This window comes from Zea mays, chromosome 2, assembly GCF_902167145.1.
Source record: "Zea mays cultivar B73 chromosome 2, Zm-B73-REFERENCE-NAM-5.0, whole genome shotgun sequence".
In the NCBI taxonomy this organism is placed as follows: domain Eukaryota; kingdom Viridiplantae; phylum Streptophyta; class Magnoliopsida; order Poales; family Poaceae; genus Zea; species Zea mays.
This window is the reverse complement of record NC_050097.1, coordinates 82,846,805-82,918,893: the sequence shown is the minus strand read 5'-3', so window position 1 is coordinate 82,918,893 and position 72,089 is coordinate 82,846,805. Positions and strand designations below refer to the sequence as shown.

Sequence of the window (72,089 nt, the reverse complement as noted above, 5' to 3'; positions counted from 1 at the left end):
CGCTTAACTTGGGAGGAGGAAGCCACTTTAAAAGGGAGAGCCACCCTTCCCCCATTGGACTAGTCTTTTGGGGCGATTGGGCCTTTCCCTGAGTTGGGTGTGCTTAATGAACTGTTGGGCTCCGGGCAACCCTAAATTGTTGGGCCTCGGCCAACCTCACCTGGGTTGGGTGTATCAAATGATCAAGGGGGAGATGAAGATAATGAAGACAAGGAAGATGATCAAGAAATTCAGGGTCAAAGACCGCCACACCCAAGAGTCCACCAAGCAATTCAACGAGATCACCCCATCAACTCCATCCTTGGTGACATTCATAAGGGGGTAACCACTAGATCTCGAGTTGCTCATTTCTGTGAACATTACTATTTTGTTTCCTCTATTGAGCCTTACAGGGTAGAGGATGCACTAAGAGATCCGAATTGGGTGCTGGCAATGCAAGAGGAGCTCAACAACTTCACGAGGAATGAGGTATGGCATTTACTTCCATGTCCTAACCAAAATGTTGTAGGTACCAAGTGGGTATTCAGCAACAAGCAAGATGAGCATGGTGTGGTGACAAGAAACAAAGCCCCACTTGTAGCCAAAGGTTATTCACAAGTCAAAGGTTTGGACTTTGATGAAACTTATGCACCCATAGCTAGGCCCGAGTCAATTCATATATTACTTGCCTATGCTACTTACCATGACTTTAAGCTTTATCAAATGGACGTGAAAGTGCCTTACTTAATGGACCCATCAAGGAAGAGGTCTATGTTGAGCAACCTCCTGGCTTTGAAGATAGTGAGTACCCTAATCATGTGTATAAGCTCTCAAAGGCGCTTTATGGGCTCAAGCAAGCCCCAAGGGCATGGTATGAATGCCTGCGAGATTTTCTTATCACCAATGGCTTCAAAGTCAGTAAAGCTGATCCTACTCACTTTACTAAAACTGTTGCAAAAGACTGGTTTGTATGCCAAATTTATGTTGATGATATTATATTTGGGTCTACTAACAAGTCAACTTGTGAAGAGTTTAGTAGGATCATGATACAGAAATTCGAGATGTCTATGATGGGGGAGTTGAAGTATTTCCTTGGATTTCAAATCAAGAAACTCCAAGAGGGCACCTTCATTAGCTAAACAAAGTACATTCAAAACATACTTAAGAAGTTTGGGATGAAGGATTGCAAACCCATCAAGACTCCCATGGGAACTAATGGGCATCTCGACCTCGACACGGGATGTAAATCCATATATCAAAAGGTATACCGGTCGATGATAGGATCTTTACTCTACTTATGTGCATCTCGACCGGATATTATGCTTTCTGTATGCATGTGTGCAATATTTTAGGCAAATCCTAAGGAAGTTCACCTTAGAGCCGTGAAAAGAATCATGAGATATTTAGGTTACACTCCTAAGTTTGGGCTTTGGTACCCCAAGGGATCCACTTTTGATTTAATAGGATATTCCTATGCCGACTGGGCAGGGTGTAAAATTGATAGGAAGAGCGCATGAGGGACTTATCAATTTCTGGGGAGATCCCTGGTGTCTTGGGCTTCAAAGAAACAAAACTCCATAGCTCTTTCCACCGCCGAAGCCAAGTACATTGCCGCAGGCCATTGTTGTGCGCAATTATTTTGGATGAGGCAAACCCTTAGGGACTATGTCTACAAATTGAGCAAAGTCCCTCTCCTATGTGACAATGAGAGTGCAATCCACATGGCTGATAATCCCGTTGAACACAGCCACACTAAGCACATAGATATTCGGTATCACTTTCTGAGGGATCACCAACAAAAGGGGGATATCGAAATAGCTTATGTAAACACCAAGAATCAATTAGCCGATATCTTTACCAAGCCACTAGATGAGAAAACCTTTTCCAAACTTAGGAATGAGCTAAATATACTTGATTCTCGGAACTTTGATTGAAAGATTGCACACATAGCTCATTTATATACCTTTGATCATGTCTCTTTCATTAGGTGCAAATGCATATTTCTTATTATTCTTGTGCCAAGGCTATGACTAATGTGTTTTCAAGTATATTTCTATACTAAGTCGTAGACTGAAAGAGAAATGGAGTCTTTGGCAAAGAACAAGGCTTCCACTCAACACTCTGACGGTATCATTTACCCTTTGCCGTTACTCCCACAAACTCTCAATTGGTATAATCTTTCACTCATATTTCTTTTACCAATGGGGGAGAAAGTATTTAAGGGCTCTCAAAAGTCTTCGTTTTTGGCGATTAATGCCAAAGGGGGAGAAAGTATTAAGCCCAAAGCAAAAGGACCGCACCACCATTTCAAAAAATTTCGAAATGAAGTTTTATTTGGTATTCTTCAATTGGTATTTATTTCAATTAATGTGTTCTCAAATTAGTATTTGATATCAATTGGTATCTTGTTTCACTTGATTTATGAAAATAAAATTTCAAATTGATATCTATCTCAAAAACCCACTTGAAAGCTAAGAGGAGAATTTCATTCAGGGGGAGTTTTATTTAGTCAAAGGAAAAGAATTTGAAACTGGGTGAGAAATTTCAAATCTTAAAAATGCTTCTTGCAATCTTATTCATGTACCTTTGACTATTTGCAAAAAGAATTTGAAAAGATTTTCCAAAGGAATTTGCAAAAACAAACATGTGGTGCAAAAGTAATCCAAAATGTTAAATAAAAGAAAAGCAATCCATTCATACTTAGTGAAAATTTCAAATTGGTTTAGACTCCAAGTAACCTATGCACATTCTAAATGCAAACTAGTTACATTTATACACTTTACATTTGCTTTGGTTTGTGTTGGCATCAATCACCAAAAAGGAGGAGATTGAAAGGGAAATTGGGTTAACCATTTCCTATAATTAATTTTGGTGGTTGATGATCAACACAAACACATGGACTAACTAGTTTGTCTAGAATTCATGTATTACAGGTGCATAAGGTTCAACACAAACCAATAAAAGAATCAAGTTAGGGAAACAATTTTAAAGGAGCAAAAGGACTTGAGTGTGCTGAAGATTGCCGCACCGGACTGTCCGGTGTGCCACCAGACAGTGTCCGGTGCACTAGGACCGTAGAGGTGTCAACCAGCCACTCTCGGAAAAACGGAGGCGCGCTCCACTATAATTCACCGGACTATCCGGTGTGCCACTGGACTGTCCAGTGTGCTAGCGGAGCAACGACTATCTGCAAGCAACAGTCGACTTGGATAGATCAACAGTGTAGCGCAGAAGTCAGAGCAGGAAGTCAGAGGGGCACCGGAATGTCCGGTGTGGCACCGGACTATTCGGTGTGGCACCAGAGTGTCCGGTGCCACAAGAGGACAAAGCCTCCAACGGTGGACCAGCTCCGAACCCTAATAGTTCAGTGACGTGGCAGCGCACCGGACAAGGAATAGTGCATGTTCGGTGCGCCCATCGCCAGTAGCCTCTCCAACGGCTACCAAGGTGGTTGAGGGCTATAAATACCCCCCAACCACCACAACCTTTGGCATCCAAGTTTTTCAGAGATCATATTCAATACAAGAGCTAGTGCATTCACTCCTAGACACATTTCCAAAGATCAAACCCCCTCCAAGCCTAGAATTCAACTCAATCATTTATTGACTTGTGAGATAGTGTGTTCGTGTTCTTTTGCGCTCTTGTTTCTTGGATCGCCTTTCTTCTTTCTCATTCTTGTTCTCAAGTGACTTGTAATCGAAGCAAGAGACACCTAAGTGTGTGGTGGTCCTTGTGGGGTCTTAGTGACCCGATTGATTAAGGAGAAGGCTCACTCGGTCTAAGTGACCGTTTGAGAGAGGGAAAGGGTCGAAATAGACCCGGTCTTTGTGACCTCCTCAACGGGGACTAGGTTCTTTGGAACCGAACCTCGGTAAAACAAATCACCATGTTCTCTCGCCTTGATTCTTGTTTGATTTGTGTTGGGTCTATGCTTCGTCGCCGAAGGTCTTCTAGGAAGAAGCGGCTTTCGGCTGAAGCTGTTTGTATGAGATGGCCGAAGGTTCCTCTTCATGAACCTTCGGTATTACAAACCGACTTAAAGATAGAATGACCTTTTAGTCCATAAAAGTCTGAGTCAATGTTGTAAACTTTTATAAGGGGCATACTTGTAATTCCTCACAGGCTGCGTCCTGTGCCTATAAATAGTGAACAGTATTCCTTTACTGTTCACGCATTCTGGTAATTGCAATCGCATCTTTCGGGAACCAACCTTTGCCAAGGCAAAGGTATTATTGTATTCAATAATTCAATATATTAAGTAAATATAATATAATTCGTCTATGATTTATTTACCCTTTTATACCCTTTATTTTATGTTATCTCATACAATCTATTGAAATTTTATTACGAAGATTTAAGCTTCGTAATTATATTTTCATCAACCTTCGTCCAAGGCTCATTATCCTCGAGGGAATAATGTTTCATGGACGAAGGACGTTAACATTTAACATTTTATGTTGCCTTGTTCTTAATTCATAGCATTTGAGAACAAGTCCCCAACATTGGCGCCCACCTCCGGTGAACTCACTTCCACTTTTTTGAGCTGATGGCTTCGTTCAACGATCAAGCTGGAGCTGCTTCGGACCCGAAGCTGGTGCTCCCGATCACAGGTGGTTCGTCCTCAAAGCCAGCCAACAAGAAACAGAAGAAGGAAGCACAGAGAAGGGTACAGCATATTGGGGTGCAAGGACCCTTCATCAAGTCAAGATGGTCTCACATTCCTATTACCTTCTCCCAAGAGGACCTTCAGCTCAAGGATTACCCACACAACGATGCCATGGTTATCTCTTGTGTTATCAAAGGATTTCTGGTCCACAATGTCTTGGTTGACACAGGCAGTGCAGCTGATATCATATTTGCTAAGGCCTTCAGACAAATGCAAGAGCCAGAAGATAAGATTCATGATGCTACACATCCTCTCTGTGGCTTCGGAGGAAGACAGATTGTAGCACTGGGCAAGATCACCATGTCAGTAACCTTCGGGTTCATCAACAACACTAGAACTGAGCAAGTTGTGTTTGACATTGTTGACATGGAATACCCTTACAATGCAATTATTGGTCGTGGCACCCTCAATGCTTTCGAAGCAATTCTTCATCCTGCCTATCTTTGCATGAAGATACCTTCGGATCAAGGACCCATCGCTATTCATGGAAGTCAGGAAGCTGCCAGAAGGGCCGAAGGAAACTGGACTGACTCAAAAGCAATCCATAGCATAGATGGAGCTGAAGCTTGTGAACAGTACAAATTCAGAAGGGAGAAAGCAGCTTCAGCAGATCAGCCGAAGCCTATGCTCTTATGTGAGGACATAGCAGAGTAGAAGGTGTTGTTGGGCTCTCAATTATCCGAAGAGCAGGAGAAAACCTTGATAAGGTTTTTGTTCAACAACAAAGATGTTTTTGCATGGTCAGCCAATGATCTCTGCGGGGTAAATAGGGATGTTATTGAACACTCGCTTAATGTTGACCCATCCTTCAGACCCAGAAAGCATAGGCTTCGGAAAATGTCTGATGATAAGGCCGAAGGTGCTCGTAACGAAGTCAAAAGACTCCTCACTGCAGGAGTTATCAGAGAAGTAAAGTACCCAGAATGGCTAGCTAACACTGTTATGGTAAAAAAGGCCAATGGCAAATGGCGAATGTGTATCGATTTTATAGATCTCAACAAGGCTTGTCCGAAGGACGAATTCCCATTGCCAAGGATAGACTCTTTAGTTGATGCAGCAGCTTCTTCAGAGCTCATGAGTCTGCTAGACTGTTACTCAGGCTATCACCAAATCTGGATGAAGAAGGAAGATGAGCCGAAGACTAGCTTCATAACCCCAAGTGGCACATATTGCTATCTTCGGATGCCTGAGGGGCTCAAAAACGCTGGAGGAAGTTTCAGCAGAATGACTGCGAAGGTTCTCCAGTCTCAGATAGGCAGAAATGTGCTAACTTATGTTGATGACATCATTGTAAAAAGCACGAAACAGGAAAATCATATTGCTGATTTGCAGGAGACTTTCGCCAGTTTCAGGCAAGCTGGCTTAAAATTGAATCCAGAAAAATGTGTTTTCGGAGTAAAGAAGGGGAAATTTCTTGGATGCTTGGTTTCAACAAAGGGAATTGAAGCTAATCCAAGTAAAATTGAAGCTATACTTCGGATGGAACCACCAACTACAAAAAAGGGGGCCCAAAGATTAACAGGGAGGTTGGCATCTCTTAATAGATTTATATCCAGATCAGCAGAAAGAAATTTACCATTCTTCGAAGTGCTGAAATCAGCCGAAGTCTTTCAATGGGGACCAAGCCAGCAAAAAGCCTTCGAAGAACTGAAGCAATATCTGATAGATTTAACAACATTAACTCCACCAACGCCAGGGGCTCCTTTGTTATTATATGTGGCAGCTTCGCACTCAGCGGTAAGTGCAGCACTTGTCCAGGAGAAGCTTGATGGCCAAGTCAGGAAGCAGGTCCCAGTGTATTTTGTATCTGAAGTTCTTAGTATATCAAAGAAAAACTACACAGAATTAGAGAAGGTGTTATATGCTATTTTGATGGCATCCAGGAAGCTTCAGCATTATTTTCAAGCATACAATATTGTTGTTCCTTCTTCGCAGCCGTTGAAGGATATCATGAGAAATAAATAAGCTACTGGGCGCATTGGAAAATGGGCTGCAGAGCTCAATGAATTTTGCATTGATTATGTGCATAGATCTTCGATCCAGTCTCAGGCGTTAGCAGACTTCATTGCTGACTGGACGCTAGGGGCTCAGGATGAAGAAACAAATAAGGATGCCGAAGTATGGACAGTTTTTTGCGATGGGTCTTGGGGAACCTTCGGGGCAGGAGCAGCTGCTGTGTTGGTCTCGCCATCCAAAGTCAAAACTTGTTATGCGGCAAGACTCGATTTCAATTGTACAAACAATATTACTGAGTACGAAGCCCTGCTTTTGGGTCTTCGGAAGCTAAAAGCAATGGGAATCAGAAGGGCCATACTTAAAACTGATTCCCAGGTTGTTTCGGGTCATATCGACAAGAGTTGCAAGGCTAAAGATCCGAAGCTTGAAAAATATCTGGATATGGTTCGAAGAGTCGAAGCTTCCTTCGAAGGATTTTCTGTCAAAAATATCCCTCGAGGACAAAATGAGCATGCTGATTTGCTAGCTAAGTCAGCAGCACAGGGGCTGCCTTTACCTTCGGATGTGTTCTTCGAAACAATAAAGGCACCTTCAGTGGAACTCCTTGAAAGAGCAGTCCTCAATATATCTCCTGTTTATAGCGAAGATTGGAGAACTGAGATCATCTCTTACCTACAGGGTAAATTCCTTTCAGATGACGAAGCTTATAACAGGAGGATAGAGGCAAGAGCTCGTCCATATGTCATGATAGAAGGGGAGTTGTACAAGCATGGAGTTTGTGCTCCGCTACTCAAGTGTTTATCTAGAACCGAAGGTATAGAGTTAATGAAAGAAATACATGCAGGCCTGTGTGGATCTCACATTGGATCTAGGCCGTTACTTGGAAAAATTTTCCGCCAAGGGTTTTATTGGCCGAAGGCAGCTTCGGATGCAGCGGAATTAGTTCAAAAGTGCGAAGGTTGTCAGAAATGTGCAAGAGATCAAAAACAACCTTCGTCCTTAACACAGCTCATACAACCCATTTGGCCATTGCAAAGGTGGGGCCTTGACTTGTTAGGTCCGTTACCACCGGCCCAAGGGAACCTAAGATATGTTGTAGTGGCTGTGGAATATTTTTCTAAATGGATTGAGGCAAAGCCTTTAGCCACAATAACTTCGGCCACCGTCCAAAAGTTCTTCTGGCAGAATATTGTTTGTCGTTTCGGGGTACCAAAGGCTATCACTGTGGATAATGGAACACAGTTTGACTCCGAAGCTTTCAGGGATTTCTGTGATTAAATTGGTACGAAGATCCATTTTGCATCAATCAGGCATCCGGAGTCAAACGGACTTGTTGAAAGAGCCAATGGCATTATAATGACAGGAATAATGAAGTTAATCTTCAATCAACCCAGGGGAAAGTGGCCAGATCAGTTAACCAAAGTGGTGTGGAGCCACAACACAACAACATCAAGGTCTACAGGCTTTACTCCATTCAAGTTATTATTCGGTGACGAAGCAATAACTCCGGAGGAAGCTAAAACCGGATCAATAAGAGTAGTAGCTTCGGCAGAATCAGGTTCCGAAGCTGCTTATTCTGTAGAAAAAGATGCTTTAGAAGGGATCAGACTGCAAGCCGTGGAAAACATCAATAAATATCAAGACGAAACAATCAAATGGCGTGATAGAAAGGTTTGGCTAAAGAATATTGAGCCAGGACATTTGGTGCTTCGAAGAGTGGCCAACCCAGATACAGTAGGCAAGTTGCAGCTGAAATGGGAAGGACCTTTTTTGGTAGTATCTTCGTCAAGACCCGGTTCGTACAGATTGAAGGATATGGACGGTAACGACATTCCTAGATCTTGGAATGCGGATGAGCTTCGGCGATATTATGTATAACTTGATGTAATTTTCTATATTTTTTCACTTTTTCTTTCATGGCACCCTTTTCCTTTCTAAAGGGGGAGAAAGGTTTTTAATGGGGCCATTGTATTTAATTTCCTTTTTAGTTCTATAAGAGCAAAATCCCCCAAGAATGTAAATGTAAAAGCTGAGAACGCACCATCGAGTGCCGAAAAGTAAAAGGCGAAGAAGCTCCAAAGTCGTTCCTAAGGGAATGCAGAGCTTACAGCGAAAAGTCAACGCTGATTCCGCCTAAAGTAAAAGGCGAAGAAGCTCCAAAGTCGTTCCTAAGGGAATGCAGAGCTTACAGCGAAAAGTCAACGCTGATTCTGCCTAAAGTAAAAGGCGAAGAAGCTCCAAAGTCGTTCCTAAGGGAATGCAGAGCTGATGTGTGATCGTTTCCAAGGAAATAATGGTTGTGAATATGGCTTCGGATATGTGTTTGGACATTCATTTGCACATCACATTACATCATAGCATTTGCATTCATAAACATTCATCCAGGCATATGTAGGATAATCATCATCATGGCATAAGTGGTTGCTTCGGCAAAAAGAAAAAAAAAAGAGAAAGAAAGAGCTTCGTGTACAAAAAGGAGAGCTTCGGGAGAAAAGGAAATGTTGTTTTCTATGCTTAGCTGCGTACGAAAAGAAGGGAAGGTGTTTTTTCGCCTTCGGCTCAAAAAAGAAAATTTCGTCCACATCAAAGCACTTTTCATACATCAATGGAAGGATAAGAGTATATTACAAGGTATGAACAGAATTCATTAAAGACAAGTTTTAGTTACATTTACAAAAGTTATCTCAAAAGTTTCTTAAGTCTGCCTACAGTCTACTCCTATTTAATCTCCAAGGAGCTTCAGCTTCGACGTCATTTTTTAATCATCGGCTTCGGCTTCGTAATCCTACATGAATTAAGTTGTTGTAAGTCAAGATCGAGCTTGAAGGAAGAGGTAAGCACAAGGTATGATTTCTTACTGGTTCAAGATGACTACGAGCTTCGTCTCCAGCCTTTTCTCGCCCACCTTTTGTCCATATCATTTTTATAAATCTATTGGAGATACTTCGGGCGAGATCAGGAATGTCATCTAGGATTGATGGTGATAAAGTGAAATTTGGCCTATTGACAATCTTTCCATGATCGCAGCCAGCTTTTAGGAAAGCTGCAGCAGTGCCCCGAGAAGCTACCCAGGCACAGAAGTCACCGTGCCCAGCTATAACTTCGTCGAGCTCGTCAATTTCACCCTCAATGTGTTCGAAGGTCTTCGGTAGATCTTCAGCTGAGGGGGTGAATTTCTCGCTGCTGGCTCCAACTGAGTGGAAAATTTTTCTTAATCGTTGAATGCATTTGTTGCTAAATTCCAAACATTTTTCTTGAAGGCTCGTCAATAGTTTTTTCAAATCTGAATTTTGTTGAGCTTCGGCTTCAAGTTTTGTATTAAGATCTTGCTTTTCTTGTTCAAACTGCTCAGATTGGCGGAGAAGCTTTGCGTTCAGTTCTGTTATTTTAGCTTCGGCCTCCGCCAATAAACCTTCAGTTGCTTGGAGCTCAAAGTTCTTCTTCTCAACAGCAGCTGTTTGCTCCTTTATTTTGCTTTCTAAATTTTCAATTATAACTTCGTGTTTCTTGTCTTCAAAATCTTGCTGCATTTTCAAGGCTTTGCTCAACAGCATACTCTGCACGAAAACAACCTTCGTTAGACATGTTTTCATTATTAAAAACAATAAAAGTTAAGGGAAAAGTAGTTCACCTTGAAATTGGAATAAAATAAACTACCGACGATATGTTGTCGTCGGTAGCGGCTAATGTCTGTTTCTAGCTTCGGAAAACCGATACTCTTTGACAGAGTACCGATAACTTTGGCTCCAGTTTGATCTCGAATACAATCTAATTTTTCATCAACAATGCCTCCAAAGAGGAGTGCTCCTGGTTTGTACCTGCAAGATTTGGCATACTCTTTTAGCTCTTCTATTTCGGGTTTTGACAATGTCTCTCCAACTAAATTCTGAAACATGAAGGCCTCCTCCTCCGAAGCTTCGTCAGCAATTTCCTTTTCTTTCCCCGGCACTGCGGCTATAGCCTCTTCGGCGGCAGTGGTAGCTTCTTCTGTGGCCATGTCTAGCAGCATATTGTCAATGTCCTCGATTGTGCTTTCCAGGTTCAAATCTTCAACTGTGGCAGCTTCGGCAGCCGCGACCTCCGAAGGAGTGATTTCAATATTTGTCCTTTCCTCAGCCCCTGGTGTTTTCTGGGCCGAAGCTCTTGGTGGTGTCTTGTCAATAACCTCCGTCACAGTGATGATTCTTTGCCTCTTTGCTTTAGTAGTTTTCTTCGTTTTTTCAGGCTCCTTTTCCTTCTGAAAAAGCTTTTTCAGTTGAGGCCCCAATGGACTTAGCTTCGTAGGCAGGGATTCAGTCATTACCTTCAAAATTTCCTCCACGTCAGGGGCAGAGGGTGATGCGGGGGTTTCTTCTTTGTCGGATACGTTTTGCTTCGGAGAAGACACTTTTTTATTCTTCGGAATTTTCTTCTTTGATGGTTCTTTCTCATCTTCATTTAAGGCTTCGGTCGTTCTTTTCCTTTTCCGGCCTCCGACACCTTTGTTCAGATTTTCGTAGTCAGGGTATTCAAAACCCAAGGCGTCCAGCACTCGATTCAGTCTTCGCTTCGGACGGGTGCCGAAGGCCGCAGTCATCAACTGATCTTTTTTTTTGGAGTAGTTGCCAAGTATTTCATTGCACATAAATTCAATTGTTTCCAACCACTCTTCGCAAGGTGTTTTAAAGTATTTCTTGAACTTGTAATAGTAAGGCAACCGTACAAGTTCCCCTTTTTTCTTCTCCCCCTGTAGCTTCGGCATTTCCCATTCTTTTGAAGTAGGAAAAACCCTGAAGGATAGGAACTCTTGCACTAAATCCCTAGTTCCAATATGTTCTGCAATAATCTTGAATTCGCCCAGTGCGGCCCAAGTTGGACCATCTAATGTCATTTTGCATCGGGGTCTTGTTTCTCCGAAGGTTAGTTCAAGAGGGCTCTGAACCAGCTTCTCTTTATCTTCGTCAACTTTGACGTAAAACCACTCTGATTTCCAGCCTGCCGGCCATTTGCTTCGGTAGCTGATCACGGGAAACTTCATGGTTTTCCGATAAGCAAAGTTATAGCAACCAAAATTTTCGTGCAAACCGTCTTTTCTGGCTTTTGTTTGGTAATGTAGTTCATGAACTCGACAAAAGCTGTCGGCAAATGGTTCCACCGCCTGGCTTCGGAGAGCCCAGATGTAGACGCTGAGCCTGACAATCGCGTTGGGAGTCAGCTGGTGAAAATAGATACCAAATTGTTCTAGTACGTCAGAAATCATCCTATTTAAAGGAAATCTCAATCCAGCCTTTAAGAAGCTCTTGAAAATGACTATTTCATCCTTTTCTGGCTTCGGGGTAGTTTCTTCCCCCCCCGAAGCGAAGTAACTTCTTCTCATTTTCAGTAAAATAACCCGACTTCACCATCTTGGAGAAGTCAGCCTTGGAGACAGTCGACTTTTCGAAGTCCAAATGGCTGGACTTACTTGGCACGGCAATATGAGAATCATCTTCGGGATCAGTTTCCTCAATATCTTCTTCTTCTGCTTCGGCAATTGCTTGTTCTGCTTGTTCTGCATCATCGCTGGGGATCTTTTCCAAAGTTACCAGTCCGGATCTTTGCATCGCTTCGGAGATGGGAACAGTCTCCGAAGCTTCAGTTTCGCCCCCCTCACGCTCAACCCTGGCGGTAGAACGCACTCTGGCCATTTAATTATGAATTTGTGGAAGTTTAATACTTTTTTCTTCCGAAGTTTTTTCTTCGGACGAAGCAGGCTTCAAGCTGGAGCTTCGTTCGATTCCGAGAGTCAAGCTTCGGCGATGGCTAAAAATTTTGGCAGCAAAACAATGCAAATAGCAATGAATGCTGTGGTAACTTCACACCTACTCGTCTGTTTATATAGTACTGCAGGTAAGAAGGCGAAGCGCCAGGATTTTTACACCAGGCGGACACCCGCTCGCACTCACTGTGTGGTGGACCGCAAAGACCAAACAGTAACTCTGCAAGGTGGGACCGCTACGCGCTGGGAAACTGAATCGTTTCTCGACAACGAGCTCAGGGAAGGTGTTTTTTAGACCTTCGGCGCCCCGAAGCTTAAGAGACTTTTTTCACGGATCAAGCTCGTTACGAAAAACGATCTAGCACCGCGAAAGGGGCTACTGTTGGGTCTATGCTTCGTCGCTGAAGGTCTTCTAGGAAGAAGCGGCTTTCGGCTGAAGCTGTTTGTATGAGATGGCCGAAGGTTCCTCTTCATGAACCTTCGGTATTACAAACCGACTTAAAGATAGAATGACCTTTTAGTCCATAAAAGTCTGAGTCAATGTTGTAAACTTTTATAAGGGGCATACTTGTAATTCCTCACAGGCTGCGTCCTGTGCCTATAAATAGTGAACAGTATTCCTTTACTGTTCACGCATTCTGGTAATTGCAATCGCATCTTTCGGGAACCAACCTTTGCCAAGGCAAAGGTATTATTGTATTCAATAATTCAATATATTAAGTAAATATAATATAATTCGTCTATGATTTATTTACCCTTTTATACCCTTTATTTTATGTTATCTCATACAATCTATTGAAATTTTATTACGAAGATTTAAGCTTCGTAATTATATTTTCATCAACCTTCGTCCAAGGCTCATTATCCTCGAGGGAATAATGTTTCATGGACGAAGGACGTTAACATTTAACATTTTATGTTGCCTTGTTCTTAATTCATAGCATTTGAGAACAAGTCCCCAACAATTTGTTTTCCCCTCTCTTTTGGACTTGAATTTAATTCTAAAGCTAACTTCGGCTTGTAGTGTGTGGTTAAATTTATAAATTTCAGGTTTCACCTATTTACCCCCCTCTAGGCGACTTTCAGCCCCCCTGTGGGTGGGGCCCACGCGCAAGTGAGAGGGAGAGGGAAAAGGCTGCTGGGCTGGGCCGGTTCAACTGCCCTATTGGGCCGGTTCAACTGGTCCGGCTAGGATTTGTCTTTTTCTTTCTTTTTCCATTAAAAATATAAATAAATATTTTTATTTATTTCTAAAAATCATAATAATTATACCAAAATTATTTACAACTAAAATACTAATTTTTGGACCAATGGTTTTATATTAAATAATTGGGCTTTTAATATAAAAGAAATTCTACGAAACAACCATAAATCAAATATGAGCAAACAAAAATTATTATAAAGGCAAATCAAATCAAACACTTGAATAAAAATTCTTTACTATTATTACTACTAATATTCTAAATGTATTATTTTTACTTGATGGTTTTGAGGTGTTACACCGGTGCACCACCGGACTGTCCGGTGTGCCCTTCGACACAGCAGTCAGCCAACAGCTAGAATAGTGATTGGGGCTATAAATACCCCCCAACCACCACCATTCAAGCCATCCAAGCATCCCACTCTCTTCATTCAATACAAGAGCAAAGAATACACTCCAAAGACACATTCAAAGTCTCAATCCTCTCCAAGTTCCGAAATCAAGTCATGTGATCTAAAGTGTTTAGTGACTTGAGAGAGGGTGATTTGTGTTCCAATTGTTGCTTGGTTGCTTTCTTCTTCCTTCTCTAAACTTTCCAAGTGTTTTGTAAAGCAAGCAAGAGATGCCTAATTGTGTGGTGATCCTTGCGGGGTCTTAGTGACCCGTGTGATTGAGAAGAAGCACTCGACCGGTCTAAGTGACCGATTAAGAGAGAGAAAGGGTTGAAATAGACCTGGCCTTTGTGGCCTCCTCAACGGGGAGTAGGTTCTTTCGAACCAAACCTCGGAAAACAAATTGTGTCCACTTGTGTTGGTCTTCACCATTCGATTTGTTTCTTCCCCCTCCTCTCTCTCTAAAGTTCTCTTGCTCACATTATTTTGAGTTAGCTCCCACAGTTATCTGCATTGATTGAGCAACTCATTGCAAGGAGAACTATCTTCCGCATTCCGAATTCATAATTATTTATTTCTAACTCTAACCCTGGGTAAAGTGCGTGTTCAAAGTTTATAAATTTCAGGTTTCGCCTATTCACTCCCCCTCTAGGCGACTTTCACATTGTGGAGCTTAACATTGATGATATTGTAGTCAAATCAGCTAAATCTGTTTCTCAAATAGCTAATTTGCGCAAAGCCTTTGATAAGATACGTCGGTATGGTTTAAAAATGAACCCTCGTAAATGTGCATTTGAAGTGTCGGTTGGTGAGTTCTTAGGATTCATCATTCATGAACATGGCATAGAGATAGATGCTGACCGAATTAAGTATATTTGGAATGTGGGGGCTCCAACCTGTAAACTTGAAGTGCAGAAGTTCCTCAGAAAAATAAATTATTTGTGAAGGTTTATATCTAACTTAGCCAGGAAGATTGATGCTTTCACTCCTATTATTCGACTTAAAAATAATGTCGATTTCACTTGGGGGCAGAACAATAGGAAGATCTTATTAAAAACTATGTCTTTGGCTCCAATATTGAAAGCACCAAGAGCAGGAGTACCATTCAGGTTATACATTGCAGCCGAAGATAAAGTTATCGGAGCTATTCTGACACAGTACACCGAAGGAAAGGAGCATGTTGTGACCTACTTAAGCCGGAGGCTAGTGGAAGCTGAAACAAGGTACACCTTCGTTGAGAAATTATACTTATGCTTGTTTTATGCATGCACCAAGCTTAAATGTTATCTATTGTCTAGTCCTTGCACTATTTTTGGTCAAATCGATGTGATTAAATATTTGTTGCAGAACCCAATTATGAGTGGTAGAATTGGTAAATAGGCTTATGCACTTATAGAATATGACTTGATTTATGAATCATTAAAATCTATGTAAAACCAGGTTGTAGCAGATTTTATTGTAGAACATCGGATTGGTGATGCTTAGGAACTAGACATATCATACCTCTCTATTTCTCCTTAGATTCTGTATTTTGATGGATCGAATGAAGGGCAAGGGATTGACATCATGCTTGTTGCACCAAGAAATGCCTTTTTTGACTTCTGTAGCCGATTGAAAACTTATTGCACTGACAATCTAGCCGAATATGAGGCCCTCTTATTCGGTTTAGAACTTTTTAGATTATATAGGAGTAAAATATGTGAAGGCATTTGGTGATTCTCAACTAGTTGTCCAATAGGTTTTAGAGGAGTATCAAAGTTTAGACGACACTTTGAAGAGTTACCTTGATAAATGTTGTGACATAATTCGTTCTTTTGACGAATTCGATATTCAGCATATGTCCAGAGCTGAGAATTGTAGAGCTAATAATCTGGCGTAAGATGCTTCAGGTTATCGGATAAAATAAGGAAGATTTCACAATGTTGAAAGTCTGATAACCAAGGTTGCGCCACAGACCGTCTGGGTTGTATAGCCAGACCGTCCAGCGGTAGCAGAGACGTTTCCTAAATTAACTCGGCTAACAACATAGCCGATGCAACTAATTGGAGGGTGCCCATAATTAACTACCTCCGTAATCCTAGTATTAGGACAGACAAGAATGTTCGGTGTACAACTTTCAAATATGTTTTGATTGATAATGAAGTTTATCGCCAAACAGTTGATGATGTCTTGCTTAAATGGTTGAGCCCTGATGATGCTAAATTAGCTATGGCCGAAGTACATGAAGGGATTTGTCGCACTCATCAATCGGCTCCGAAGACGAGTGGCTGTTGACAAGATCTAGCTTCTATTGGCCCAATATGATTGCTGATTGTTTCAAGCACTACAAGGGAAGCCAAGTGTGTCAGAAATTTAGCGACCCGCAACTTGTTCCTGCATTCGAATGGCATCCTATTATCAAGCCTTAGCCCTTCAGGGGATGAGGATTGGACTTTGTAGGAGAAATTCATCCTTCATCATCAAAGGGACATCAATTTGTCTTGGTCGCCATAGATTATTTTACCAAATGAATTGAAGTTGTTGCTCTGAAGAATATGATACATAGAGAATTGAGTTTATAACTGAGCATATCATTCATAGGTTCATCATTCCCTAGACTTTAACCACAGACCAGGTACGCGAGTTTGTTGAATCATATAAGATCAAATTGCTCAATTCATCTTCGTATTATGCTCAGGCCAATGGTTAGATCGAGTCTAGTAATAGAATATTGATTAGCCTTATAAAGAAGAAAATATCTGATTATCCCAACCATTGGCATAAGGTTTTGTCTGAGGCTTTGTGGGCTCATAGAATATCTAAACACCGTGCTACTAAAGTCTCTCCATTTAAGCTTATTTATGGACAGGAAGCTATTTCGCCTGTGGAGATAAGCTTGAATGTTGTCATGTTTGCTAGGCAGAACGATCTAGCTATCGGTGATTACTATAATTTGATGATGGGCAATATTGATGAAGTGATAGACAAGAGATTGGTGGCTCTAGGAGAGATCGAGAAAGAAAAGATTATGGTTGCCAAAGCTTACAACAAGAAGGTCAAGGCTAAGTCATTTCCAGGTAGGAGACCTGGTGTGGAAGACCATCTTGCTACTAAGGAGCAAAGACCAGAAATTCGATAAATGGTCGTCAAGTTGGGAAGGCCCTTACAGAATCATGCAGGTAATAACTGGTAATGCCTACGTCACAACAACAGCTACAGGCACTTTCGGCGGCCGTTGTTATTTTCGGCGGCCTATACCTGGCCGCCGAAAATAAGCACGTATTTCCGGCGGCTTTCCCAAGCCGCCGAAAATAGCCTTATTTTCGGCGGCTTCTGACACAGCCGCCGAAAATAAGGTTATTTTCGGCGGCCCGAGCCTTGGCCGCCGAAAATACGACTATAATAACGGACACTCTTCTCTCTTCTCTCTCTTTCTCTCCTCACGCGCGTAGCCTCTGTCTCTGTCTTCCGCGCGCCGCCAGAGCCGCCAGCGCGCCGCCAGCTTTCCTGCGCGCGCCCGCCGCCAGCCGCCGCCGGCTTTCCTGCGCGCGCGCCCGAGCCAGCGAGCGCTGCCTCCGGCCGCCGCGTTCCCTGCGCGCGCGCTGCCGCGGCCGCCGCCCCGACAGGCTTCCCCTGCGCGCTGCCGCTGCCCCGACGAGCCCCAGCCGCACTCGCCCTTGCCCGCGCGGCAGCCTCGTCCCGGTCGTCCGACGCCGCCAGCGCCGCTCGCCGTCGCCACCGGATCCTACCACGTACTCCACCGTCGCGTCACCATCCATAGGTTATTTTTTCGTATTTTATTTCATATTTTCGGCGGTCTTTATTTAATTCCCCGCCGAAATTAGTGCATATTTGTATATATATTTGTTTGATTTATGTGTGTGATTATTACATATTTGTAATTATGTTTGTTTAATTTCTGTGTATGATTAGGATATATTTATAATTATGTTTGTTTGATTTGTGTGTTTGATTAGTGTTACTGTTTAATTTGATTTCATTAATACATTAGTGGTATATATGTGGTTTAGGTATTAGTGGCATGCATATTGAATTTGTGGCATTAATTTTATATTAATATTATATTGTCAGTTTTACAAGAATATTATATTGTTAATTGTTCCATTATTAGTGTATGTGCTGGTTAGTTTGATTTGATTTGATTAGTAGTATATCATTCTGTGTTTTATATATAAGTAATATGTTGTTTAGTGGCAGCGATGTTATGCTGCCGAAATTTATTTGGTCCTGCTAGCTTGCGGTGGGTTTAGAATCTATCCTTGCCTATACATATAGGACCGAAACCCTTAACAAAGTTGAATAATGTTTTCACGATATGGTTCGGTTTAACAGTCTCAGGCATGGCTGACGATCGTGCATGGATGTACAATGGCTGGAGTAGGAATGGACGTCATTCTGATGAGTGGGTAGCCAAGACCAAAGATTTTGTGGACCACGTATTCGGCTTGTCCTTAACTGGCACTGTCAGATGCCCTTGTAGGCGGCACGAAAACAGTATATTTCTTAATAAGGAAAGAGTTAGCCTAGATCTTTGTCAGTTTGGATTTATGCCCGGATATGAGGTGTGGGAACATCATGGTGAGGTAGTACCCAACCGGAATGTAGAAGAGGAGGAGAACAATGATTGGGCTGGCGATGATGCGATGCATGAGATGCTAGATTCGCTACGTCCAGAATTCAACCTAAGCTCCGAGGATCCTGCCACACCAGAGGTTTCCAGATTTTTTAAACTACTAAAAGACTCTGAAGAGCCGTTGCATGAACACACAGATGTGAGTATACTCGCTTTTGTGACTCGACTCATGGCCATTAAGTCCAAGTACTTTTTCTCGAACAATTGTTACAATGAGATTTTAAAGTTATTAGGAGATGTGCTCCCAAAGCCCAATAAGTTGCCTAAAGACATGTACCAATCAAAGACAATTATCAAAGGTCTCGGTATGGATTATGAGAAGATTGATGTGTGCAAAAATAATTGTATGCTTTTCATGAAGGAGCATGCGGAAGAGAAAAAATGTCTGAAATGTGGACAATCTAGATTTGTGGAAGTTGTTAATGATGAGGGTGAGAAGGTGATGACAGATGTTGCACATAAGCAGCTCCGCTACTTGCCACTAACTCCTCGAGTGAAACGGATGTTTCTATCTAAAAAAACCGCTATGCACATGCGATGGCACAAAGAAGGTGTCCGTGATAATGATGACCTAATCGTGCACCCTTCAGATGGGGATGCATGGAAGGCTCTCGACACGTTTGATCCCGAGTTTGCAGCAGATCCGAGGAATGTTCGAATCGGCCTCGCGACCGATGGCTTTACACCTTTTGGTCAAATGGCATCATCATACTCATGTTGGCCCGTCTTTGTTATTCCATACAACCTTCCACCTTCTCTTTGTATGAAATATGAATTTATATTTCTTTGCTTAATCATTCCTGGCCCAGACTATCCTGGAAAGAACCTCAATGTCATGTTAAAACCCTTGATTGAAGAGTTGAAGGAGCTTTGGAAAGGTGTTGAAGCATACGATGTTTTTACAAAACAGATATTCAAACTTCGAGTTGCGTATTTGTGGTCGGTGCATGACTTCATGGCGTATGCTATTTTTACCGGTTGGAGTACACATGGTAGATTGACATGTCCATATTGCGGTTCAGATACAGATTGCTTCCGTCTTGCTCATGGTGGAAAGATCACTTACTTCGATTGTCATCGACGCTGGTTGCCCAGGAAACACCCCTTTAGGAGCGATAAGAAAAACTTTATAAAGAACACTGTGGTCACCAAAGGTCCGCCTAAACGTCTTAACGCGGCAGAAATATATGCTCAGCTGAACAACCTTGTCCTAAATGAAAAGGGGGACAAGTACGAAGGATTTGGAGTGGACCACAACTGGACACATATATGTGGTCTCTGGGAGCTCCCTTATATGTCGTCATTGATTCTTGTGCACAACATTGATGTCATGCACCAAGAAAGTAATGTTGCTGAAGCCCTCATACACACCTGCATGCATTTTGACAAAACAAAGGACAATCTGAAAGCTCGAAGAGATCTAGCAATGCTTTGTGACCGACCAACCCAAGTGCTCAATGACAACGGTAAGCCGCCACGTGCCTTGTTCTGTCTTACCTCTAAAGACAAGATCGAGGTAATGGGATGGATGAAAAAAATTAAATTTCCCGATGGTTATGCTGCGGGCTTGAAAAGAGCTGTGAATATGAAAACGGGAAAACTAACTGGGTTAAAGAGCCATGACTTCCATATATTAATGGAGAGGATTATCCCTGTCATGTTTCGTGGTTATATGCCCGACGCCATGTGGCAAGCAATAGCTGAGCTAAGTTATTTCTACAGGCAGATCTGTGCCAAAGAAATAAGTAAAAATATGATGGAGAAGTTGGAGAAACAAATACCAGTGTTGTTATGCAAGCTAGAAAAAATATTCCCACCTGGATTCTTCAATCCGATGGAGCATCTACTAATTCACATTCCATATGAGGCAAAGGTTGGTGGACCTGTACAATATAGGTGGATGTATCACATTGAACGTGCACTCAAAAACCTGCGAGGCATGGTTCGAAATAAGGCTAGAGTAGAAGGATGCATCGCTGAAGCTTTTTTGCTAAAGGAGGTTTCATACTTCACGAGTGTGTATTTCGCAGAGGAACATAATGTCTATGCTGCTACCATGCGATACAATGTCGATGAGGAACCTCCTGTCAGTGATCTCAACATTTTCCAATGGAGAGGCACAAGTACTAGTAAGGGCACGTTCTACCACCTTAGCATGGATGAAAGAATGTCCGCATTGCTATACATGTACTCTAATATGGACGAGATGGAGCCATATTTCATGTAAGTCTTTATTTTACCCCTTAATTTCTTTACCAAAGGAGCCATATTTAATTACTTATTTGTCGGACAGTAAGTTCGACGAGGAAAATTGGACTTATTCCCATCAGCCTACAAGCAAACAACTAGATACTATGCGACGACATGGGAGGCAAGGAAGACCTAATTTTGTTGACTGGTTTCGCGAGCATGTAAACTCTCTATATTCCTTACTTTCATGTCATTTAGCCTTTTACGCGAGGTAGTCATTTTAACAGTATATTATTTGCAGTGCACAAAGACTCCTAACATACACGAGGACTTGAGACAGCTATCTTATGGGACGGTCACTTGCAGAACATTTGGTCGATACGATGTGAATGGCTTTCGTTTTCGTTCAGACCAATTTGAAAAGTCTCGTCCTCGTGCAGCCACACGTAACACCGGAGTTCTGACTAGGGCACTCGATGCACTCGGCAGAGAAACTAATTATTATGGCATCATTCAAAACATCCTAGAGTTTAATTTTGCAGGGAACAAACCTTTGAAATTAGTATTCTTTCTATGTGATTGGTTTGACAGCACTAATGGGATTAGACAAAGTCAATATGGTATAACTGAAGTAAAGCACAAGGAACGACTTCGAGGCCATGATAATTTTATCCTTGCACACCAGTGCGAGCAGGTCTACTATATGTCGTACCCAAATCCGAAGTTTGAAGCATGGTGGGTAGTTCATAAGGTGAACCCTAGGGAACGTTTACATACTCCTTGCACTGCTGGTTATCAATTCGAAGACGAACAGGCCGATGATGTTTATCAAGAAGAAGAATTGCCAACTACTTTTACTATCGATGAGGGTGTTGCACTGAACTCACTAGTCGGAGACCGTAACGATGTCACTACTGATGAGTGTGTTGCACCGAAACGAAAACGAAATCCAAGGAACAAAAAAGCCACATTGCGAGCTTTGGATCGAAGAAGACTCCTTGATCGTGATTCTGATGAATTTTGATGTGTAATGCAAAATTTCATATTATGTGATGTATTATTTGATTTTTTTTATTAGTTCACTTAATTTTATGGAGCTAATACATTTAATGTTTTTCTATTGAACAGGATGAGTGGTAGGAATAAACCAAAGCGCACTGCTAGGGGGTTTCTTAATGCGGCTAGCAGGATACTCCCTGGTGCACGTTCCCTTTTCCAAGGGAGTTCTTCTAGCCAGAGCAGACAGGAGGCGTTGCTGAGACACGCTCGGCCAGAACTACGTGATACACCTATCGCTCTACAACGGAGTACCGATGTAAATGTTTATGTAATTGATCTTATTTGTCAGTCACTTATGTAATTGATCTTATGTAAATGTTTATGTAAATTTTTACGTGTCTCTATTTCATGTGCATAGGAAGAGGAGGACGACGAGGAGGAGGTGCAACAGCATGAGGAGGAGGACGAGCAGGCCCATGAGGAGGATGACGAGGAGGACGAGCAGGCCCATGAGGGCATAGATGCTGAGGCGGATGACGATACCACCGAGGCTCCTATCGTTCGACGAAGGGGCACTCGGAAGGGCCACTTTGTCCTACCTCCGTCAGCGCCTGCACAATCTGAAGCTCGAGTACTGATCATCCCGGTTGGTGATAGGTACTCACGTTTGGCCACTTTGTTCTTACTTATTTGTTTATTTTACACTATATATATGACATGACTTTCTTGTTTTTTGTCATGCAGCCAATGGGAAGACACGTCATTTGACGGTCGAGGTCACCATAGACAGGTTAATCAAGTCTTAGGTAACCTCTGTCGTCTACATAACCCAGGAATTGTCACCGACCCGAAAGGTGTGGTGGTTCCTTGCACTAGCTGGTCGCACTTCGCACTAGCTCCACATGCTACATATGGAACAGCTCAAGGCGCCGTCAAGCACGACTTTTGGGTAATTTTTTCGAACTAACATTTATTAGTTGTTTCAACCTAACATTTATTAGTTGTTTGTGAACTAATTTTATTTTCGATGTTGGACAGAGACGCTATCGTGTGGAACCTGACGCTCAAGAGCATGCAGACCGAGTATTAGAGAAAAATGCGAAAAAGGTGTGCAGGGATGCATTTTCCAATGCTCGTCTACAGGTTGTGAACGCGTACATGAAGCGCCGAGGTCATTCTATCAACAACTTTCGACAATATTCAGATGTCTACTTGACTGTAGACCAGTACATGGAGGTAAAAATCTAATTTAACAGCTCATTCAGATGTGAATGTAATTTTGAGCTAACACTTTATATGCAGGTAACTCTTCCATGGATGGAACACCGGCCGCAGGCTTACAAGGCTTTGTGTGAGATATGGGCTTCGCCCGAGTGGATTGAGAAGTCAAACAGAAATCGACATAGGCAGCGCCATCAGCAGGACGAGGACGATGATGAGGTCGTAGTCAACCATACCTATGGGGCTGATGGACACATTCGGTTGGCTAAGCGAATGGTGAGTATGTAGTATTCTGTTTTACTCAGAAATGAAACAGGATTGAACTCATATATTTGCAGGAGGCTCAAACTGGAGTTGTCCCAAGCCCAATCGATGTTTATAGGAGAGGGCATCGAGCGAAAAACAGTGAAATCTCCGATGAGCTGTGTAGTCAAGCGGCCGTTGAGCGTATGGTTAGTTGTTGTTATGATTTATGTTTTCTTGCCATATAGCTATAAATTACAATGTGTGCTGAACCTTCATATTGTATTGCAGGAGACATACGGGCAGGAGATGGTTAAGAAGTATGGAGAAGACTACGATTGGCGAGGAGCGCCTACCATCGACGCTGAGGTTGTGCATTCACTTGGAGGCAAGGCGCATGGACGGTATGAACTTGTGAATTGTTTTCAATAATATTGGAACTACGACCGAATAGCTAATTTTCTTGTTCTTCAAGATATTCTATGTTTACCGGTGTAATCGATTCGACGGAGTTGCGTTCTCGTGGCGGCTCTTCGTCGCAGGCGGGCTGTGGTAGTAGCAGCCGTAGTCGCCGCTCTGTATCTAGCATGGAGGAAGCTATGAGGGAGCAGCAAGAAAAGTTTCGTGAAGAGATGCGGCAACAACAAATGGCATTTCTCCAACAGCAATCAGAGTACATGGCTGCTTACAACGCACAGGCGCAACAAGCAATGAACGTGAGTGTCTTATTTATTCTCAACACGCTCGATATTGGTTCTATAACTAATATATTATATTTGCAACAGTCTTGGTTTCCACAGCAGGCACAGCAGCAACCATTTGTTTTCCCTCAATTTCAGCCGCCGATGCCTCAGTGGGGATTACATGCTCCGCCACCTCCACCTCCACCTCAGGTTATTCAATTTAGTTAAGACTTGTCGTTTGTATCAACCTAATTTCAAATCTTTACTAAACTTGATTTTGTAGGGATCCGGGGTCATGGGCCACAACACGCCACCACCGGTCATACCAGCACCAGGAGGAGCTTATGCAGGGGAGGGAGCTTATGCAGGAGAGGTTAGTTTGCATTGAGAAACAATTTGTTTGAATAGTCGTTATACATGTAACCAATGCCGTTATTAATGTCATCTTTTTTTTAGGATCCAAACCCGTTACACGACTTCGTCGACCAGTTATTGGCTTCTGGAGGTAGTGGACACAACTCCAACGACCCCAATGTGTGATTAAGTTAGCTTTGTGCCGCACTGTGTTGTAATAAACTATTTATGGACTTTATGTTTGTATGGACTATTTGTGGACTTTATATTTGTATGGACTCAAGTTTTAGGTTGTGAACTAAAGTATGAATTTTCTGTTATTGTATGGAATTTCTGTTATTGTATGAATTTTGTATGAAATTCTGTTATTTTTCGATTTTTTTTCAATTTTTTTGCTCTGAAATAAGTAATTTTCGGCGGCCCCTCCTGGCCGCCGAAAATAAGTATTTTATTTTCGGCATTTTTAATTTCCGGCGGCTGTCTGTCTAGCCGCCGAAAATAAGTATTTTATTTTCGGCATTTTTAATTTCCGGCGGCTGTCTGTCTAGCCGCCGAAAATAACAGATTATTTTCGGCGGCCAGACAGGCAGCCGCCGAAAATAAGCTATTTTCGGCGGCCAGGCTTTGGCCGCCGAAAATAAAGCTTTATTTTCGGCCAGTTTTTTTTGGCGGCCAGAAACCGCCGAAAATAAGCCACTTGCCGCCGAAAATAGCTTATTTTCGGCGGCAAGTGGCTTATTTTCGGCGGTTTCTGGCCGCCGAAAATGACTGTACCTGTTGTAGTGCGTGTTACAAACATTGCAAGGTGAAGACTTGCCCAAGGTGCTGAACGGTCGCTTCCTAAAGCAATATCACCCTAGTGTGTGGCAAGATGCTGAACGATCGTGTAACGCCCCGAATTTTGCAGTTGAATTTTTTCTTTTCTTTACTCGCCAAAATTCGGGCGTTACCTTTCCCTTTTCTTTTTCCCTCGCTAAACCTTGACCTTTTTCAAAGTTTAGCGGGATTCGGTTTGGATCTCCCGTGTAGGAAAAACCCTAAATACCTTATGTTGTTTGATGCACCATGCCGAACCTTGCATTTCTTTTGATTGCTTTGAAAGTGCAAATGCATGCATGTAGAAAGATCGGATTTCGAAAATGAGGAGGAGATCTTTTCTTTCTTTTTCTCTCTCTTTCTCTCTCCTCTTTTTCTCTCTCTCCCGCGCCGTGGGCCGACCCCGGCCGGCCCAGGCCCCTGCGCGCCCCCCCCTTGGGCCCAATAGGCCCAGCCGCCCCCCCTCTCTTTCCCTTATCCCCTAACCCTCTCCCTCTCCCCCCTCATTTTCTCCCTCCCCACCTAGGCCGCCGCCCCTACCCCCTACCCGCCCCCTGCCCTAGGTCGCCGCGCCGCCCCCTGCCGCCGGCCGCCCCTCGCCGTCGATCCCCGACGCCGGTGAGCCCCCCCCCTCCTCCCTCTCCTCCCTTCCCCTCTCCTCCCTCCCCTTCCTCTCGCCGCTCGGCCCCATGGCCGGTTCGGCCGCCCGCCCCACCCCGCCCGCTCGGCCCCTTGGCTGCGCCCCCGGCCCCCCCCCCGCGCGCGCCCCCATGGCCGGCTCGGCCGGCTCGGCCGCTCGGCCGCCCCGCCCCCCCCCCTGCTCGGCCGCTCGGCCGCCCCCTGCGCGCCCCGCCTAGGGCCGGTTCAACCGCCCTAGGGCCGGTTCAACCGCCCCCCCCCTCTGTTTTTTTTTATTTTATTTTTTATTTTATTTACTTTCTGTGATTATAATTACTGTATTTTAAGTAGGCTAATCGCTGTTCATGCTATGGGAAAATAGGAAGTTTAATTTAAAATTCCGTTATGCTATTGATTCACGTAGTTAATTGTTTACCCTGTGCAATGTTGATCAACTAAAAGTGATTAGGTTTCCATTAGTATATATAAATATATATAACAGAATTATTTTGTTAAAAACCAATTGTGTCATTAGTGCATAAGATTTAACCCCCTGCGAGACCCTTTCCTGTTTCTTTCTAACCATAACAAATGCGATATCGAATGTCATACTTGATGCATATTCGCTTTATTTGTTATCTTGTATGGTGTACTGTTCTTTTGTATTAAATATGTGGATGGATGTATGTATGTTTGCGCTCGCATAGAGAACGATTCGGTCGAAGAGCCCGAGGAATTCGCAGGAGAAGCCCCTGAGCAGCAGTCGGTTGGTGGAGGCAAGTGTCCTTTGACCTATCTCTGTCCTATTCATTCTTTAATTCACCTCCCGCATTACACATTTATACCTAAGGATTGACTAGCTTTTGTTATCCATGTCCTTGTTTACCTATTTGGGTCGGATTATTACTACTTAGTCTGATGCTATTGCTCAACTCTAATCAATGAACATGATGTGATTATCTATGATACGCTGTTTTCCCATTCTTCTTTATGATTATACTTGTGGTTTTCAAGGGGACTCGAGCGGTTTCTCGAGTGCCTCTCCGTAAGGACCTGTTCTATGGATGACCGCCCGGGAAAACAGTGCAACCATGAGGGTGGAATGGGGTGCCCTTAGCTGAATAATTAGAGGATCCGGGATGTAGTTCACTTAGCCGTCGTGCCGTCAATGGGGCTCGGTGTATGCGGCTCGCTCTGCCAAGTTTGGGTTCGCCCCTTGGGGAGGAGTGCGGTGCATTTAGGAAACCTAACGGGTGGCTACAGCCCCGGGGAATCTTTGTAAAGGCTACGTAGTGAAACCCTGCCTATTCACCTTGGTAGTGTTTAAGGGTTTGATCGGCCCGAGGCAAGAGGGAATCACGGCTTGTGGGTAAAGTGCACAACCTCTGCAGAGTGTTATGAAACTGATATATCAGCCGTGCTCACGGTTATGAGCGGCCAAGGGAGCTCCAGTGATTAGTGGTACTTGATAAGAGACCTTTTGGTTTACAGGTGGTTATGAGATTGATGGTTTTGGTTATGACTATGGTATTGGTAAGTGGTATTCTTTCCGTTTGGAAAGGATACATTGGGTTAATAACTTGGGTTAATGTTAAAACCTGGCTTTCTACTAGTAAGTAATAACCTGACCAACTAAAAGCAACTGCTTGACTTATCCCCACATAAAGCTAGTCCACTACAGCCAAACAGGATACTTGCTGAGTATGTTGATGTGTACTCACCCTTGCTCTACACACCAAACCCCCCCCCCCAGGTTGTCAGCATTGCAACCACTGCTCAGGCGAAGATGAAGCTGTGGAAGGAGACTTCCAGGAGTTCCAAGACTACGACGAGTTCTAGGTGTGGGTTAGCGGCAACCCCCAGTCGGCTGCCTGTGAAGGCCGTGCTATCTACGTTTCGTTTTCGCACTTTGATTTATTGTAAGAACTATATGGACGTCTCAGACGTATGATGTAATCGACTATTATCCCTTTTTAATACTATTTCGAGCACTGAGTGATGATGTCCATATTATGTAACTGCTGTGTACGTGAATAACTGATCCTGGCACGTACATGGTTCGCATTCGGTTTGCCTTCTAAAACCGGGTGTGACATAAGTGGTATCAGAGCCGACCCTCGCGGTTTCACGGGCGTGTGTGGGCTAGGGGGTTCGGGTATATGGCGCATGGCGCATGTGGGCCCGGAGTGGTTACATGGCATGGCATATGACGGCACTAGACATACAGACGTGGCCAAGAGGGGAGGTTCCTGGATTGGGGTTGACCGACGAGGACGTCGGTCTTCTAAGGGGGGTGGATTGTGATATCCTGGCCCCTGGGATGGGATGTCCTGGCCCAAGGCTTAATAGAATTAATAGTGTAATCATACCAACAAGGTGCATCTTTTTTTTCGGAAGCCTATCTCGAAAAAGCCTCCAAGTTAAGCGTGCTTGGCTTGGAGCAATTTGGGATGGGTGACCGACCGGGAAGTTTTCTCGGGTGCGCATGAGTGAGGACAAAGTGCGCACAAAAGACTCGTGTTGGTCTGTGGGGACAATATATGATCCTAGAGAGCTGCCAGGAGTAAGTACCGCCGGTCCAGGGATTGGACGGGGTGTTATAAGTGGTATCAAAGCCGTGCTGACTGTAGGACCGCTAACCTAGAGTAGAATGGTCGTTCTAAGGACTATAGACCTCTGTCTCTTCCTTGACTTTGATATCCCTTCAAAAGTTGGTCCTACTGACCAAACCTATGTTCTACTACATATTATACCTTGCTGAAAATTATGTTTTATTCTGATCCTTCATTTATTTATGATTCATTACTTGCTGGTCATATTAATTCTATTCTTACCCTTTTGCTTGCGATGTCTTTTGTAGATGGCTCGACTTAGACACACTGCACGAAAGTCAGTCATCCCCTTCTTACCCTCCCGCCTTGCTGAGCGTCCGCTTCGCCGTCCCGTGGCCGGACAGTCCAGCCACTTGGAGAGACTACACCACCGCCTGCGTGAGGAGCAGGAGCGTCGACGACAGGAGCAGCAGAGCTCTTCCTTCTCGCTCCACCAGGAGATAGAGTCTGTGAGGAGCTGCTCCCCTGTGCTTCCTCTGGAGCCGCCCCCTGCACCACCCCTGGGCGCCCCAGCTTCTGGAGTAGCTGCTGGAGGAGACCCAGACGACGGAGATGGCGACGACAGCTCGAGCCACGACACCGACTTCTCTGCTAACCCTGAGCCGGAAGGATGGGTTGCTCGACCCATCACTCGCGACGCTGCTCGCGGGTGTCACTTCCACGATGCGCTCGACACCCTGCTACGTCGGGCATTTGACCGGCATACTTGGTCCGTCGAGTATCGCTGTGTGGTCTACCAGCACAGTCGCGGGGTCTACCCGGACCGCTGGGAGGCGACTTGCTTGGTGCGCTGCCCGGAGGACAGTCTCCAGGGTGCAGAGGCCTGTTCAGAGCACTATTCTATCTCTGAGCGGGACTCAGCTGAGGCAGCCATGCAAGATGCTGCACGGCGTGCGCTTTCGCACTACTGCTCGGTTTTCGGTGGGGCAGCTGACGGTCTTGACCTGAAGTATTACCCCCGCCGTCCATCTGGCAGCACAGGAGGCGTGATTGTCTCACCTGTCGGTGAGGGCAATCCTAGGTTGAGCAGCACAGTCAACCTAGCCGCCGTGCTAAACACGGAGCTGGACCATGCATTAGATGAGCTGAGTAGGGCTCGTGCTGAGATCGCCCAGCTGCGGGCTGAGCGCGCGGAACGTCGTTATCTGGATGGTGGTTCCCCCGCTCCCGTCGGGACTCAGCACCCGTACCGCTCACCTCAGCGTGGACACCAGTCTTATGGCAATCCCGCCTGCAAGACCAAGATCAACCTAGAACCATAGATCGTTAGAGTTGGATCTTGTAATTAATACGAAATATATATACATGGAAGCTTCAGTCTTAGTGTTAGACTCGGTCTTAGTTAGTTTTAGTTAGACAGGGTAGTTTGCTATACCCTGTGCATTTATGTTTGTCATGGTGAACTATGTTTGGTTTGGATCTTTGTAATGATTGTCACCAGAGTGTGGGTATCCCCTGCATTTTGGTTTACATACTATGTTAATAAAGTTAGTTATATAGTTGGGAAAACCTTTATTCTACTTTCCTCTTTATCTGAGAAGCTGTGTGGTCTGTGTTGGAGATCAGTGAAGATGCTCATCTGTTCAGTGCTGTTGAGGAATTCTATTCTCTTTTCTTATGCTGCAAGATTTGCCAGATCAGTTCTGATGTGTGGTTGCGTTCTGCAGATGTCAGAGAACAGGCGCAGAGGAGGAAGGCGTGCTCAGCAGGAGCAAGCCGGTCAGCAAGATGAGGCGCCCCAGCAGCAGCAGCTGCCGCCCCCGCCCCCGATGTCGATTGAGCAGATGTTTCTGATGCAGACTCAGGCAGTTCAAGCCATCGGTCAGACTCTGGCCGCCATTCAGCAGCAGCAGCAGCAACAGCAGCAAGCACCACCCCAGCCTCAGATGCCTCAGATGCCCAGAGACAAGCGTGCTGAATTCATGAGGGGTCATCCACCAACGTTTGCTCACTCTTCTGACCCCATGGATGCTGAAGATTGGCTGCGCACTGTGGAGCGGGAGTTGCATACCGCTCAGTGTGATGACAGGGAGAAAGTTCTGTATGGTCCCCGTCTGTTGAGAGGAGCAGCCCAGTCATGGTGGGAGTCTTACCTCGCCACCCATGCCGACCCCGACACCATCACCTGGGAGGAATTCAGAGGTAGCTTTCGTCAGTACCATGTGCCTGCAGGTCTGATGACAGTGAAGAAGGAGGAGTTCCTGGCCCTTAAGCAAGGGTCATCGTCTGTCAGCGAGTATCGAGACAGGTTTCTGCAATTGTCTCGCTACGCTCCCGAAGATGTCAACACCGACGCCAAGCGACAGTACCGTTTTCTGAGAGGCTTGGTTGACCCTCTGCAGTATCAGCTGATGAATCACACCTTCCCGACATTCCAGCACCTGATTGACAGAGCAATCATGACAGAAAGGAAGCGTAAGGAGATGGAAGATCGTAAGCGCAAGATCAGTGGACCCCAGCCTGGAAGCAGCAGCCGTCCCCGTTTCTCAGGCAATCAACCTCAGCAGTTCAGGCAGAACCAGCGTCCACCTCAGCAGCATCAGCAGCGTCAGCAGTATCAGCAGTTCCAAAGGCAGTATCCTCAGCATCAGTACCAGAACCGTCAGAGCAATCAGTCAGGAGGTCAGTTTCAGAAGCAGAATCAGCAGACACCTCGTCTTCCTGCCCCAGCAAATCAGCAGAACAGTCAGGCAGCACCAGCTCAGGTTGGAAACAGGGCATGTTTCCACTGTGGAGAGCAAGGCCACTGGGTGATGCAATGTCCGAAGAAGGCAGCCCAGCAGCAGTCAGGCCCCAATGCCCCAGCAAAGCAGAATGTGTCTCAGCCTGGAGCAGGCAATCGCCCTCAGCCGCGTTATAATCATGGAAGACTGAACCACTTGGAAGCTGAAGCAGTTCAGGAGACCCCCGGCATGACAGTAGGTATGTTCCCAGTCGATTCCCATATTGCAGAAGTGTTATTTGATACTGGAGCAACACATTCTTTCATTACTGCATCATGGGTAGAAGCACATAATCTTTCAATTACTACCATGTCAACCCCTATTCAAATTGACTCAGCTGGTGGTAGAATTCGAGCTGATAGCATTTGTTTAAATGTAAGTGTGGAAATAAGGGGGATAGCGTTTCCCGCCAACCTTATAGTAATGGGTACTCAGGGAATAGATGTCATCCTAGGGATGAATTGGTTAGATAAGTATCAGGCAGTTATCAGTTGTGATAAAAGGACAATCAAGTTGGTGTCCCCACTAGGAGAGGAAGTGGTGACCGAGTTAGTCCCGCCTGAGCCAAAGAAAGGAAGTTGTTATCAGATGGCCGTTGATAGCAGTGAAGCAGACCCAATTGAGAGTATCAAGGTTGTTTCCGAATTCCCAGATGTGTTTCCAAAGGACTTACCGGGTATGCCACCAGAGCGGAAAGTTGAATTTGCTATAGAGCTTCTTCCTGGAACCGCCCCCATCTCTAAGAGAGCTTACAGAATATCTGGACCAGAGTTGGTTGAACTTAAGGAGCAGATTGATGAGCTGTCAGAGAAAGGTTACATCCGGCCAAGCACTTCGCCTTGGGCCGCCCCTGTCTTGTTTGTGGAGAAGAAAGATGGCACCAAGAGGATGTGTATTGATTATCGAGCTTTGAATGAGGTCACGATCAAGAACAAGTATCCTTTGCCCAGAATAGAAGATCTGTTCGACCAGTTGAGAGGAGCCAGTGTGTTCTCCAAGATCGATCTGAGGTCAGGTTATCATCAGCTCAGGATCCGACCTTCGGACATTCCGAAGACGGCATTCATTACCAAGTATGGTTTATATGAGTTCACAGTGATGTCTTTTGGTTTGACCAATGCACCAGCGTTCTTTATGAACTTGATGAACAGTGTATTCATGGATTATCTTGATAAGTTCGTGGTGGTATTCATTGATGACATTCTGGTTTATTCTCAAAGTGAAGAAGAGCATGCAGATCATTTGAGGATGGTGTTGCAGAGATTGCGAGAGCACCAGTTGTATGCAAAGTTGAGCAAGTGTGAGTTCTGGATCAGTGAAGTCCTGTTCTTGGGTCACATAATCAACAAAGAAGGATTGGCTGTGGATCCGAAGAAAGTGGCAGACATTCTAAACTGGAAAGCGCCAACAGATGCTAGAGGAATCAAGAGTTTCATTGGAATGGCCGGATATTATCGGCGATTCATTGAAGGGTTTTCGAAGATTGCGAAACCAATGACAGCGTTGCTAGGCAACAAGGTTGAATTCAAGTGGACCCAGAAATGCCAAGAGGCCTTTGAAGCGCTGAAAGAGAAGTTGACAACAGCGCCTGTCCTAGTCTTGCCTGATGTGCACAAGCCCTTCTCGGTGTATTGTGATGCTTGTTACACAGGTTTGGGATGCGTGTTGATGCAAGAGGGAAGAGTTGTGGCTTACTCGTCCCGACAGCTGAAGGTTCATGAGAAGAACTACCCAATCCATGATCTAGAGTTGGCAGCAGTGGTTCACGCACTGAAGACATGGAGGCACTATCTGTATGGACAGAAATGCGATGTTTACACAGATCACAAGAGTCTTAAGTACATATTCACTCAGTCAGAGTTGAACATGAGGCAACGAAGATGGTTAGAGTTGATTAAAGACTATGAGTTGGAGATTCATTACCATCCAGGCAAAGCAAACGTAGTGGCAGATGCTTTGAGCAGAAAGAGTCAAGTCAATCTGATGGTCGCTCGTCCGATGCCTTATGAGTTGGCCAAGGAGTTTGACAGGTTGAGTCTCGGGTTTCTGAACAATTCGCGAGGAGTCACAGTTGAATTGGAACCTACCTTGGAGCGCGAAATCAAAGAAGCGCAGAAAAATGATGAGAAGATCAGTGAGATTCGGCGATTGATTCTAGATGGCAGAGGCAAAGACTTTCGAGAAGATGCAGAAGGTGTGGTATGGTTCAAAGACCGCTTGTGTGTTCCCAATGTCCAGTCTATTCGGGAGTTGATTCTTAAGGAAGCTCATGAGACAGCTTATTCGATTCACCCTGGCAGTGAGAAGATGTATCAGGATCTGAAGAAGAAATTCTGGTGGTACGGAATGAAAAGAGAAATCGCAGAGCATGTGGCTATGTGCGATAGTTGTCGAAGAATTAAGGCAGAACACCAGAGACCAGCTGGATTGTTGCAACCGTTGCAGATCCCTCAGTGGAAATGGGATGAAATTGGTATGGATTTCATAGTCGGATTGCCTCGCACTCGAGCCGGCTACGATTCCATTTGGGTAGTAGTGGACCGCTTGACCAAGTCAGCCCACTTCATACCTGTCAAGACCAACTACAACAGTGCAGTATTGGCAGAATTGTATATGTCTCGGATCGTTTGTCTTCATGGTGTGCCAAAGAAGATAGTGTCAGACAGAGGAACGCAGTTCACCTCTCATTTCTGGCAGCAGTTGCATGAAGCCTTGGGCACGCATCTGAATTTCAGTTCAGCTTATCACCCACAGACAGATGGTCAGACTGAAAGAACCAATCAAATTCTTGAAGATATGTTGAGAGCCTGTGCGTTGCAAGATCAGTCCGGATGGGACAAGCGATTGCCTTATGCAGAGTTTTCCTATAACAACAGTTACCAGGCCAGTTTGAAGATGTCACCGTTTCAAGCGCTTTATGGAAGGAGTTGTAGAACTCCGTTGCAATGGGATCAGCCTGGAGAAAAGCAAGTGTTTGGGCCAGACATTTTGCTTGAAGCCGAAGAGAACATCAAGATGGTCCGAGAGAATCTGAAGATAGCGCAATCGAGGCAGCGAAGCTATGCAGACACAAGAAGAAGAGAGCTGAGTTTCGAAGTCGGAGACTTTGTCTATCTGAAAGTGTCACCGATCAGAGGAGTCAGAAGATTCGGAGTCAAAGGCAAGCTGGCACCCCGCTACATTGGTCCGTATCAGATTCTTGCAAGACGTGGAGAAGTGGCCTATCAGCTCAGTTTGCCAGAGAATTTGTCTGCTGTGCATGATGTCTTTCATGTGTCTCAGTTGAAGAAGTGCTTGCGTGTGCCAGAAGAGCAGTTGCCAGTGGAAGGTCTTGAGGTCCAGGAGGACTTGACCTACGTTGAGAAGCCAGCTCAGATCCTTGAGGTTGCAGATAGAGTCACCCGAAGGAAGACCGTCAGAATGTGCAAAGTCAGATGGAGTCACCACTCTGAGGAAGAAGCAACCTGGGAGCGTGAAGATGATCTGATGGCCAAGTACCCGGAGCTCTTTGCTAGCCAGCCCTGAATCTCGAGGGCGAGATTCTTTTAAGGGGGATAGGTTTGTAACGCCCCGAATTTTGCAGTTGAATTTTTTCTTTTCTTTACTCGCCAAAATTCGGGCGTTACCTTTCCCTTTTCTTTTTCCCTCGCTAAACCTTGACCTTTTTCAAAGTTTAGCGGGATTCGGTTTGGATCTCCCGTGTAGGAAAAACCCTAAATACCTTATGTTGTTTGATGCACCATGCCGAACCTTGCATTTCTTTTGATTGCTTTGAAAGTGCAAATGCATGCATGTAGAAAGATCGGATTTCGAAAATGAGGAGGAGATCTTTTCTTTCTTTTTCTCTCTCTTTCTCTCTCCTCTTTTTCTCTCTCTCCCGCGCCGTGGGCCGACCCCGGCCGGCCCAGGCCCCTGCGCCCCCCCCCCCCCTTGGGCCCAATAGGCCCAGCCGCCCCCCCCTCTCTTTCCCTTATCCCCTAACCCTCTCCCTCTCCCCCCTCATTTTCTCCCTCCCCACCTAGGCCGCCGCCCCTACCCCCTACCCGCCCCCTGCCCTAGGTCGCCGCGCCGCCCCCTGCCGCCGGCCGCCCCTCGCCGTCGATCCCCGACGCCGGTGAGCCCCCCCCCTCCTCCCTCTCCTCCCTTCCCCTCTCCTCCCTCCCCTTCCTCTCGCCGCTCGGCCCCATGGCCGGTTCGGCCGCCCGCCCCACCCCGCCCGCTCGGCCCCTTGGCTGCGCCCCCGGCCCCCCCCCGCGCGCGCCCCCATGGCCGGCTCGGCCGGCTCGGCCGCTCGGCCGCCCCGCCCCCCCCCCCCCCTGCTCGGCCGCTCGGCCGCCCCCTGCGCGCCCCGCCTAGGGCCGGTTCAACCGCCCTAGGGCCGGTTCAACCGCCCCCCCCCTCTGTTTTTTTTTATTTTATTTTTTATTTTATTTACTTTCTGTGATTATAATTACTGTATTTTAAGTAGGCTAATCGCTGTTCATGCTATGGGAAAATAGGAAGTTTAATTTAAAATTCCGTTATGCTATTGATTCACGTAGTTAATTGTTTACCCTGTGCAATGTTGATCAACTAAAAGTGATTAGGTTTCCATTAGTATATATAAATATATATAACAGAATTATTTTGTTAAAAACCAATTGTGTCATTAGTGCATAAGATTTAACCCCCTGCGAGACCCTTTCCTGTTTCTTTCTAACCATAACAAATGCGATATCGAATGTCATACTTGATGCATATTCGCTTTATTTGTTATCTTGTATGGTGTACTGTTCTTTTGTATTAAATATGTGGATGGATGTATGTATGTTTGCGCTCGCATAGAGAACGATTCGGTCGAAGAGCCCGAGGAATTCGCAGGAGAAGCCCCTGAGCAGCAGTCGGTTGGTGGAGGCAAGTGTCCTTTGACCTATCTCTGTCCTATTCATTCTTTAATTCACCTCCCGCATTACACATTTATACCTAAGGATTGACTAGCTTTTGTTATCCATGTCCTTGTTTACCTATTTGGGTCGGATTATTACTACTTAGTCTGATGCTATTGCTCAACTCTAATCAATGAACATGATGTGATTATCTATGATACGCTGTTTTCCCATTCTTCTTTATGATTATACTTGTGGTTTTCAAGGGGACTCGAGCGGTTTCTCGAGTGCCTCTCCGTAAGGACCTGTTCTATGGATGACCGCCCGGGAAAACAGTGCAACCATGAGGGTGGAATGGGGTGCCCTTAGCTGAATAATTAGAGGATCCGGGATGTAGTTCACTTAGCCGTCGTGCCGTCAATGGGGCTCGGTGTATGCGGCTCGCTCTGCCAAGTTTGGGTTCGCCCCTTGGGGAGGAGTGCGGTGCATTTAGGAAACCTAACGGGTGGCTACAGCCCCGGGGAATCTTTGTAAAGGCTACGTAGTGAAACCCTGCCTATTCACCTTGGTAGTGTTTAAGGGTTTGATCGGCCCGAGGCAAGAGGGAATCACGGCTTGTGGGTAAAGTGCACAACCTCTGCAGAGTGTTATGAAACTGATATATCAGCCGTGCTCACGGTTATGAGCGGCCAAGGGAGCTCCAGTGATTAGTGGTACTTGATAAGAGACCTTTTGGTTTACAGGTGGTTATGAGATTGATGGTTTTGGTTATGACTATGGTATTGGTAAGTGGTATTCTTTCCGTTTGGAAAGGATACATTGGGTTAATAACTTGGGTTAATGTTAAAACCTGGCTTTCTACTAGTAAGTAATAACCTGACCAACTAAAAGCAACTGCTTGACTTATCCCCACATAAAGCTAGTCCACTACAGCCAAACAGGATACTTGCTGAGTATGTTGATGTGTACTCACCCTTGCTCTACACACCAAACCCCCCCCCAGGTTGTCAGCATTGCAACCACTGCTCAGGCGAAGATGAAGCTGTGGAAGGAGACTTCCAGGAGTTCCAAGACTACGACGAGTTCTAGGTGTGGGTTAGCGGCAACCCCCAGTCGGCTGCCTGTGAAGGCCGTGCTATCTACGTTTCGTTTTCGCACTTTGATTTATTGTAAGAACTATATGGACGTCTCAGACGTATGATGTAATCGACTATTATCCCTTTTTAATACTATTTCGAGCACTGAGTGATGATGTCCATATTATGTAACTGCTGTGTACGTGAATAACTGATCCTGGCACGTACATGGTTCGCATTCGGTTTGCCTTCTAAAACCGGGTGTGACAGATCGCTTCCTGAAGTAATATCACCAATGCTTTTGGTTTGCTCAGCTTCCCCAAAAGGTAGGGGCATGTGTTGAGCGCTATTTGTGGCACTGGGCACGACCGGACGATCCGACCCTGAAGACCGGACGGTCTGCCTTTAGGTGTGTATGGTCCATGATTAGATCGGATCAGGAGTAACTAATCCCTTTTTCGCGTGTGTTTATCCCTCTAAACCCGCGGATGATGTTGGCAAACGCCTAGGAACGGGTCCAGACCTCCCATATATATATATATATATATATATATATATATATATATATATATATATATATATATATATATATATATATATATATATATATATATATATATATATATATATATATATATATATATATATATATATATATATATATGAAGGGCAACGACCGATTACGGAGACAAACAATCGAACTACGATCGATATATTTTCCGTTCTTTACTTTTTACCCTAGGAGTAGACAATAACACAACTTTGTTCATCTCAATCTTCATCTCTCTTCGACTCTACATCGTCTAGAGGTGTCTTGGATGGTCTACCGATTCCAAGACAAACCCTAGGGTCTCTCCTCCTTGATGGGGTCCCTTCCGAAAGTGAGATCCAGGTGCTGTTGGCGAACGCCGCCGCCCCTACGCACACGCATACTGTCCGGCCACCAGGCGTGGACCGTCCGGATTCGGTGCAGGGAAGACCAGCTCCTGCCGCAGGTTACGGACCGTCCACGCTGTCGCAGAGAGCACCGCCACTGGTACATCTCGTAGTGATTGGAGCTTAGATCGGCGCCAACAATTTGTTACATATGGTTTATAATGTTGTAATCAAACAATGTATCTTAAAACCATAGTATTTTTACAGTTGTCAAACCTGTCGTATTTCTACGACAATTGCAAAGTATAGTATTATAAAACCGTAATTTTGAGAAAACATGGTTTCCGGACAAGTATTAAGTTGTGCCAAACAATAATAGGTAAACTTTATGAAAGCAACTCCAAAAGACTGTTAAAAATTATTCCTTAAAATTTAATATTAGGGTCTCCTGTAAAAAATTCTTAAATAATTCTAAACCTGCGGTAGGCTGCTAATAAATTAATCCTAAATTCCTTCAGCCATGCGTAAGCAGCGTGTGAGACAAAAAAAAAATAGTTGGAAACAATTGGATGGACGTGTGCTGAGACATGGAAATTTGAGGGAGAAAATGCTATGTATTCGGGGCGCCAAGATAATGGAGGATAAAAAGGAGAGCTGTTGAAGGGCTCATTTTGCATTTTTTCCAACAATTTTTTTACGGTTTGCTTTAGGGGTTTTAGGGTTTAGGGTTTTTTAACATGTGGCAGGCGCTAATAAAATCAGAAGATAAAGTGGCAGGCGCATGCGGCATGGTATATTGGTATCGATCCTGCCAAGTGCCGTAGCCCGCAGCCACCCAGAGCCTCTTATCGGCGTTCCCTTCGTTCTACTCCGATCCCCTCTCCAAGCGGCACATCTACATCCTTCCAGCGCACCAAATGCTTTGGATTGCGTTGCTTAGCACTAAAGACTAGATGCCCTTATGCGATTATATATGCTCAAAAGCCTGTGGTGATAGCTCAAGCCACATGAATGTATTAGATCAGGTGAAAGGGCAAGAGTTTCGATCAGTGGGCAGGCCGCAGGCGCAAACAAACAGTTGACAGGGTAGACTCAAGGCAATAGTGAGGAAGTGGCCGATCTGTTGAGGCCGATGGAGGCAGATAGCATGGTGGCCATGGGCTGCGGAGGTTTCTACTGGCAGTCGCCTCCGCGCTTCCTCCTTGAACCCCTCGACCTAGCCGACATCGTCGACAGGTGATTCAGTCAGCTGCTGCTAATCTACCGGAGAAGAGTGGATCACTCGGTTCTTCTCTTCTTTCCCTTGTTCCTTCTTCCAGTGGTCTGACGAATGAATAATGGTTTCTTGGTGCGTGCGCGCGGGCAGCAGCATGTACGTGCCGACGAACGAGGCTGATGAGCCCGTATCCGGGCTCTGCTCATCGAACCGGCCGGCGGAGGATTACTCCAGTTCGGCCGAGGGCGCCAACTCCTGTTCCGCGGCGGTGGTTCCGTCGCCGCCGCCGCCTCCGGGCGTGACGACGACGACGACGAGGAACATGGACATGGAGAGGACCCGCCGCAGGAAGCTCAACGAGAGGCTCTACGCGCTCCGGAGCGTCGTGCCCAACATCACCAAGGTCGTCAGAGCACTGCATCTATCTGTGCGTGCATGGTCATGGAGACAGCTTGGTAATTAATCGACTTCTTTGGTGTACGCACTACGCAGATGGACAAGGCGTCCATAGTCAGGGACGCCATCGCCCACATCGAGCATCTGCAGGAGCAGGAGCGCCGACTGCTCGCCGAGATATCCGTTCTCCAGTCTTCTGACGACGGCACCGCCGCCGCCGCCGCCGTCAAGACGGAGGACGCTGCCGCCACTGGGGGTGCTGCGTACGACGTCGACAGCGTCCCCTGGAGGAAGAAGCCGAGGGCGGTGCCACTGCCGTCCGTGTATTTCACCGACAACCCGACGAGCTCCATCTCGTCATCTCCGCCAGTCCGAATCCTGGAGGTGATAATATAGTAGATACTTGACTGGCTCAAGCGATCGAATTGTTCGAGAGCCCGATTAGTAAATGATGATTGAGATTGGGTCGCAGCAGGTGCAGGTCTCGCAGGCAGGGGAGAGGGTGGCGGTGGTGAGCCTCTGGTGCAGCAGGGGCAGGGACGCCGTGGGCAAGATTTGCCTCGCACTGGAGCCGCTGCGCCTCCGGGTCGTCACGGCCACCATCACCGCGCGCGGCGACACTGTCTTCCACACACTGTTCGTGGAGGTAATTAAGCAGCCTGCTAACTACAGCTTGCCGCACGACGGAAATTACTGTGGTTGCCCTTGTACGTGTGCGTGCCTACCTGAGAAGTCAGCTTCGGCACTCGCGAACCGATGGCGTCACCGGGGTGACGTCGCGCGGGATGACGTACGGAATGGTGCTCCGTTGTGGTTGTCGTCGTCGTCCTTTCGGCAAAAATTAGGAGCCGGAGTAGATGTTGGTCTCGAGGTTTCATCAGTGCTGGCCGATCGACGACTAGTAAAGTACGTCAAGTTTCTGCGTGGGAAACGGGCGCGCGACATTTTATATTTTGTTCTACTGACGGTGAAGGATTGAAGAAGCCTTCGTGTCAGTGATAGCACTGAAGAATTAATAAATCGGTTTTTAAGGTGGTGGCTTTAGTTGTTGGTGTACTCATTTTTATTTTTAGTCATGTTTTTTCTCAGATTATTATTTTAGTGCTATAGAGCAGAAGAACAAAATTAAGCAAAAAATACGATCCATAGACACACACTAACTTTATACAAAGACCAAAAGATAGCGAAAGAATAAATCTTTGGGGTCAGTCATCAGTGGAGTGAGAGGAACCGTCATTAGCTTGGATGCCATCTCCAGGTGGCTTTCTTGAACGTGAAGTCGTCAACAGTCCCTTGATTGGCAGGCGCCCCTATACATACATGTAGGCCAAAAGGGGCATGTCACCCTCTTGCTGATTGAAAACTCACTTATGTATCATGTATGCAGCTATTAAACTGATTATTAAAAATCAATAAATAATAAAATATGATCTTGAAACTGAAAGCCGCACTATTTGGGGTCGGTCTGGATCCCTTAAACTCGTCGATAGTTCGATCTTTAGATGAAAACTTCGGTTGGTTAATTCAATTAATGTTTTAATGAAAACTTAGGTGACTGCAGTTTAAACGACTGCATCTGTCATCCTGTGTTGTTTGGATACATGGAACTAGTAGTAGTAAAGTAAAATTCGGTCCACCTTTTGGTACACCGTAAGGATGAACCAGGATCAAAATTCTGTGAACTAAACTGATTGTATGGCCGTCAGACGTTCTGTGTTTTTGCACTACTTGGTCTGACGAGAGGATGGACGGCCAAGGACTGGGGACACTACTACACAAAGAAACAACAAAGCCACTGCAGAATTCTCTAACCTATATCTGTGGAAAAAAAACTAGCTACACTCCGGGGCTGATGCAGGATTTAGAGACTGTGTATTCAAAATTTAGAATGGTAGTTTTCCTGATATCGCCTCAAAAATAGAGGAAGAGAACCGCGAGGCGGGGTAGTCTTTATTTTTCAGGCGAATGTTTGAATATCATGTCATTATGTGTAGTTCTAATTTTTTTTAATTCATGTATATAATATATGTACCATTACCATGAATTGATTGATGTAGGCCCAACCCGGAGCCTACACTTCTATCTTTGCTCTCATATAACGCAAAAGGTGTTGTTCTCTAGACAGGAGAAACAGGTGGCGCTCGGCTAAAGGAGGCGATACTGGCTGCTCTCGCTCGGCTCAACGTCCTCGCTAACGCTGACCAAGTCGTCCATGAGTTACTGGGATGATTGATGCGGTGGCATCTTGGACAGCAACACCTGGTGTTGTTGTCGTTGTCAGCACTCTCGACTGTCCGATTCAATAATGATGTACCTCAGGAATGTTTGAATATGATATCATTGCCATTTCTTGGCCTGAAGTACAATAGGAGTCACATTATATTTACATATATTACCTCCATTCACAAATATATAATACTACTTATTTTTTCTAAAACTTTAACCACTCATCTTGTCTTATCAGAAAAAATCGTGAGTTATCATTTATTTTGTTGTGATTTTATTTTATTAGACTTTAAATTTTAAAATTTCGAATAAATATTTTGAATAAAATGAGTGGTCAAATTTTTTTAAAAAAAGTCAACTACGTTATATATTTGTTGTGAACCGAGGAAGTATTTACATATTCAATTTGAGCTACTGTGAGACGCAGCTATCCAGATTCTTCGACGCCGATGTTGGAGTTGAGGTGAGCTAGCAAAGAATTTCTTCTGTGTCATGTTTCATGTGTTTACAGGCAATGTTATGTGTCAATTTCTGTTTGCATATTTCATCGGCTAATTGTATGCGACGACAAGGACCAGCGTCCAGCCCAAAACTCGAGGACGATTGCCCAACTCTCACTCGGGCCATAAAATGGCAAGAATATGGCTCCACCAACAGCCAACAGGGCAGGTCATGGGCAACAGAAAATAAGGGCCTTAGAACACTGCATCAAACGGAGGCCCAATTCCCCAAAATTAACTCCAGTACTCATCGTTCAGTCGATATGTCCATATTGTTCTTCTTTTTGACGGAAAAGAGTATTATATATTAAAGATCAAATATGCGCATTCTGTGAATAAACCTGAAAACAAACAAATAATAATATTGCACACTGCCATCCAGCCCGTCCGTATATGTTCTTCATTCACCCAATCATCCTATCTTAAAGCTTATTTGCTATAATAATGAATGCAGTAGCCACAAGATCAAAACCTTAAACTTTGGTTGTGCTGCAAGATCCAATGCCTCAACTTCTTCCGAATTATATTCAACGTTATTAATTATTATGGACCAGATCAATTGAAGCCTCATCGACTGCATCACAAAAAAAAAAAATCAATTTCAACAACTTGCTACAGCAAAAAGAAAATTTCACATTAACCCTATGTCTACTTGTAGCCCATTTTAACGGATGCCTATACAGATTGCACAAACTATGATAGATCATGCTCACTTGTGAAAATGGTATTCCACATAAATCCGGAGGAAATATTTTTTTTTTCAAGTTTGCATACCAAAACAGGGTATTTGTTGCTCAAACTTCTCCATCATCTCTTTCTTTATTTCTTTAGCATAAAGATGTCTATAAAAAGTAGCTTAGCTCCGCTAACGCTTCCCACACATCATTATTTACAAAACCACGAAACATAACTCGAAGGAGTCTTTCCATTATTATGTGGTAGTCATGACTCTTCAACCCGGAAAACTTGTCCATCTTCAAATTCATAGACCTTATAGAGCCCCACGACGTAACCATCACAGGACTTTAAGTTTTTCAACCATTTCATCAATTCTTTCTTCCTTTTAGGTTTAAGACTGTAAGGAGCACATGGCTTCTTCTCGTTCTCTTCTAGATCTAGAGTTGGTCGACTACAAATTATGGCCAAGTCTTTTCTAGCTTGAGGGTTGTCTTTTGTTTTGTTAGCGATATTCAGGCAAGTGCTGATAATGCTTTCACCCATATTTCATTCCTAGTGCATGACGTCAATGTTGTGCATTAGAATCAAGGCTTTCACATAAGGGAGTTCCCATAGACCACATTTGTGAGTCCAATTATGATCGGTTCCAAAACCTTTAAACCGATTTCTATGTTCGTTTAGTTTCAAATCATTAAGTCTCGCGATAATCTCTGGACCACTAAGACGCTTGGGTGGCTCCTCGTCACAATCGTGTCCTTTCTAAAAGCGTTCCTCTCGAACCTGAATAGGTGATCCTGAGGCAAAAAACATCTATGGCAATCGAAGTAATATATCTTTCCACCAAACTTCAGTCGGAAGCATAAAGTGTGTTCAACGCATATCGGGCACGTCAGAATCACATGACAACTCCATCCAGCAAAGATACCATAAGCCATAAAATCGTGAATCGGCCACAAATACGCAACTCTCAGGTTGAACTTCTATTTCTTGTAACAACCGTACGTGTCGACTCCTTCCCACAAAAGTTTCAATTCTTCAATCAGGGGCCTCATCATCACATCGATCTTTGTTATAGGATGATCCAGACCAGATATTACAAGACACAAGAAAATAAATTCATATTTCATGCAAAGAGTTGACAGAAGGTTGTATGGAACATAAAACACAAGACAACATGAGTACGATAGTGTAGTTAGATTGAAAGGTGAGAAACCATCTCTATGACAGAATTCAGTGACATATTGATGGCTATAAAAGCCGATAGAAACTACTACAAGAAAACATGGAATCTATGACATAATTCCAGTGACATATTGACATATATAGAAATGATTAGGGATGGCAACAGGTCGGGTTCGGATCCGGTAGAGTAAATACCCGCCCGCGACCATACCCGTAGGGATTATCCATATCCGTCCATGACTATGCCCACGGGTAAAATTTTGTTCTCGTGCCCGTACCCATCGGGTATCGGGCGGATAACAGGTACCCGTCGGGTATAGAAGCTTGGTGCATTCTCCCTAAATGAACTCTAGTGCAGTTTTGAGCGTCGCACATCGCCATGATCACCGAAGGCACATAATGTTGTTGGACAGTGCAGTCGTGCAGATGTAGCCCTAGACATGTGTTGCTAATGTTTATTTGTTAATAAACTTCCAACTCGTCAAGATCGGAGAGTAGCTAACATAGTTGTCTGGTGTATTAACACTCTCCTAGCTCAAGTACTTGTACTAGATAGCACTGTTACTACGTACTGGCACTTTATCAAACGTACTGGCACTAGTACTAGAACCAGATCAGAAGCATTAGCAGACAGGGAGGGATGGCAGTAGGATGAGTTGTCGAGGATGGACGACTAGCTAGCATACTGGTAGGTTGAAAATCTAAAATCAATATTTTCGGATATCCGTCAGGTACCCGCGGGTAAGAAATCAAATCCGTACCCGACCCGTAAGAAAATCGGGTTGGGTACAAGTAAGACCCGCAGGTCAAATTTCGTGCCCGTACCCAACGGATCGGATATTCGAACCCACGGGTAAAATTGCCATCCCAAGAAATGATGTTCACCTATTTTTTGGCATAGATTTGAAATGTGGGATACCGTTGACCTATTTTTCATCATAGATTTGAAATATGGGCTACCCAACCCATAATACACATACTCTAATTCGTAATGGCGTGTATAATTTGGTCCATCATAATTTTGGCAAAAAAATGGCCTGGATGAGAATCGAACAAAGGACCATAGAGCTACTCTCACCTATCACACAAAGACCACCAGGCCAACCCGTACCTGACGGGTCGGATATCCGACGGATATCCGAACCCGTGGGTAAAATTGCCATCCCTAGAAATGACGTTCACCTATTTTTCATCATAGATTCGAAATGTGGGATACCATTGACCTATTTTTCATCATAGATTTGAAATATGGGCTTCCCAACCCATAATACACATACTCTAATTCGTAATGGCGTGTATAATTTGGTCCATCATATTTTTGGCAAAAAATGGCCTGGAAGAGAATCGAACAAAGGACCATAGAGCTACTCTCACCTATCACACAAAGACACAAGGCCAACCCGTACTCGACGGGTCAGATATTCGATGGATATCCGAACCCACGGGTAAAATTGCCATTCCTAGAAATGACGTTGACCTATTTTTTTGTCATAGATTTGAAATTTGGGATACCGTTGACCTATTTTTCATCATAGATTTGAAATATGGGCTACCTGTCGGGGACCGTAATTAGGGGTACCCCCAAGACTCCTAAACTCGGCTGGTAACCACCATCAGCACAAAGCTGCAAAGGCCTGATGGGCGCAATACAGGTCAAAGCTCCGCCCACTCAAGGGACACGATCTCGCCTCGCCCGAGCCCAGCCTCGGGCAAGAACAGCAGACCCAGGTGAATTCACGTCTCGCCCGAGGGTCTCCTCAAGCAACGGGCGCACCTTCGACTCGCCCAAGGCCTAGCTCGGGCAGGCTTCGCGGAGAAGCAACCTTGGCCAGATCGCCTCGCCAACCGACCGTATCGCAGGAGCATTCAATGCAAGGATCGTCTGACACCCTATCCTGACGCACGTTCCTCAGTCGACAGGGCCGAAGTGACCGCAGTCATTTCGCCCCTCCACTGACTGACCTGACAGGAAAACAGCGCTGCCTGCCCTGCTCCAACTACTGTGCCACCCGCCAGGGTGAGGCTGACAGCAGCCAAGTCTAGCCTCAGGCGCCATAGGAAGCTCCGCCTCGCCCGACCCCAGGGCTCGGACTCAACCACGACCCCGGAAGACGGTCTCCGCCTCGCCCGACCCCAGGGCTCGGACTCAACCTCGACCCCGGAAGACGGTCTCCGCCTCGCCCGACCCAGGGGCTCGGACTCAACCTCGACCTCGGAAGACGGTCTCCGCCTCGCCCGACCCCAGGGCTCGGACTCAACCTCGACCTCGGAAGACGGTCTCCACCTCGCCCGACCCCAGGGCTCGGACTCAACCTCGACCCCGGAAGACGGTCTCTGCCTCGCCCGACCCCAGGGCTCGGACTCAGCCTCGACCTTAGAGGAGTCACCGCCTCGCCCGACATCGGGCTCGGACCGACCACGTTACAGGGGGGTACATCATTACCCTACCCCTAGCTAGCTCAGGCTACGGGGAACAAGACCGGCGTCCCATCTGGCTCGCCCCGGTAAACAAGTAATGATGGCACCCCGCGTGCTCCATGACGATGGCGGTCCTCAGCCCCTTACGGAAGCAAGGAGACGTCAGCAAGGACCCGACAGCTGTGCTTCTACAGGGTTTAAGCGCTCCTACGACGGCCACGACATCACATGAACAGGGCACCAACACCTCTCCGACAGCCACGTCAGCATGTACATAGGGCTCTGGCTCCTCTCTGCTAGACACGTTAGCACATTGCTACACCCCCCATTGTACACCTGGGCCCTCTCCTTACATCTATAAAAGGAAGGTCCAGGGCCCTCGTACGAGAAGGTGGCCGCGCTGGAGAACGGGCTGACGGACAGGCTCTCACTCTCTCTCTCTCCCTCGCGAACGCTTGTAACCCCCTACTGCAAGCGCATCCGCCCTGGGCGCAGGACAACACGAGCCGCGGTTCCCCTTATTGTTCCCCCTTGTGTTCCGTCTCACGCCGACCCATCTGGGCTGGGACACGCAGCGACAATTTACTCGTCGGTCCAGGGACCCCCCAGGGTCGAAACGCCGACAGTTGGCGTGCCAGGTAGGGGCCTGCTGCGTGTTGACGAACAGCTTCCCGTCAAGCTCCAGATGGGTAGTCTCCAGCAACCTCTCCAGCCCAGGACGCTGCTCCGTTTCGGGAGTCTCGAGTTCATGTCCCTCGACGGCAGCTACGACATGGTACTCCTTCCTCCGCCGCGCGACAAAGACAACGATGGTCGTCAACCCGCCCGCCGGCGGCGGAATCGACGACGTCTTCCCCGCGTGACGGAAGAGCAGCATCCGGGTCTGTCCCGTCACCTTCCCCGCCGACGGAGGAGGAGGCGGGGCAACCATGGCCAAGCAGGAGGCGGCACCTCGTTGGCTGTCGAGCGAGTCGACGACGCTGGCGCCCCAGCGAGGGACACGGCGGACATTGACCTCGAGTCTGAGACGAATACGAGCGTCGTTTCCCCGCAACATGCCAACCCCAAGCAGACGGACGACGCCAGCATGCTCGCGAAGGACTTGCTGGGCGTTAGCCTCGTACCTGAGATAACGGTGCAGTCCGTCCCCGACGCGACTTCGTCACCATCCGTCGATCAAGAGGTACCGTCCGTTTTCCATCCTGTGCCTTTTAGATTCAGCTTCGACCCACCAAGTGATCTCGCTTCGGTGGACGCTTTCATAAAGGCATATCCTAACCTTCCGGGGTACCATATGTGGTCAACCTGGGACCGACTGACGACCGTCTCGACCTACGGGCCCCTGGGTTCCGAGGAAGATGACGAGCCCGACTCTGGTTGGGATTTCTCCGGACTCGGTAACCCCAGTTCCATGCGAGACTTCATGGCTGCATGTGACTACTGCCTCTCCGATTGCTCCGATGGTGGCCACAGCCTTGACGACAAGGACTGTGGCCCAAGTCGCGAATGTTTCCACGTCGATCTAGGGGGTCTCGACGAAGGCAACCATCTTGGTATGCCGGAGGACGGCGATCCCCCTAGGCCTGCGCCTCGCGTTGACATCCTTCGGGAGCTAGCTGTGGTCCCAATCCCTGCGGGGGGTCAGGACACACAGCTCGAGCAAATCCGCGAGATGCAGGCTAGGCTCGACGAGGAAGCAGGACAACTTGTGCAGCTCCGACAGAACATCGGGCAGGAGTGGGCAGGCCGAGCTCCGGCCGGAGAAGCGCGTCATCTGGCCCAGGACATCCAGCACCGCATCGCCAACGATCCCAGGGCAAGGCTGCCCCCGGCCTCTAGTGGGGTCGGCCAGAACCTGGCAGCAGCAGCAATACTACTCCGAGCGATGCCGGAACCATCCACCACCGAGGGGCAACGTATCCAGGGAGAGCTCAAGAATCTCCTGGAGGATGCCGCGGTCCGGCGTGCCGAAAGCTCTGCCTCCCGAAGGCAAGGGTACCCCCCGAAGCATCGCGCCGCGACTTCCCGATTCATGCGGGAAGCCTCGGTCCACACCAGGCGCACGCGGGACACAGCGCCTACGGCCCCGGGTCGCCTCGGCAACGAGAACCACCGCCGCGACCGTCGAGCCCACCTCGACGAGAAGGTGCGCCGAGGCTATCACCCTAGGCGTGGGGGACGCTACGATAGCGGGGAGGATCGGAGCCCTTCGCCCGAACCGCCCGGTCCGCAGGCTTTCAGTCGAGCCATACGACGGGCGCCGTTCCCGACCTGGTTCCGAACCCCGACTACCATCACCAAGTACTCGGGGGAGACAAGGCCGAAACTGTGGCTCGCGGACTACCGGCTGGCCTGCCAGCTGGGTGGAACGGACGATGACAACCTCATCATCCGCAACCTCCCCCTGTTCCTCTCCGACGCCGCCCAAGCCTGGCTAGAGCATCTGCCTCCTGCGCAGATCTCCAACTGGGACGAGCTGGTCAAAGCCTTCGCCGGCAACTTCCAGGGCACATACGTGCGCCCTGGGAACTCCTGGGATCTCCGAAGCTGCCACCAGCAGCCGGGAGAATCCCTGCGGGACTGCATCCGGCGATTTTCGAAGCAGCGCACCGAGCTGCCCAACATCACCGACTCAGATGTCATCGGCGCATTCCTCGCCGGCACCACTTGCCGCGACCTGGTGAGCAAGCTGGGTCGCAAGACTCCCACCAGGGCGAGCGAGCTGATGGACATCGCCACCATGTTCGCCTCTGGTCAGGAGGCGGTCGAGGCCATCTTCTGGAAGGACAAGCAGCCTCGGGGGCGCCAGCCGGAAGACGTCCCCGAGGCGTCCGCTCAGCGCGGCACCAAGAAGAAGGGCAAGAAGAAGTCGCAAGCAAAACGCGACGCCGCCAACGCAGACCTTGTCGCCGCTGCCGAGCACAGGAACCCTCGGAAGCCTCCCGGAGGCGCCAACCTGTTCGACAAGATGCTCAAGGAGTCGTGCCCCTACCATCAGGGTCCCGTCAAGCACACCCTTGAGGAGTGCGTCATGCTTCGGCGCTACTTCCACAAGGTCGGGCCCCCGGCGGAAGGTGGCAGAGCCCACGACAACGACAAGAAGGAGGGCCACAAGGCAGAGGAGTTCCCCGAGGTCCATGACTGCTTCATGATCTACGGTGGGCAAGTGGCGAACGCCTCGGCTCGGCACCGCAAGCAAGAGCGCCGGGAGGTCTGCTCGGTGAAGGTGGCGGCGCCAGTCTACCTAGACTGGTCCAATAAGCCCATCACCTTCGACCAAGGCGACCACCCTGACCGCGTGCCGAGCTCGGGGAAGTACCCGCTTGTTGTCGATCCCGTCATCGGCAACATCAGGCTTACCAAGGTCCTCATGGACGGAGGCAGCAGCCTCAACATCATCTACGCTGAAACCCTCAGGCTCTTGCAGATCGATCTGTCTGCGATCGAAGCCGGTGCGGCGCCCTTTCATGGGATCATCCCCGGGAAGCGCGTCCAACCCCTTGGGCAACTCGATCTGCTCGTCTACTTCGGGACTCCCTCCAACTTCCGAAAGGAAACCCTCACGTTCGAGGTGGTCGGGTTCCGAGGAACCTACCACGCAGTGCTGGGGAGACCATGCTACGCCAAGTTCATGGCCATCCCCAACTACACCTACCTCAAGCTCAAGATGTCGGGCCCCAATGGGGTCATCACCGTCGGATCCACGTACCGACACGCGTACGAATGCGATGTGGAGTGCGTGGAGTACGCTGAGGCCCTCATCGCCGACCTGGAGAGCCTCTCCAAGGAAGTGCCAGACGCGAAGCGCCACGCCGGCAACTTCGAGCCAGCAGAGGCGGTTAAGTCCATCCCTCTCGACCCCAGCAACAACGCCTCCAAGCAAGTTCGGATCGGCTCCGAGCTCGACCCCAAATAGGAAACCGTGCTCGTCAACTTTCTCCGCGCGAACGCCGAGGTTTTTGCGTGGAGTCACTCGGACATGCCTGGCGTACCGAGGGATGTCGCCGAGCACTCGCTGGATATCCGAGCTGGAGCCCGACCCGTGAAGCAGCCTCTGCGCCGATTCGACGAAGAAAAACGCAGAGCCATAGGCGAGGAGATCCACAGGCTGATGGCTGCAGGGTTCATCAAAGAGGTATTCCATCCCGAATGGCTAGCCAACCCTGTGCTTGTGAAAAAGAAAGGTGGGAAATGGCGGATGTGTGTAGACTACACTGGTCTAAACAAAGCATGTCTGAAAGTTCCCTACCCTCTGCCTCGCATCGATCAAATCGTGGATTCCACTGCTGGGTGCGAAACCCTGTCGTTCCTCGATGCCTACTCAGGGTATCACCAAATCAGGATGAAAGAGTCCGACCAGCTCGCGACTTCTTTCATCACACCTTTTGGCATGTACTGCTACATCACTATGCCATTTGGTTTGAGGAATGCAGGCGCGACATACCAAAGGTGCATGAACCACGTGTTCGGAGAGCACATTGGTCGAACGGTCGAGGCTTACGTCGATGACATCGTAGTCAAGATGAGGAAAGCCTCCGACCTCCTTGCTGACCTTGAAATGACATTCAAGTGTCTCAAGGCGAAAGGCGTAAAACTTAATCCTGAGAAGTGTGTCTTTGGAGTCCCCCGAGGCATGCTCCTGGGGTTCATCATCTCCGAGCGGGGCATCGAGGCCAACCCGGAGAAAATCGCGGCCATCACCAACATGGGGCCCATCAAGGACTTGAAAGGAGTACAGAGGGTCATGGGATGCCTTGCGGCTCTGAGCCGCTTCATCTCGCGCCTTGGCGAAAGAGGCCTACCCCTGTACCGCCTCTTAAGGAAGACCGAGCGCTTCACTTGGACCCCCGAGGCCGAGGAAGCCCTCGGGAACTTAAAGGCGCTCCTTACAAGCGCGCCCATCTTGGTGCCCCCCGCTGCGGGAGAAGCCCTCTTGATCTAGTAGCCGCAACCACTCAGGTGGTCAGCGCCGCGATCATAGTCGAGAGACGAGAAGAAGGGCATGCATTGCCCGTCCAAAGGCCGGTCTACTTCATCAGTGAGGTACTGTCCGAGACCAAAATCCGCTACCCGCAAATTCAGAAGCTACTGTACGCTGTAATTCTGACGCGGCAAAAGTTGCGACACTACTTCGAGTCTCATCCGATGATTATGGTATCATCCTTCTCCCTGGGGGAGATCATCCAGTGCCGAGAGGCCTCGGGTAGGATTGCAAAGTGGGCGGTGGAGATCATGGGCGAGACAATCTCGTTCGCTCCTCGGAAGGCCATCAAGTCCCAAGTCTTGGCGGACTTTGTGGCTGAATGGGTTGACACCCAACTTCCAGCAGCTCCGATCCAACCGGAACTCTGGACCATGTTTTTCGACGGGTCGCTGATGAAAACAGGAGCGGGCGCGGGCCTGCTCTTCATCTCACCCCTCAGGAAGCACCTCCGCTACGTGCTGCGCCTCCATTTCCCGGTGTTCAACAACGTGGCGAGTACGAGGCTCTCGTTAACGGGTTGCGCATCGCCATCGAGCTAGGGGTTCGGCGCCTCGGCGCTCGTGGCGACTCGCAGCTCGTCATCGACCAAGTCATGAAGAACTCCCATTGTCGTGACCCGAAGATGGAAGCCTACTGCGACGAGGTTCGGCGCCTGGAGGACAAGTTCTACGGGCTCGAGCTCAACCATGTCACTCGACGATACAACGAGACTGCAGACGAGCTGGCTAAGATAGCCTCGGGGCGGACAACGGTTCCCCCGGACGTCTTCTCCCGAGACCTACATCAACCCTCCGTTAAGACCGACAACACGCTAGAGCCCGAGAAGGCCTCGGCCCTGCCCGAGGCGCCCTCGGCTCAGCCCCAGGCACCCTCGGCCGCCGAGGGTGAGGCATTGCGCGTCGAGGGAGAGCGGAATGGGGTCCCACCTAATCGAAACTGGCAGACCCCGTACCTGCAATATCTCCACCGAGGGGAGCTACCCCTTGACAGAGCCGAGGCTCGGCGACTGGCACGGCGCGCCAAGTCGTTCGTCTTGCTGGGTGACGGAAAAGAGCTCTACCACCGCAGCCCCTCAGGCATCCTCCAGCGATGCATATCCATCGCTGAAGGTCAGGAGCTATTGCAAGAAATACACTCGGGGGCTTGCGGTCATCACACAGCACCTCGAGCCCTCGTTGGGAACGCCTTCCGACAAGGTTTCTACTGGCCAACCGCGGTGGCCGACGCCACTAGAATTGTACGCACCTGCCAAGGGTGTCAATTCTACGCAAGGCAGACGCACCTGCTCGCTCAGGCCTTGCAAACAATACCCATCACCTGGTCGTTTGCTGTGTGGGGTCTGGACCTCGTCAGTCCCTTGCAAAAGGCACCCGGGGGCTTCACGCACCTGCTGGTCGCTATCGACAAATTCTCCAAGTGGATTGAGGTCCGACCCCTAAACAGCATCAGATCCGAACAGGCGCTGGCATTTTTCACCAACATCATCCATCGCTTTGGGGTCCCGAACTCCATCATCACCGACAACGGCACCCAGTTCACTGGCAGGAAGTTCCTAGACTTCTGCGAGGACCACCACATCCGGGTGGACTGGGCCGCCGTAGCTCACCCCATGACGAATGGGCAGGTAGAGCATGCCAACGACATGATTCTGCAGGGACTCAAGCCGAGGATCTACAACGACCTCAACAAGTTCGACAAGCGATGGATGAAGGAACTCCCCTCGGTGGTCTGGAGTTTGAGGACGACGCCAAGCCGAGCCACGGGCTTCACGTCGTTCTTTCTAGTCTATGGGGCCGAGGCTATCTTGCCCACAGACTTAGAATACGGTTCCCCGAGGACAAGGGCATACGATGACCGAAGCAACCAGACCGCCGAGAAGACTCACTAGACCAGCTGGAAGAGGCTCGGGACATGACCTTACTACACTCGGCAAGGTATCAGCAGTCTCTGCGACGCTACCACACCCGAGGGGTTCGGTCCCGAGACGTCCAGGTGGGGGACTTGGTGCTTCGGCTACGACAAGACGCCCGAGGGCGCCACAAGCTCACGCCTCCCTGGGAAGGGTCGTTCATCATCGCCAAGATTTTGAAGCCCGGAACATACAAGCTGGCCAACAGTCAAGGCGAGGTCTACAGCAACGCTTGGAACATCCGACAGCTACGTCGCTTTTACCCTTAAGATGTTTTCAAGTCGTTCGTATGCCTCGTTCTCTTTATATACACAAATAAAGTCTAACCATCAAGGAAGGGTCAACCTTGTCTCGGCAAAGCCCGACCCTCCCTCGGGGGCTAGAAGGGGGAACCCCCTCTGCGTCAAAATTTTTCCTCGGAAAAAGTCTTTCTGTCAGAACGTCTTTCGCGCTTTTCGACTACTTCGATAGTGGGATCCTGAAAACGACGGAGTACACGTAAGCGGCAAGGCCGACCGAGCCGAGGGACTCCTACGCCTCCGGGATACGGATCCTCACTCATCACCTTCTGCGATAAGTAACTCACGCTCGGATAAGCGATTCCGCTGACCAAACAAGTCTTAACGCTCGAAAACTTTTCTGCCGAAACGATTTTCGTGCCTTCTCGACTATATCGATAACAGAATCCTGCGGACGAGTAAGAGTACACGTAAGCGGCGAGGCCGACCGAGCCGAGGGACTCCTATGCCTCCGGGATACGGATACCTCACTCATCACCTCCCGTGATAAGCAACTCTCGCTCGGATAAGCGATTCTGCTACCGACAAACAAGTCCTGATACTCGAAACAAGGGAAAAAGAAACACAGCTTTACAACACGACGATGGTATGTTTGGGCCTCGGCGGCCGCAAAAAACATACGCATACTACAAACAAACTGATCCTGCAGGTTCAGACATCGATAGGGGGGGCAGCAGCAGCCTCGGCGTCGACTCCACCTTCGGTGGAATCCGGCCCGGCCTCGGACGGCGACACGGTCGGAGGATCTCCACCTCGAAGGAAGATGTTAGCACCACGCCTGGGCCATCGCCGCCAGGGCCTCCTCCAGGGACCCGGCCCAAGCAGACGGCTTGATTAGCCGCTCCGTAGCCTCAGCCAGCTGACCCCCGAGGACATCGGCCCGGCTCATGGCCTCGGCAACCCGACTCCAGGGTTGGTCCCGCCGATGGACGGCCTGGCCAGGTTCCAGTCGCCGCTGCTACGCCTCCTCGGCCTGGGAAGTCCCCTGCTCCTGGGCCAACGAAGTTTTCTTCTCCAGCCGACTCTGCCTCTGTCCACGCTCACACCGCTGCCTCCGGCTCCGGCTCATCGCAGAGCAACCGAGGTTTTCCTTTAACTAAACAAGAGAGGCCTTGGGTGGCAAGGCCGACCGAGCCGAGGGACTCCTACGCCTCCGGGATACGGATACCTCACTCGTCACCTTCCGCACAGGGCAACTCACACTTGGTTAAGCGGTCCAGCTAGCCGACAGGCGAGTCCTGGTGCCCGAAATGAGGAAGAAGCGGGACGCCAGCCCATGCGAAGGTAGGCCCCGGCTCGCCTCGCCCTCCTCCCCAGCAAGGATGATGAAGATCCTTGAAGCTGAGGGTGGGGCGGAGGCCGTAGCCCAGCTTGCTTCTCCCCACCATCGAACTGGTGGTCACCGTCTCGGGTGACCATTGGTGAGGGGATGCAGCCAGGCTGCCTGATGAAAATCCTTGAAGCCGAGCGATGGCTGAAAGGTACCAACTTCCGCGAAGTTGCACTCCTCCAACAACAGCAAGACGAAAGCAACGTGGGCGCTCCCCATCCGGGGGATCAGAAGGTGGAAGGGCGCAATGCATGAGGGGAGTGCGAAGGCATGGCTGCCACCCAAGGGGGTCACCCCCTTTTTAAAGGCGACTCTCCTCACTCGCGTCCTTAGGCGTCGCGGACTAAGTCTTCACTAACGCGCTCCAAGATCCTCCCCCTACGACATGGGGGCGGGGTCCCACACGCCATGCAAGCTGGCCGGGACAAAAGAAGCCAAACCGCCGCGCGCGGAGCGGGTAATCGCCCAGCGGTTACAAGCACTCCTCCATCTTTGCCTAAACCAGTGGGTGAAAGGGCGGACCGCCATGCAGGTGGCATGCAACTGCACCACAGAGATGCACCCTTTCGACTTCGACGCATCCAGCGTGGAGGCCCAGGCCCACACGTCATGTAACTGGCGCACTGGTTGCTACGTGCGAAAAACTGCACCGCCACTTACGCCAATGTCGCGCCTCCTCGACTACGGAACCGATGCTGCGACTCGAAGCAACCCTGCGCATGGCCCAATAGTGCCAACCAAGCACATCGGTCACAGGTCAGTCAGCCGCGGGAAAAGGCGCGACGGTCGATATGGCCAAAAGTGGGCCGGCAGTAATGACGGCGACAGGCGGGCGGAAGCAGCAGTCAAATCGTCTGCAGGCTCACGTCCCCTCCCAGGACAGCGAGAGAGCCCTCTCCCATGGCGTGAAGACGACGCGCCCGTGTTCCGTTCCTCGAATGGCTCACGCAACGGCTGCCCCGCGAACCACTCGTCCCGTCGCATTAACTCCGCGGCAGGGCAGGCGACACCTTTGGCAGGCGAAGCGGGCGATGCTTCACCTCCACCATGATGACCGCATCAAAAAAGGTGTGCCACGTCGTTCAAATTCGTATCCTTTTCCTCTTCCCCTTTCTCTCTCTTGCTACAGGGACCGGGAAAGGGGATACTCCGAAAGGGATCCTTCTCCGCGAAGGAAGCGGGCCCCGAGCCCCCCTACTGATCAGAGGTTCGAAGGCTAGCCCCTCGGAAGGGTTCGACAACCGCCTCAGAGCACTCGGGCTCCGAGCCCTCCTACTGATCAGAGGTTCGAAGGCTGGCCCCTCGGAAGGGTTCGACAGCCGCCTCAGGCCACTCGGGCTCCGTGCCCACTACTGATCAGGGGTTCGAAGGCTGGCCCCCCGAAGGGTTCGACAGCCGCCTCAGAACATGCAGAGCGAGGGATGACTCTGGATACGTCTGATACATGGCCGAGCCTCGGGCTACGCTCCTGAGGTACCCTAGGACATTTCCGAGACCAGCAGGAGCGATTCTGTAACGGAATCCCGTCAGAGGGAGGCATCGAGCCCTCGGACCCTATCAAACGGGACCGGGTCCGGCAAATCACCTGCAGGTACTTTTGGAGCGCGCCTCTGGGCCACTAGCCGACCCTTATCGAACGGGGCACGGGCGTCCACTCGGATCACCCGTTAGCAACTCACTGGAGACACCATGTTCGGCGCCCTCCGAGGGCAACATGGCGCTTTCCCCCCTCCTTGTGGAAAGGCGACGAAGGGGCGTATGATAAAAGCCGAGTCAGTCCTTGACCGTCCTCTCGCTCTGTGCAGAAGCTCGGGGGCTGCTCTCGCAAACCCGGCTCTGGCCAAACCGTTGACAGCGTCAACATACCAGCCCGAGAACTCGGAACCTGACCATACACCCGGGTTACGATCTGATCGCATGAGGGAACAACCAGACCGGCCTAGGCGTCACGAAAGACACTAAGACCTCGGAGGAGTCAAACCACTCCTCCGAGGCCTCGGGGGCTACACCCGGCGGGTGCGCTCGCGCGCACCCACCGGAACGAAATGCAACCGAGAAAGGCCGATCCCCTTGCAAAAAAGTGCGACAAAGCCTCCAAGCGAGTACCAACACTCCCTTTGAGGCTCGGGGGATACTGTCGGTGACCGTAATTAGGGGTACCCCCAAGACTCCTAAACTCGGCTGGTAACCACCATAAGCACAAAGCTGCAAAGGCCTGATGGGCGCAATACAGGTCAAAGCTCCGCCCACTCAAGGGACACGATCTCGCCTCGCTCGAGCCCAGCCTCGGGCAAGAACATCAGACCCAAGTGAATTCATGTCTCGCCCGAGGGTCTCCTCAAGCAACGGGCGCACCTTCGACTCGCCCGAGGCCCAGCTCGGGCAGGCTTCGCGGAGAAGCAACCTTGGCCAGATCGCCTCGCCAACCGACCGTATCGCAGGAGCATTCAATGCAAGTATCGTCTGACACCCTATCCTGACTCACGTTCCTCAGTCGACAGGGCCAAAGTGACCGCAGTCATTTCGCCCCTCCACTGACTGACCTGACAGGAAAACAGCGACGACTGCCCTGCTCCGACTGCTGTGCCACCCGCCAGGGTGAGGCTGACAGCAGCCAAGTCTAGCCTCAGGTGCCATAGGAAGCTCCGCCTCGCCCGACCCTAGGGCTCGGACTCAACCTCGACCCCGGAAGACGGTCTCTGCCTTGCCCGACCCCAGGGCTCGGACTCAACCTCGACCCCGGAAGACGGTCTCCGCCTCGCCCGACCCAGGGGCTCGGACTCAACCTCGACCTCGGAAGATGGTCTCCGCTTCACCCGACCCCAGGGCTCGGACTCAACCTCGACCTCGGAAGACGGTCTCCACCTCGCCTGACCCCAGGGCTCGGACTCAACCTCGACCCCGGAAGACGGTCTCCGCCTCGCCCGACCCCAGGGCTCAGACTCAGCCTCGACCTCGGAGGAGTCACCGCCTCGCCCGACATCGGGCTCGGACCGACCACGTTACAGGGGGGTACATCATTACCCTACCCCTAGCTAGCTCAGGCTATGGGGAACAAGACCGGCGTCCCATCTGGCTCGCCCCGGTAAACAAGTAATGATGGCACCCCGCGTGCTCCATGACGACGATAGTCCTCAGCCCCTTACGGAAGCAAGGAGACGTCAGCAAGGACCCGACAGCCCCGACAGCTGTGCTTCTACAGGGTTTAAGCGCTCCTCCGACGGCCACGACATCACATGAACAGGGCACCAACACCTCTCCGACAACCACGTCGGCATGTACATAGGGCTCTGGCTCCTCTCTGCTGGACACGTTAGCACATTGCTACACCCCCAATTGTACACCTGGGCCCTCTCCTTACATCTATAAAAGGAAGGTCCAGGGCCCTCGTACGAGAAGGTGGCCGCGCGGGAGAACGGGCTGACGGACAGGCTCTCACTCTCTCTCTCTCTCTCCCTCGCGAACGCTTGTAACCCCCTACTGCAAGCGCATCCGTCCTGGGCGCAGGACAACACGAGCCGCGGTTCCCCTTATTGTTTCCCCTTGTGTTCCGTCTCGCGCCGACCCATCTGGGCTAGGACACGCAGCGACAATTTATGCGCCGACCCATCTCCAGATTAAAGCGTAAAACCTTAAGTTTTGATTGTAAAATCCCTCAGTTATGTGCGTAAATACTGAGGCATGTGAGAGAGGTTGATAACTCTGGTGCGTTGTATTCATGATCCTATTTTTATGGTAGATCCAAAAATTATGGGAGTCGAATGCTTGCGGTTTCTATTTTTATGCACATCCAAAAATTATGACAGATCATGGGAGTTTTCATTGCATGCACGCAAATTTTGGATGATATTTTCGTTTCCATTGCACGCATGCAAAAAAATAGAATGACATGATTCACGCAGAGCATAAATTCTTATACAAAGTCACATAAATACATACACCATGTAGCATAATTGATAAAAAAACTAATATCGGTTCACCTAACAGCCCCCGCGGGAATTATGGACAGTTTTATTGCAGGCATAAAAATTGTATTCATCGTCGTAAAAATCATTACTGGAAAGCATAAATAGTATAAATAGAAGGTATAAAACATAATCATCGATGTCATAAACATGGATCAAATAGTTCGTCGCTGGAGGATGATCCCGAGACCGCTAGATCAAAGGACGCCACCGAAGTCACCGGATCGGAGGAGTTGGTCATCGAAGGACAGCAGAGCCACCCATGCCTCGCGTGGCCGCCATCGCCGGAGACGACCGCGCCTCGCGTGGCCGCCAGAGCGACCTGCGTCTCTTGTGGCAACCACAACCGCTGCCAAAGCCTATCGCGCAACCGCCGTCGCCACCGGGCCTAGGGTGCGCCGCCGTCGCTCGTTTGCTTCGGGAGTGCCGTCGTCGCTTACCTACCCGCCTCGGGAGCATCGCCGTCGCTCGATCTACCGCTGGTCGCCCGCCTCGGGGCGGCACTGCAGTTGGCCCTCGGGATCGCCGCTCGCACGCCCAAGAGAACCACCACCACCGCTAAAACCTAATCCTTAACGGCCTAAGGTGTTTTCATAACCGCCCGAACCTGGTGCCGCTAAACCAGATGACACCGTTGGGCAAAGGCTTACTACAGTTATACGAAGCCCAAAGCTTATATATATATATATATATATATATATATATATATATATAGGGTGATGGTAATGGGAGCCCTGGGCTTCCATTAGTATGGGAAGCCCCAGTCAGGTATATCTACGCGCGCTCGATCTGGTTCTGGTTCTGGTTCTGGCTCGAGCGGATTGCAGCGTAAAACGTGACCTAAAACAGCGTAAATGAGTACAAAATTTAGCGTAAATCTTATATCTGTTTTGTAACAGCAAACGGGGCCTAAAATTACGGCGTAAAAATCGCATGCAGCCGATCGTGCGCGGGTTCTGGCTCGGGCGGATTCCAGCGTAAAACGTGAGCTAAAACAGCGTAAATGAGTACGAAATTTAGCGTAATTCCTATATCTGTTTTGTAACAGCAAACGGAGCCTAAAATTACGGCGTAAAAATCGTGTGCACCCGATTGTGCGCTGGTTCTGGCTCGGGTGGATTTTAGCGTAAAACGTGAACCAAAATAGCGTAAATGAGTACAAATTTTAGCGTAAATCATCGATCTGTTTCGTAACGACAAATGGGTCTCGAATTACGGCATGAAAATCGCCACAGGCGATGTCTCGGGCGGATTTCGGCATAAAACGTGAACCAAAACAGCGTAAATGAGTATGAATTTTAGTGTAAATCATCGATTGATTTCGTAACGGCAAATGGGGACAAATTACGGCGTAAAAATCGTGTGCGGGTTCTGGCTCGAGCGGATTTAAGTGTAAATCGTGAACCAAAACAGCGTAAATGAGTATAGATTTTAGCGTAAATGAATAGAAATATCAGAGACAGACAAATAGATGGAAGCGGATCCATGAACTGAAATATAGGTCATAAAATCTTATTGACATTGGCATAAATATGTATACAAAATAGCATAAAAATAGGATCGCCGTCCTGCGGAACCAGCGCCTCGCATCTGGGATGCGCCACCACTTCGTGCCTAGGGGAGGATGCCGTCGTCGCTAGCGCCTAGGGAAATCCGCCGTCGCGACCGCTGGCACATCGCCGTCGTGCGCACCTCATGGGGCCGCCGCCGCGTGCGTGCCCTCGGGATCCGATGCCGCAGCGTGTCCCTAGATCCGCCGTCGCGCCACAGGAATCCGCCATCGCGAGCGTGTCCCCAGATCCGCCGTCGCGCCTCAGGGATCCGCCATCGCGAGCGTGTCCCCAGATCCGCCGTCGCGCCACAGATGCTGGAGCGGCGGTGGCGGTGGCCATCGCAGAGACAGACGGGACAACCGCCGTTGTCACCGGGCCTAGGGTGCGCTGCCGTCGTCCGTCCGCTTCAAGAGCGCCGTCACCGCTTGCTCGCCTGCCTCGGAGCGTCGTTGTCGCTCGTTCCTGGTGGAGCGCCGTCGTCGGTCGCCTGCCTCGAGGTGACACCACTGCTGTCCCCCAGGATCACCGCCGCTCGCACGCCCTAGAGAACCGCCGCCGCCGCTAAAACCTAATTCCTGGCGGCGTGGGGGTGTTTTTATAGTGGTGGCGTGGGCCGGATCGTGGGCCCGATGCACGTAATATGCGCAGACTATATTTGCATAAACTGATACACACATCAGCATAACTCGTATTATATTTTGGCGTAAGCAGTTAGGTACAATAAGCCAAAAAGGGTCCGGTGCGGTCGCGCACCTGGTCGGTACGTGGTCGGGGCTTTCTATAGTTAAATAGAGCCTAGGGCTCTAAATACATATACTATATATATATATATATATATTATTTTATGCCGTAAAAAAAAGAGAATAATAATGTTGCTCTTCATTGAAAAGCTAAAGTCATATTTTTCTATGGTCGTTCACATGTCTGTCCATACATTTTTCTATAACCTAACATCAGTATGTTAGGTTTTTTTATTTTTACTTTTAAAAGTTGATATGAGCTAGCTAGGGTGCCCCATGCAAGTAGCAGCTCGTGAAGCGCTCCAGCCTCCAGCCTTTCTTTCTTGACTGCCCTCCACACTACAGTTTTCAGTTGAAGCAACCTTTTACCACTTCCACTGCAGCACTCTTGATAAATTTTGCCCTTTTTTTTACCACTGCCGCTGCAATATTTCCAGAAAAGCCTAAACCCAAGCCGATCCCAGCACCAGTTCTGAGTCTGAGTGCCTGAGTCTCTCTGCCGCATGCGCCCTGTTGATCCCTCGCAAACACGACCTGCGTTCTGCCGAAGCAAACGTCCCTTTTGGACGACGATCAGACGGCCACCCTGCGGTTTGTCGAGAACTTGCAACCAGAGGCCGGCAGGGACGCCTCGAGCTTCGCGAGAATGCCTCGGGTTCCGCGGGAATGCTGCACAGGGCACAGGCAGAGCAGCCTGCAGGCATCGTCGCTTGCAGTAGTATCTGCATGGCGTTTCTTCTCCCATGCCAAGATGCCCCCGGCCGGCCGCTAGTCTCCGTGCATGCCATGCCATGCCTGCGATCACTCGTCGCTCTCGCGTACCATAACACTCTGAAAGCCAGTCTAATGTGTGTCTCTGTCTGCGCCCTATCCTACGTGAGCACGCTGTGTTGTCGATGCCTGGTGACCTGATGGGCTAGCGACGTAGAGCTTCAGCCTTTTCTCGCTATGGAGGGGCAGGAGTTGTAGGACAACGGGCGGGCAAGGGAATGTGAATGGGTCCTTGTCTTTATTTTGTTCGTTTCTGGAGTACATTTTGTACCTTGTTGAGATGAATTGCGATGACTATTCAATTCAATACGATGTATAGTCGGACAGGAGATGCCAAACTGCAAATTGGAAAACCGTACGATGAAGATGAAACAGTCACCATCCATTGCATTTGCACCAATGAGACGGTTGTTGTTGATAAGATATATTGGTTATATTTGAATTCGGGTGGAAATTTTAACATAAAGGGCCGAATATCTAGTCACTTTATAAGAGCTAGTTTGGCAAACCTATTTTCTTAACGAGACGTTTAGATCCATTTATTTTGAAAGAAGCTTAGAATTTAATATTCCACCACTTTTCAAAAGTTCAGGTATAAGTCTATCTTAAATTCATTAGATAAAGGATAGAAAATGATTTTATGTATAGAATTTGTTTCTACTCTGCAACTAATAGGACGCTCTTCAGCTCACTCCTCTATATTAAAAATATAGATATAAATATCTTGATATCTTGCTAATAATAGTATACAAATATATTTTGCATAAAATCAAATTAGATTAATTAATATGTGCCTAAATTATTATTATTAGAATGAAATTTAATTTCAATGATCCAAATGAAGCGTAATGAAATTTCATTTTTTCAAAAAAATTTAGTTTACTTTTTTAGAAAAATAAGAATCTTTGAAAAAATAGAGTTATGGAACTAATCCTAAATAAAAAATAATGTGGCTACCGTACCCTAAAACTACGAGCGATTGACATGCATGATTGCACATTTGAATATAGTTTCTTCTCGTACCTACAACCTTGGGATCTGAGGTCCGGTCAAGCACGTACGTCCAGACCTACATGATGAAGAGACTGCATGAGTAGACACCAGTTACGTCGTCGCGAATTCGGGATAAGAAAGCGTAGAACACATTCAAGATCAACTATAGCAACATCTACATCAACACAACAAGAAACCCGGAAATGTCTTACGGCTAATTTATTACGAAGATGTCTCTCAGGCCGTTGGACATAATGCAATCTCGTCGGATATAACGTTTACATCCGACGGCTATAAGCAAAACCATACGAGGTAAGCGTTTTATGTAAACGACGCTCAACCACTGTTTCAACTTTTTTCACAATCCACACCTGCGTCTACTGTCACATCTGGATTTAAGGGCAAATTCAGATACATCTCAAATGTATGCTAAAATTAATTCTCACACATATGATGACTCATGGTACAGAAATTAATGTCACATATTATTATACATATTTATTATATAATAGAATTTTCGTACAAAAATAGCTAAGTGAAATACATCATGACGACAACGCTCGTCCGCAACCATAATTGACTAGGAGACGACAACTAGACATCTCCAAACTCATCGCAACATCCATCATATTCCTCATCTTGCGGTACTTGCTCTTGGCCTGGTGTAATTATAGCAAGGGTGAACTGTCATATGATCATCGCTCAGCAAGTGTGGGGAATAATGTGTATGAGCTCACTCACATTGGGGGTTCATGTGTAGTGTAAGGCTTACCAAAGAAAATGATTATGGCTGAGCATTGCTTTTAATTTAGTTGGTCACAATTTTATTAGCAATTACTTAGTGTAATTAGATACCAACCCAATTGAAAGGGAAATGTGCCCATGGGCCATTTCTATAATATTTTGGTGATTAAGTTTCCAACACATATTAAGTGAGTTGATTATGTGCCAAACAAGCAAGAAGTGCAAATCATGTAACAAGGTACGTTTCTAGACTTAGTACATTGTTTTGAGTACTAACATATATTGTTTAAGTGCTAGAAACAGAGAAAATAAGAAAAGAATTGCAAATGACTTGACTTGGTGCAGCCGAAGTCTAGCTCGGTCTGGCACACCGGACTGTCCGGTGGTGCACCGGACAGTGTCCGGTGCGCCAGGCTGGCTTCCGGTAAATAGGCCACTCTCGGGAAAAATCGGCGGCGTACGGCTATAATTCACCGGACTGTCCGGTGGTGCACCGGACTGTCCGGTGAGCCAACGGTCGCCAGCGCAACGGTCGGTCGCGCAATCCGCGAGCGACGCGTGGCCCGCGCCAACGGTCGGCAGGGGGCATCGCACACCGGACAGTGTCCGGTGCGTCAAGTGCCACGAATCTGCAACGGTCATCTGCGCCAGAATAGGAAGGAGATCGGCACCGGACCGTCTACGGTGACTGTCCGGTGGCACACCGGACTGTCCGGTGCGCCACCCGACAGATGGCAAGGATAGCCTTCCTGCTTGTTGGCCTCCAACGGCTCCTAGCTGCCTTGGGGCTATAAAAGGAACCCCTAGGCGCATGGAGGAGTTACCCAAGCTTACAAGAAACATTCTAGGACTCCAAGGCTCCAACTTCACGCATTCGATTCTTCGAGATAGTGACTTGAGCTCCATTTGAGTTGAGAACTCCGTGCGTTGTGTTTTGAGCTCGAGTTGTGACTTGTGTGCGTGATTGTGTTGTGATTTGAATCTTGTGTGTGTTGCTCTCCCCTCCCTTGCTTCTATGCTTCTTTTGTGATCATCATTGTAAGGGCGAGAGGCTCCAAGTTGTGGAGATTCCTCGCAAACGGGAGAAAACACTAAGGAAGAAAGCCGTGGTATTCAAGTTGATCATTGGATCACTTGAAAGGGGTTGAGTGCAACCCTCGTCCATTGGGACGCCACAACATGGAAGTAGGCAAGTTTTACTTGGCCGAACCACGGGATAAAAATCGTGTGTCTCTTGTGTTATCCCTCTCTGTGATTAATTGTGTTCGCAAGAGATCGCTTCAAGCCACTTAGCCGTACTAACACTTATAACTAAGTTTTGTGGCTATTAGTATTTGATTTTTACAGGATCACCTATTCCCCCCCTCTAGGTGCTCTCAATTGGTATCAGAGCCGTTCTCTTCATCTAAGGGACTAATCTCCCGAAGAGATGGATCCTAAGGGAAAGGGGATGGTGGTCAACGACAAGGAGAAGGAGTCCTTCCTCAATGAGCCTAGAGACGACAAGCCTACCGACTCAGGCTCAAGTCACAAGAAGAGAGATGGGAAGAAGAAGAGGCGCATCAAGAAAATCGTCTACTACGACAGCGATGCCTCTTCATCTTCACCAAGAGACGATGATGACGACGACTCTTCATCGAAAAAGAAAATGGTTAATCAAAATTATTCATTTGATTATTCATGTATTCCATTCAATTCTAATGCTCATTTACTATCAATTCCACTTGGGAAACCTCCACACTTTGATGGAGAAGACTACTCATTTTGGAGTCACAAAATGCGTAGTCACCTATTTTCTCTCCATCCTAGTATTTCGGAGATTGTTGAAAACGGAATGCATTTTGATAATACTGATAATCCCGTTTTCATAAATGAGCAAATTCATAAGAATGCACAAGCTACCACTTTTTTGCTAGCATCTTTGTGCAGGAATGAATACAACAAGGTGAGCAGCCTGGACAACACCAAGCAAATTTGGGATACCCTCAAGATATCACACGAGGGAAACGACGCCACCATGATCACCAAGATGGAGTTGGTGGAAGGCGAGCTGGGAAGGTTCACGATGATCAGGGGAGAGGAGCCAACACAAACATACAACAGGCTCAAGACCCTTGTCAACAAAATTAGAAGCTATGGAAGCACAAGATGGACGAACCACGACGTCGTCTGACTAATGCTAAGGTCATTTATGGTAATTGACCCCCATCTTGTCAACCTTGTTCGTGAGAATCCCAGGTACACCAAGATGATGCCCGAGGAGATCGTTGGGAAGTTTGTGAGCGGACGCATGATGGTGAAGGAGGCTCGATACGTGGACGATGCTCTAAATGGTCCACTACCCATCCACGAGCCTCAAACTGTTGCCCTCAAAGCAACCAGCAGCAGGGAGACGCTACCAAGCAAGGTGGCACAAGTGGAGGCCGCTGGCCTCAACGAAGATGAAATGGCGCTTATCATCAAGCGCTTCAAGACCGCATTAAAAGGACGCAAAGAGTATCCCAACAAGAATAAGACAAAGGGAAAGCGCTCCTGCTTCAAGTGCGGTAAGACTGGTCATTTTATTGCTCAATGTCCCGATAATGAAAATGATCAGGGGAAGAAAGACATGGGAAGAAGGAGAAGAAGAAAAGATATAGGAAGGCGAAAGGCGAAGCTCACCTTGGCAAAGAATGGGATTCAAACTGCTCTTCATCCGACTCCGACGATGAAGGACTGGCAGCCTCGGCCTTCAACAAGTCCTCTCTCTTCCCCAACAAACGACACACTTGCCTCATGGCCAAGGAAAAGAAGGTAAGTGTTCGTGATACCCCCTAAATACACTACTTCTAGCAATGATGATTCTAGTGATGATGAAGTAGATTACTCTAGCTTATTCAAAGGTTTAGATAGAGCTAAGGTAGAAAAGATCAATGAATTAATTGATGCTCTAAATGCAAAGGATAGATTGTTAGAAAAACAAGAGGATATTTTATATGAGGAGCATGATAAATTTGTTAGTGTGCAAAAATCTCTTGCTTTAGAAACTAAGAGAAATGAAATGCTATCTTTTGAGTTATCTGCTTGCCATGAATCTATCTCTAGTTTAAAGACTTTGAATGATGATTTAAATTCTAAGCTAGAGGTAGCTAATAAATCTAGTTCATGTGTAGAACATGTTGTAATTTGAAATAGATGCAAGGATTTTGATATTGATGCTTGTGATGAACATCTTGCGTCCATTACTAAATTAAATGATGAGGTGGCAAGTCTTAAAGCTCAACTTAAGACTTGCAAGGTTGATTTTGATAAGTTAAAATTTGCTAGGGATGCCTACACCGTTGGTACACACCCCTCAATTAAGGATGGACTTGGCTTTCGAAAGGAAGCCAAGAACTTAATAAGCCAAAGGCTCCCATTTCCAACAAGCAGAAAGGGAAGGCCCCTATGGCTAATAGTGCTCAAAGGAATCATGCTTTCATTTATAATGATAGAAAATTTTCTAAGAATGCTCATTATAATAGGAGTTATGATCATGATGCCTTTAATTCACATGCTATGTTTGCCTCTAGCTCTACTTTTGTGCATGGTAAGCCTAGGAGAAATCACGTTGTGCATCATGTGCCTAGGAGAGTGTGTAATGAACCTTCCACTATTTACCATGCTTGCAATACTTCATTTGCGCTTGTATGTAAGAATGAAAAAGTAGTTGCTAGAAAGTTGGGATCCAAATGAAAGGGAGATAAGACTTGTATTTGGATTCCAAAGGCTATTGTAACTAACCTTGTAGGACCCAACAAGAGTTGGGTACCTAAAACCGAAGCATAAATTGTCTTGCAGGTTTATGCATACGGGGGCTCAAGCTGGATTATCGACAGCGGATGCACAAACCACATGACGGGGGAGAAGAAGTTGTTCACCTCCTATGTCAAGAACAAGGATTACCAGGATACGATCATCTTTGGAGATGGGAACCAAGGCAAGGTCACAGGCTTGGGCAAGATAGCCATCACCAACGAGCACTCCATTTCAAACGTATTTCTAGTAGAGTCGCTTGGTTACAACCTCCTGTCTGTAAGTCAATTGTGCCACACGGGCTACAATTGTTTGTTTACAAATGTTGATGTTTCTGTCTTTAGAAGGAGTGATGGTTCATTAGCATTTAAGGGTGTATTAGACGACAAACTCTACTTAGTTGATTTTTCAAAAGAGGAGGCCAATCTAGATGCATGCTTAATAGCTAAGACTAGTATGGGCTGGCTGTGGCATCGCCGTCTAGCACATGTTGGGATGAAGTACCTTCATAAACTTCTAAAGGGAGAACATGTGTTAGGACTAACCAATGTCTGCTTCGAAAAAGATAGACCTTGTGTAGCTTGTCAGGCAGGGAAACAGGTGGGAAGCACTCATCACAGCAAACATGTGATGACAACATCAAGACCACTGGAGCTTCTTCACATGGACCTCTTCGGACCCGTCGCCTACCTTAGCATCGGGGGAAGTAAGTATGGTCTTGTAATTATAGATGACTTTTCCCGCTTGACTTGGGTGTTCTTTTTGCAGGATAAATCAGAAACCCAAGGGACCCTAAAGTGCTTTCTAAGGAGGGCTCAAAACGAATTTGAGCTCAAGGTAAAAAAGATAAGGAGCGACAACGGGTCCGAGTTCAAGAACTTACAAGTTGAGGAGTATCTTGAGGAGGAAGGTGTCAAGCATGAGTTCTCCGCTCCCTACACACCACAGCAAAACGGTGTGGTAGAGAGGAAGAACATGACACTTATCGACATGGCGAGGATGATGCTTGGAGAGTTCAAGACGCCTGCACGGTTTTGGTCGGAAGCTGTGAACACAGCTTGCCACGCCATAAACCGGCTCTATCTGCATCATCTCCTCAAGAAGACCTCCTACGAACTCCTTACCGGTAACAAACCCAATGTCTCTTACTTTCATGTATTTGGGAGCAAATGCTACATTTTGGTGAAGAAAGGTAGACATTCCAAATTTGCTCCCAAAGCTGTAGAAGGGTTTTTACGAGGGTGATGACTCAAAAGTTTGAGATGTTGATGATGGGCGAGTTGAACTACTTCCTTGGGTTCCAAGTGAAGCAACTCAAGGACGGCACCTTCATCTCCCAAACAAAGTACACTCAAGATCTTCTCAAGCGGTTTGGGATGAAGGACGCCAAGCCCGTGAAGACACCTATGGGAACCGACGGACATGTCGATCTCAACAAAGGAGGTAAGTCCGTTGATCAAAAGGCATACCGGTCTATGATAGGGTCATTGCTTTATTTATGTGCTAGTAGACCGGATATTATGCTTAGCATATGCATGTGTGCTAGATATCAATCCGACCCAAGGGAATGTCACCTTGTGGCCGTTAAGCGGATTCTTAGATATTTAGTTTCTACGCCTTGCTTCGGGATCTGGTATCCAAAGGGGTCTCCCTTTGACTTGATTGGATATTCAGACTCCGATTATGCTGGATGCAAGGTTGATAGGAAGAGTACATCAGGGACGTGCCAATTCCTAGGAAGGCCCTGGTGTCTTGGAGTTCAAAGAAACAAACCTCCATTACCCTATCCACCGCTGAGGCCGAGTATGTTGCCGCAGGACAGTGTTGCGCGCAACTACTTTGGATGAGGTAAACCCTCCGGGACTTTGGCAACAATCTGAGAAAAGTCCCACTCCTATGTGACAATGAAAGTGCAATTTGCATGGCGGATAATCATGTTGAACACATCCGCACTAAGCACATAGACATCCGGCATCACTTTCTGAGAGACCACCGGCAAAAGGGAGATATCGAGGTGTTCCATATTAGCACCGAGAACCAGCTAGCCGATATCTTTACCAAGCCATTAGATGAGAAAACCTTTTGCAGGCTGCGTAGTGAGCTAAATGTCTTAGATTCGCGTAACTTAGATTGATCTATAGCATACATGTTTTTATGCCTTTGATCATGTTACTTATTCATTTATGCAATTTGTTGCTTATTTATGGTGCTCAAGTTGTGCAAGGGATCCCCGGACCTCAAAAGTCCATGTGTGAATGATGCACATATTTAGGGGGAGATGTGCTACAACTTGACCCTTTGAGACTAACCTTTGTGTTTAAGTGTACTTGATGTAGTCTCAAAGGTGCATTGAAAGGGAAAAGGTGAACTTGGATCATGCAAAGACTTCAACTGCACTCCGGTATTAGTGTACTCACCTCCAAGTTCATTCTTATGCTCTTATTGCCTTTTTGCTCTTAATTGACATTTTTGGTGTGGCAATGGGGTTAGAGGGCCAAAAATGATCCGGTTTTGGTGCTTGATGCCAAAGGGGGAGAAATTAAGGCCAAAGCAAATGGATCAGCTACCACTTGAGAATTTTGAAAATAGTAGAGTTAGAATTTTTGATTTGTCCAAAATACTCTTATTGCAAAATTTGGTCTCTTGTGGGGGGAAATTTATGATTATGGGAAAAAGGGGGAGTTTTTGGCACTTGATCAATTTTTTTATTAGAATATCTCTCTTTGTGCCTAAACAAGTGTGTTTGACTTAGAGATAGGAAAATGAATTTGATTTGCAAAAACAAACCAAGTGGTGGCAAAGAATGATCCAAATATGTCAAAATTTGTGCAAATACAATTTTGTTCTCAATTGTAGTGATGTTGCACTTCTTTTAGTTGCTTTTGGATGTGTTGGCATAAATCACCAAAAAGGGGGAGATTGAAAGGGAAATGTGCCCATGTGCCATTTCTATAATGTTTTGGTGATTAAGTGCCCAACACATATTAAGTGAGTTGATTATGTGCCAAACAAGCAAGAAGTGCAAATCATGTAACAAGGTACATTTCTAGACTTAGTACATTGTTTTAAGTACTAACATATATTGTCTAAGTGCTAGAAACAGAGAAAAGAATAAAAGAATTGCAAATGACTTGGCTTGGTGCAGCCAAAGTCCAGCTCGGTCTGGCACACCGGACTGTCCGGTGGTGCACCGGACATGTCCGGTGCGCCAAGCTGGCTTCCGGTGAACAGGCCACTGTCGGGAAAAATCGGCGGCATACGATTATAATTCACCGGACTGTCCGGTGAGCCAGCGGTCGCCAGCGCAACGGTCGGCCGCGCAATCGCGGGCAACGCATGGCCCGCGCCAACGGTCGGCAGGGGGCACCGGACTGTCTAACGTGCACCGAACAGTGTCTGGTGCGCCAACTACCATGAATTTGCAACGGTCATCTACGCCAGAATATGAAGGAGATCAACACCGGACCGTCTACAATGACTGTCCGGTGGCGCACCAGACTGTCTGGTGCGCCACCCGACAGAAGGCAAGGATAGCCTTCCTTGTTGGCCTCCAACGGCTCCTAGCTGCCTTGGGGCTATAAAAGGGACCCCTAGGCGCATGGAGGAGTTACCCAAGCTTACAAGAAACATTCTAGGACTCCAAGACTCCAACTTCACGCATTCGATTCTTTAAGATAGTGACTTGAGCTCCATTTGAGTTGAGAACTCCGTGCATTGTGTTTTGAGCTCGAGTTGTGACTTGTGTGCGTGATTGTGCTGTGATTTGAGTCTTGTGTGTGTTGCTCTCCCCTCCCTTACTTCTGTGCTTCTTTTGTGATCATCATTGTAAGGGCGAGAGGCTCCAAGTTGTGGAGATTCCTCGCAAACGGGAGAAAAGACTAAGGAAGAAAGCTATGGTATTCAAGTTAATCATTGGATCACTTGAAAGGGGTTGAGTGCAACCCTCGTCCATTGGGACGCCACAACGTGGAAGTAGGCAAGTTTTACTTGGCCGAACCATGGGATAAAAATCGCGTGTCTCTTGTGTTATTCCTCTCTGTGATTAATTGTGTTCGCAAGAGATCGCTTCAAGCCACTTAGCTGTACTAACACTTATAACTAAGTTTTGTGGCTATTAGTATTTGATTTTTACAGGATCACCTATCCCCCCTCTAGGTGCTCTCACCAATTAAATATATAATCATAATGAATGATAAATCCTCACATTGCAATGCTATGCATATCAAGTAAGTTTAGTTCCATCAATTTATCATGCGAGAGTATTGAGCCGCTCTTGATCGTGAGCACGACTGATATACTAGTTTTACACTATGTAGAGATTGCACATCTTTAGCCACAAGTCGTGTTATTCATTCCGCAAAGGGGTGTCAACTCCCATTCATCTCTACCAAGGAGATGAGGCATGGTAGCACTACGATGCCTTTCCAAAGTTCCACTAGCATGAGAGAACCCACTATGGTTTCCGGGCCGAAGGGGGGGAGATATAGGAATCCCTCGTCCAAAAAGCTATCGTAGACAAATCGACTCGAGAACCTCCCTATACCAGCAACTTTCCACCCTGCTTTCCCATT

The 72,089-nt window shown here is 47.6% G+C and overlaps 1 protein-coding gene across 8 annotated transcripts; it reads left to right on the top strand.

The window, feature by feature from the left end:
- Nucleotides 1-38,635: 38,635 nt before the first annotated feature.
- LOC100193646 (basic helix-loop-helix (bHLH) DNA-binding superfamily protein) lies at nt 38,636-41,853 on the top strand. 8 transcript variants are annotated; one of them, XM_008668976.1, is made up of 5 exons: nt 38,636-39,076; nt 39,207-39,459; nt 39,549-39,836; nt 39,925-40,098; nt 41,574-41,853. In XM_008668976.1, exons 1-5 carry the CDS (start codon nt 38,973-38,975, stop codon nt 41,679-41,681), a joined length of 927 nt encoding a protein of 308 aa, XP_008667198.1. In that variant the 5' UTR covers nt 38,636-38,972; the 3' UTR covers nt 41,682-41,853.
- The last annotated feature ends 30,236 nt before the right edge of the window (nt 41,854-72,089 follow it).

Coding starts and splice junctions, on each gene's coding strand:
- LOC100193646 (XM_020547406.1), top strand. CDS start 38,973: ATGGAGGCAGATAGCATGGTGGCCATGGGCTGCGGAGGTTTCTACTGG. Junction 39,460..39,548: donor TCGTGCCCAACATCACCAAG/GTCGTCAGAGCA, acceptor CGCACTACGCAG/ATGGACAAGGCGTCCATAGT. Junction 39,837..39,924: donor CGCCAGTCCGAATCCTGGAG/GTGATAATATAG, acceptor ATTGGGTCGCAG/CAGGTGCAGGTCTCGCAGGC.